The following is a 72,089-nucleotide window of genomic DNA, read 5'->3' on the forward strand; positions in this document are numbered from 1 at the left end:
AAAAGAATAAAATAAGATTAACAGGAATTAACATGAGACCAAGAGGTCCACGGAATATTTTAGTTTTAAATTCTAAACACTCGCTTGCTCGCTCACTCACTCACTCACTCACACACACACACACACACACACACACACACACACACACACACACACACACACACCAGTGGTGGAAGATTTACTGTCTTTGTGTTATTCAATAACTAGGTATTAAAACATTTTATGTCACACATCGTGGCTATAAAATTTATTGATTGATCGTATAAAGATAAAAACATCACACCTTTTATTTAATGCCAAAGATCTTAGGACAGATATTATGCGCGTGTGTGCGTGTGTGTGTATGAGTGCGAACATGCAGTGCTGTGCTACTTTACCTAGGGTATGTAAAACACACTTGACATTTGAAGCAGAGGTGATGTTTTCTGTTCAGTGGAAACTGAGAGTTGTCGCAGTGGCATAACCATGTGACTACAAAAGCATCTATAGTCTATAGCAATATAACATCTTTCAGGATCTTAGATTTTCGTCTTTTTGGCATTTTAACCAAACACTTTTTAAATGAAAGTAATATTGTACAACAGGGTTGCCAGGGTCATGTTTTTTTTTTAAATGACAAATTGGGGGTATGGCAAACAAAGGCACAGTGTATCCATGATATACTGAAACATTTCTAGAAAGATAATTTGCAAAGATTGTGAGTGAAAAGGGAGAATTATGGAGTGGATAATTCCCATACCATTTATATTTCAAATCAAAGTCCTTCCCATGCCATGTGGTGCATAGGGCGACGCCGATCACCATTTCCGTAGCCCTCGGCCTCTCACCTATTATATAGCTAGGGTTACAGTGGGGGGCTAGTCCTCTGGTAACCGCAAGAGTTTGACTCCCCACTCGCACCTGTATTGCAGCGTGCCTTACCAGACGGCAGTAGGTACCATTTTTATGATGGCCTTTGGTATGACCCGACCGTGAGTAGAACTCACGATCTCCCGATTGAGAGGTGGACACGCTAACCACTAGGCCAACTCACGGAGCCATTTATATTTACATTCACATTTATGGCATTGACAGTTGCCCTTATTCAGAGTGACATACAGAAGTGCTTTGAAGTGTCTATCAATAAATGCTTCCTGATACTGATACCATACCAGGCGATGATGGAAATGCAGATACCACAAATAATTTTTTCTCCACTAAAGTCTGAGAATAAGAAGGAAAATGTCCAGTGTCCAAATTGTTTGGGCTGCTTTCAGGTCTTTTTGTGTGGTTTTTGAGGTAACGGTTACACTGCCTTGTGTGAAGTTTTACATGTCCTCCCAGTGTTCATGTGGGTTTCTTTCATGTTCTCGAGTTTCCTCACACCAATTTGTCTCTGTTAAATTTCCTGCTGGTGTGAATGTGTGTGTGTGCATAGTGCCCTGAATTCTCCTGCTGTATCCACTGCAACCCATACCAGGAAAATGATTTTTAAAACATGTAAGGCAAAAAGAACATCAGAAAATACAATGACTTTGCTCTTTTTTAAACTCATTTGGCACAAAATGTTTTTTGTAAAAATTTAAAAAAATTTTTAAATTTCTAATAGTATATAAAATAGTGTTAATCTATAGCTCAGTCAGTGTTCTGATACTGGGGTAAAAGTTAGGTGAAATAAAAAGAGTAGCTATTAGAACTCAAGTTTATTTGTGAACCAACTAGCTGTATATGGTCAATCTAAAACTGTACAACCCCAATTCCAAAAAAGTTGGGACAAAGTACAAGTTGTAAATAAAAATGGAATGCAATAATTTACAAATCTCAAAATCTGATATTGTATTCACAATAGAACATAGACAACATATCAAATGTCGAAAGTGAGACATTTTGAAATTTCATGCCAAATATTGGCTCATTTGAAATTTCATGACAGCAACACATCTCAAAAAAGTTGGGACAGGAGCAATAAGAGGCTGGAAAAGTTAAAGGTACAAAAAAGGAACAGCTGGAGGACCAAATTGCAACTCATTAGGTCAATTGGCAATAGGTCATTAACATGACTGGGTATAAAAAGAGCATCTTGGAGTGGCAGCGGCTCTCAGAAGTAAAGATGGGAAGAGGATCACCAATCCCCCTAATTCTGCGCCGACAAATAGTGGAGCAATATCAGAAAGGTTTTCGACAGTGTAAAATTGCAAAGAGTTTGAACAGATCATCATCTACATCGCATAATATCATCAAAAGATTCAGAGAATCTGGAAGAATCTCCATGCATAAGGGTCAAGGCCGGAAAACCATACTGGGTGCCCGTGATCTTCGGGCCCTTAGACGGCACTGCATCACATACAGGCATGCTTCTGTATTGGAAATCACAAAATGGGCTCAGGAATATTTCCAGAGAACATTATCTGTGAACACAATTCACCGTGCCATCCGCCATTGCCAGCTAAAACTCTATAGTTCAAAGAAGAAGCCGTATCTAAACATGATCCAGAAGCACAGACGTCTTCTCTGGGCCAAGGCTCATTTAAAATGGACTGTGGCAAAGTGGAAAACTGTTCTGTGGTCAGATGAATCAAAATTTGAAGTTCTTTATGGAAATCAGGGATGCCGTGTCATTCGGACTAAAGAGGAGAAGGATGACCCAAGTTGTTATCAGCGCTCAGTTCAGAAGCCTGCATCTCTGGTGGTATGGGGTTGCATTAGTGCATGTGGCATGGGCAGCTTACACATCTGGAAAGACACCATCAGTGCTGAACGGTATATCCAGGTTCTAGAGCAACATATGCTCCCATCCACATGACGTCTCTTTCAGGGAAGACCTTGCATTTTCCAACATGACAATGCCAAACCACATACTGCATCAATTACAGCATCATGGCTGTGTAGAAGAAGGGTCCGAGTATTGAACTGGCCAGCCTGCAGTCCAGATCTTTCACCCATAGAAAACATTTGGTGCATAACAAAACGGAAGATACAACAAAAAAGACCTAAGACAGTTGAGCAACTAGAATCCTACGTTAGACAAGAATGGGTTAACATTCCTATCCCTAAACTTGAGCAACTTGTCTCCTCAGTCCCCAGACGTTTACAGACTGTTGTAAAGAGAAAAGGGGATGCCTCACAGTGGTAAACATGGCCTTGTCCCAACTTTTTTGAGATGTGTTGTTGTCATGAAATTTAAAATCACCTAATTTTTCTCTTTAAATGATACATTTTCTCAGTTTAAACATTTGATATGTCATCTATGTTCTATTCTGAATAAAATATGGAATTTTGAAACTTCCACATCATTGCATTCCGTTTTTATTTACAATTTGTACTTTGTCCCAACTTTTTTGGAATGGGAGTTGTATCCATTTAATTGACAGCTTTCTATTTTTATTTCATCCAGAGTTATAGAGTTGTCACCACAACTTAAAATAAGAAGTTCAACGGATATTATTATTATTATTATTATTATTATTATTATTATATGTAACCACTTATCCTGTGCAGGGTCATGGGCAAGCTGGAGCCTATCCCAGTTGACTATGGGCGAGAGGCGGGGTACACCCTGGACAAGTTGCCAGATCACCGCAGGGCTGACACATAGAGACAAACAACCATTCACATTCACACCTGCAGTCAATTTAGAGTCACCAGTTAACCTAACCTGCATGTCTTTGGACTGTGGGGGAAACCGGAGCACCCGGAGGAAACCCACGCAGACACGGGGAGAACATGCAAACTCCACACAGAAAGGCCCTCGCCGGCCACTGGGCTCAAACCCAGAACCTTTTTTCTGTGAGGCGACAGTGCTAACCACTACACCACCGTGCGGCCTATTATTATTATTATTAGTAGTAGTAGTAGTAGTTTTAGGTAGGAAGACTCGCTAGAATATTTTAAGCTATAAGTTGGGGAGGTCTGGAATATTTCTCACTGCTTTAAAAAATGGAAGTATGCAACATGGCATCTCTCTCTCTCTCTCTCTCTCTCTCTCTCTGTGTGCTAAAAAAACAGCATTCAGGACCTGTAAAAGACAATACTGAAGGAATACACACACACAGTAATATATATATATATATATATATATATATATATATATATATATATATATATATATATATCAATGTCCCTTCCCATGCCATGTGGCACATAGGACGGCACTGATCTCCATTTCCATAGCCCTCGGCCTCTCGCCTATTACATAGCTAGGGTTACAGTGGGGGGCTAGTCCTCTGGTAACCGTGAGAGTTTGACTCCCCATTCGCATCTGTATTGCAGCATGCCTTGCCAGACGGCAGTAGGTTCAACTTTTATGATGGTCTTTTGTATGACCCGACCGTGAGTAGAACTCATGATTGAGAGGCGGACACGCTAACCACTAGGCCAACTTGCGGTCATTTATTATTTTTTTTTTACTGTGCAAACGTCTTAGACACATGGAAAGAAATACTGGAGATCAAAAATGGCTTAAAAATAATGAAATGTTTCAACATTAAAAAAAAATACTATCAACAGCACTAAGCCATAATAAATGAAACAACGTCAATATTTGGTATAAGACGACCCTTTGCTTTAAAAAAAAAATAGTAGTCTCAGGTACAATGAGTGCAGTTTTATAAGGAAATGAGCTGTAGGTTTTACTGAACATCTTGCAGAACCAGCCACAGTTCTTCTGGATACTTTGACTGTCACACTTGCTTCTTCATTTTGCATCAAAACCCAGCAGCCTTCATTACATTTTCTTTTTTAATCTGAAAAGTGGTTTCTTATGTAATATACTGCTCAGATACAAACTTTTTTTTCTGTAGCATTTAATTTTGTGCTGGAAAATGAATGTTTGGACTCTAAAATGTTTTAGTACTGACTCAGTAATGTAGAAGTCATAAAATAGAAATCTATAACAGAGTTTGTATTAAAAAAAAATAGGGTGCCTAAGACTTTTGCACAGTGTTGCATACATAAAGCCTCATTGGTCACATGGCTCAATGGTTTGTGGCAATGATGTGTGTGTGTGTGTGTATTCCTTCAGTGTTGTCTCTTTCAGTTCTTGAATGCTTTTTCTTTTTCAGCTCTGGCACAAAAGAGCTTCTTTTCACTAAGTGGTGTATCTTTTCTTTAATGTGGAAAAACGATACCTCCAGTGTAATCAAATGAGCTGTTTACAAGGATTAAGTCGTCACAGGCATGAATAACAATGCGGCCTTTATGGACACACAACCACAATGCCCTTCTCCTCCTCCTCAGATTCATTTTTTAGTACCATAAACATTTGCTTAGGTTCTGTGTTTGTGTCTGTCTTTTCATTCTATGGTGAGTTAAAGAAAGTTGAGGCAAGCATTTTTCTATGATTACAGACACCTGCTACACACACACAGGCAGAGAGTAGAAATCAAAACTGTGTGCAAAAGGCCGTGGAAATCAACTTTTGTCTCAGCTAATGAATCTGTGTGTACAATGGGAAAAGCTGGGTGTGTTTTAAAGAGGAAATGTCTGAGTTCTGCATGAGAAAGACAGGAGGAGAGGAACATGAGCCCTGACGAATGTGAGCCCTGAAGCACTGAGCGCACTGAAGGAAGTGTTAATGAACATATAGTGAGTTCTCCCTGAGAGAGGGATGAATGGAGCAAATGACAATACAAGAGTTTAAGGGCTGAAAGCACAGGAAGAGGAAAGAACAGACCAGGGGACAGGGGTTAAAGAAGACTATGCAACCTTTATGACCTTTTGACCTTTTATATTTGTTTGGCCTCAGAGTTTGTTTGATGCACAGAAAATAGATTAAGAGATAGATAAATTATTATTGTTACTGTTTTATTTCTGTTGCCATTGTTGTTTGCTGCTAATATTCTTTGTTGAAAATATTATTATTTTGTATTTTTGAAGCCCTACTATTTGTTCTCAGGTTATATAATAATAATAATAATAATAATAATAATAATAATAATAATAATAATTATTATTATTATTATTATTATTATTATTAATATTAGTGTTCTCACTGACATTTCTGCTGCTAGCATTTACTAATATTTTAATAGCAATATTGTTAATATTTATATTATTTCTTATTGATATTTCTGTAATTCATATATTTTAATGTATTATTATAAATATGGGGCAGCACGGTGGTGTAGTGGTTAGCGCTGTCGCCTCACAGCAAGAAGGTCCGGGTTCGAGCCCCGTGGCCGGTGAGGGCCTTTCTGTGCAGAGTTTGCATGTTCCTCCCCGTGTCTGCGTGGGTTTCCTCTGGGTGCTCCGGTTTCCCCCACAGTCCAAAGACATGCAGGTTAGGTTAACTGGTGACTCTAAATTGACCGTAGGATGCACACTTAGAAAGAATGTGGAGAAACATTGTATAAATTATGTGTAGCACTCTAGTTTACACAATTGGAAGAATTCAGCTTTTTAATTAATTAATTAATTAATTAATTTTTTTTTTTACACATGGTTATGCGATGTTTTAAAATTAAAACAGCCTGCGAATTTGTTCACAATATTCAACACAATATGTGTAGACTGATCTGCTCTACACATACTCAATATCATTTTTTTTTAATGGACAAGTTGTTTGATTTAGCTGAACAGCCGCCGGCACGTAGTCTGATAATGACATTGACTTGCCATTTAATTTTAATGTATACTGTTGTCCATAAAATATCCTATTTTAATCACTTTACTGTGTGAACCACTAAAAAACTCCTGCAGCTCAGTGGTCACTGAACACCTCTGAACATCCTCTCCATTTTTCAGAGACAGTGTAAACAAAACTGCTAATGCCAGCCATTTAGAGACTAATCAGTACTTACTACTTGCAGTATAATACACCATCTCTTTGCAAAATAAGTTTGAAGACTCTGCTTACAACCCCCGAGAAATCGGTTGAATGATAGTAACTCAGGTCAAGGATTTCAGTGGAATTTTTATTTAAAAATTCAGTGGGAATTTTAACTCATGGGGTTTCTCAACTAGTGTTACATTAATGCTAGCTCTCTCTATCTACAATTTGAATAACATTAGCTTGCTACTTGCTTTTAACAGCTATATTGAAGTGGGTGATAGCTGGTTTATGTTGTTGTTGCAATAGTCATTAATTGGTTTTGGTTGGCTAGTGTGTGTTTTATGCATGGTGTCACTGGGTAATGCTAACTTCCAGTGATTTTGGCCGGAGTGTGTGATAAGCATCATGGGAGTTGTATAACATCAAAACTGACATTTTGACAGGGAGAAGATTTTTGCCTGTGATAGCTAGAACAAAATTATTGAGGCAAGTTGAACTTGAAATAGTTTCTTAATATATATTTACATGCAAAAATTACATCTTCTGCTGCTGTTGTTTTTAATACTGGTTTAGTTTGGTTTCTAACAGAACTGTTAGACTGTGTATTTTACTCTATGCTAACTGTAGATATTTAGACAAAATTGCTACCTTTAATGTCAAAATGGCACAGGCAGCTAATTTACATGGCAAACACAGCAGAGAGATTGTTTTTTTTTAATATTGTTGCTCAGCTTGCAAGATGAAAATTTAACATGTGAGATATTTTATGTAGTTATGTACAATTTTTATTAGCATTTAGTTTGTGCTTGGTATTATTAAAGAGCCTGGTTAGAACTATAAGTTCTATGAATTATTCATTATCATGAGGCGGGAATATATTTTTCTTCTTGCTAACTAACTTTGCTGTATAGCTATCTAAAATGTACCTCCTATAGCCATGCCTAGCTTAATCCAACTGTTTCCCATGATGACAATCCTTTTAATACAAATACATTTAAGAAACTATAGTTCATATCTGTAAGAATGTTGGTGTATGAATGTGTAGCTGCAGCCTCATGTTCTTTAACATTAAGTGCATAGATTTTATGTTGGGGAAGGAAATGAGCTGTGATATCAGCTAATGCTTTGTGTAAAAATATTATTTAAAAAAAAGTGGCTGCTGCATTATCTGTCTAAATGTTAACATTTTATTAATTTATTATGCAGCAAATGGACCACACTCCGATGATCCTTGGCCAGTGATTCCTGGGTCCTTGGATGATCAGCTCTACATCAATCCAAGATACAAAGTTTTGAAATAAGTGAAATGTAGAAGGTGTGGTTATGTGTCATGTTGCCTCACGAAATTGGAAAAAGAACTGTTTTGTCCTCCATTAGACATTTCCTTTATTACTGCTGAAATATTGTGGGTTATTCTGTGAATGTTACTGTTAATACTTCATGATCATAAAAGTATTGATAATAAATGTGTTGAAGTCATAAATAGTGTATTTATTATCATCAACTAACTTTGTGTCAAATAACACCTTTTTGTGTTGGGTTTTAGGCATGCTTTTAACATAATGTGTGTAGCCAAAGACAGCATATAATGTGTTAATATTACATGTTTACACATCTTAGAGTTAACCTTCCTGACACATTCACTGTATTAAAATCACTTACACAGTGAATGTGTCAAAATTAACACAACAAGCATTGTCCCAAACCTCATCCACTGACATGTAAGAATTGAGCAGTTTTTGTGTCAGTTTTAACACATCCTTTCTAAGAAGATAGATAGATAGATAGATAGATAGATAGATAGATAGATAGATAGATAGATAGATAGATAGATAGATAGATAGATAGATAGTGTGTGGGGAGAGAGAGAGAGAGAGAGAGAGAGAGAGAGAGATGTAATCTAACCTGGATAAAGGGAAACATTATAGTTCAGCTTCAGGCAGGCATCTAATCATTTGTCTTAATCTGACTACCATCTACATTAATATACAGTATACACAGATCAGCCATAACATTAAAACAACTGACAGATGAAGTGAATCACACTGATTATCTCATTACAATGGCACCTGTCAAGGGGTGGGATATATTAGGCAGCAAGTAAACAGTCAGTTTTTGAAGTTGATGTTTTGGAAACAGGAAAAACGGGCAAGCATAAGGATCTGAGAGACTTTGAAAAGAGCCAAATTGTGATGGCTAGATGACTGGGTCTGATCATCTCCAAAACTGCAGGTCTTGTGGGGTGTTCCTGGTATGCAGTGGGAACCAAAAGTGGTCCAAGGAAGGATAAATGGTGAACCAGCAGCAGGGTCATGGACACCCAAGACACCCTGACACACATGCGGAGTGAAGGCTAGCCTGTCTGGTCTGCTTCCACAGAAGAGCTACTGTAGTACAAATTGCTGGAAAAGTTAATGCTGGCTATGATAGAAAGATATCAGAACACACAGTGCATCACAGCTTGCTATGTATGGGGCCGCGTATCCACAGACTGGTCAGAGTGCCCATGCTGACCCCTGTCCTGCACAGAGATACCTCAAAGTGTAAACTCCTCTGTCCTGAAGATGCTGGAAACTATTACAGTTTTACCTATAGCTGTTACAAAGTATAGGCAACACTGGAGACTCCTTCCATATACATTTTTAAGTAACCATCTCTTTACAGAACTTTCACCATTTCAACAATTACACGTCTTTAAATACATTTATTATTCGTGAAGCTGTTATTACAGAAACAATAATGTATTACACAAGCACATTAATGTAAACCCATTTTGTTTTGCAGCACTGCTGTTAAATCTAATGTTAGAGAATATTAATCAACACCTTCTGACCAATCAGAATTCAGAAGTCACCAGTGCTATGCTGAAACTTATTTTGTGCTTGGCGTTTGTGTTGTGTGAGAAGCCATTTGTGCTGAAACCTGTGTGTTTCTGCAACGCCCTGCTTTGTTGAAACTCGTCTGGATTTAATGCCCTGCTTTGTTGAAATTACACACACACACACACACACACACACACACACACACACACACACACACACACACACACACTTGTCTGGATGGCTGGTGAGATTCCAACATGGTTCAGGGTCACAGCAGGGGAGTGTAGAGAGGTTACAGCTGCCATGTTTGCTTTGATTTTTGTTTTATTAATAGGATTAGCTTTCCTGGCACTGGGAAGCCTGCTAAAGCACCTGAGCTGCTAAACACACACACACACACACCATGTCTTTACCTGAGACATAATAGTAGTGTGATGTCTGCCAAGAGTCGTGTTGTTTTAGCATCAGCTGAAAATTAACACTTGTTTGTTGAAATAACTAAAATCCTAAAAAACATATATATAATTTGGGCATTTACTAATAATCTTTACTTTGATCTAGTTTTGCTGATCGGCTTACAGAGGAGATAAAGATCTCTATTTTTAATGATCAAGAAGACGTTATGATGGTATAAATTATAAATTCAACCTGGCAACCTGGTAAAGAGCAGCTTAACTGTAAAATGGGGTGGGGGTTTAATGAATACATTATCAGGAGGTGGTGAAAAAAAAGGAAGGAAGAAAGAAAGAAACTAACTAACTAACTAACTAACTAACTAACTAACTAACTAACTAACTAACTAACTAACTAACATATGAAGATATAAATGTTACAAAAGATACAAATGAAGGGTTGAGCCAACCAACCAACCAACCAACCAACCAACAAACAAACAAACAAACAAACAAACAAACAAACAAACAAACAAACAAACAAACAAACACCTTTCTGCATGTTCTCCCCATACCTGTGTTGGTTTCTTCTAGGTGCTCCAGTTTCCTCCCACAGTCCAAAGAAATGGGGATTAGGTCAACTGGCTAATCTAAATTGTAAATGTAAAGGTAATTATGATTGGTTGTTTCTCTCTGTGTTAGCCCTGTGATAGACTGGCAACCTGCCCAGGTGTACCCTGCTTCTCACATGAAGTCAACTGAGATTGGCTCTAGCTTCCCCCGCAATCCTGATAGATAAGTGGTATAGATAGATAGATAGATAGATAGATAGATAGATAGATAGATAGATAGATAGATAGATAGATAGATAGATAGATAGATAGATAGATAGAAATGGGAAAGATTTTTTTTTAATTTTCAAGTGAATTACAGAAATACAACATCTACCAACAAATCAGCAGCAGAAACACAAATCATTTCATGTTTTTCAGGGTGGAGTTTTATTTTAAAGGGGAAAACACATACTCTATTTACATCTGTAAGATTACCAACTATAGTGAATATCCTGGTGACAAAATTACACTTTGTGACCACACAGGACACATTTATAGAAGCAAATTATTTACAACCCCGATTCCAAAAAAGTTGGGACAAAGTACAAATTGTAAATAAAAACGGAATGCAATAATTTACAAATCTCAAAAGCTGATATTGTATTCACAATAGAACATAGACAACATATCAAATGTCGAAAGTGAGACATTTTGAAATTTCATGCCAAATATTGGCTCATTTGAAATTTCATGACAGCAACACATCTCAAAAAAGTTGGGACAGGGGCAATAAGAGGCTGGAAAAGTTAAAGGTACAAAAAAGGAACAGCTGGAGGACCAAATTGCAACTCATTAGGTCAATTGGCAATAGGTCATTAACATGACTGGGTATAAAAAGAGCATCTTGGAGTGGCAGCGGCTCTCAGAAGTAAAGATGGGAAGAGGATCATCAATCCCCCCAATTCTGCACCGACAAATAGTGGAGCAATATCAGAAAGGTTTTCGACAGTGTAAAATTGCAAAGAGTTTGAACAGATCATCATCTACATTGCATAATATCATCAAAAGATTCAGAGAATCTGGAAGAATCTCTGTGCGTAAGGGCCAAGGCCGGAAAACCATACTGGGTGCCCGTGATCTTCGGGCCCTTAGACGGCACTGCATCACATACAGGCATGCTTCTGTATTGGAAATAACAAAATGGGCTCAGGAATATTTCCAGAGAACATTATCTGTGAACACAATTCACCGTGCCATCCGCTGTTGCCAGCTAAAACTCTATAGTTCAAAGAAGAAGCCGTATCTAAACATGATCCAGAAGCGCAGACGTCTTCTCTGGACCAAGGCTCATTTAAAATGGACTGTGGCAAAGTGGAAAACTGTTCTGTGGTCAGATGAATCAAAATTTGAAGTCCTTTACGGAAATCAGGGACACCATGTCATTCGGACTAAAGAGGAGAAGGACGACCCAAGTTGTTATCAGCGCTCAGTTCAGAAGCCTGCATCTCTGATGGTATAGGGTTGCATTAGTGCGTGTGGCATGGGAAGCTTACACATCTGGAAAGACACCATCAGTGCTGAAAGGTATATCCAGGTTCTAGAGCAACATATGCTCCCATCCAGACGACGTCTCTTTCAGGGAAGACCTTGCATTTTCCAACATGACAATGCCAAACCACATACTGCATCAATTACAGCATCATGGCTGTGTAGAAGAAGGGTCCGGGTACTGAACTGGCCAGCCTGCAGTCCAGATCTTTCACCCATAGAAAACATTTGGCGCATCATAAAACGGAAGATACGACAAAAAAGACCTAAGACAGTTGAGCAACTAGAATCCTACATTAGACAAGAACGGGTTAACATTCCTATCCCTAAACTTGAGCAACTTGTCTCCTCAGTCCCCAGACGTTTACAGACTGTTGTAAAGAGAAAAGGGGATGTCTCACAGTGGTAAACATGGCCTTGTCCCAACTTTTTTGAGATGTGTTGTTGTCATGAAATTTAAAATCACCTAATTTTTCTCTTTAAATGATACATTTTCTCAGTTTAAGCATTTTAATATGTCATCTATGTTCTATTCTGAATAAAATATGGAATTTTGAAACTTCCACATCATTGCATTCCGTTTTTATTTACAATTTGTACTTTGTCCCAACTTTTTTGTAATCGGGGTTCTATAATCATGCTATCTATTATCACCCAAATGAGGATGGGTTCCCTTTTGAGTCCGTTTCCTCTCAAGGATTCTTCCATATGACATCTCAGGGAGTTTTTTCTTTGCCACCGTCCATGGATGTCACTAGGATTGAGAGGTGGGGGGGCTTAGCCCCAGGAGTGTGTTCAGTAATGCGCACGCACGCCGAAATTTTTTTATTGCTCCTACATAGGCTTCGTCAATTATTAATTATTTGAAGAACATTTATCAGAATCTGTTATCTGGATCACTTTCTTTTTCTACCCTGCTATTTCTCTCCTAAGTCTTCAGGATATCTAATTTATATTAACAAAATAAGTCTAAATCAGTTCATTAGAGGCTGGGGGTATGTTTATGAAGAAAGATGTTTGCAAATATCTCCATCAATGCATTTGGTAAAAATTAATTAGGTTACATTCCAAATAAAGCTATTTATTTCAGTCTGATGCACTGAACAGGAGACAACATAATGGTGTGGTGCTTTATTTAATTAGTTTAGTTACAACTAGCTTAGTTCAAAATCCTAGTGAAATCTGACAATACAGACAAATATGAATGTTTCTCAAACATTTATTCTGCCAAATGAGAATCCAGTATACCTTAACCCTTTGGGGGACACTTAGTTTTCAGAGCAGATATCAAACAAATAAATAAGCTTAAACTGATAGTGAAGTTTAGAAAGAAAATTTGCTCACCATTTCTGTCCTATCTCAAAAACAGCTTTCATTATTTAAGTGCTAGCTAGAGCAACTTTACGAGATGGGCTAAAACACAAAGAAAAAAACTAAGGTCTTACTTGGTCTTACTTAGTTTAGCCCAAAATATAAGTTGTCATAAGTTGTCAAGTTGTACAACATCATCACAGGAAAGATGAACATCCTTGAGGCTATTTCACAGTACGCAGCTACAGTCTTATAAACTCAATGTCTAGTAGATCAAACCGTAGCTAAACCGTCTCAAAACGGTGCATTGGTTGAACTCGACCCTGTTTTCTCTGTTGACATTTACTGACCTCGATCACACAGACCTCTTCAGCATCAGCTCCCTTGTCGCTCTCCTGTTCCTCATTCACTAAAAAATCGTCGTATATCCACCTAGCCAATGAATTGAAAGGACACATTAAATCTTCTCTCGCCATAACTATTGCTACTAATGGCATTTAGTTTTCACTCGCAATAGTTGAAGAACATACCAATACACAGATGGGACAGAGTATAGAAAGCTGTCAAGTTTAACTGTTCACGCTAATATTGGCTAACATTTTCCATAAAGTTCAATTTAGCTGCCATAATGTTAAAAGGGACAAGTAGCCTACAACATCACATTTTCTTCCCCTTAGATAAACGGAGGTAATGTTAAGCAATTAACAATGACTGACATCAACTTACAATCTCTTGTTCACTGTATCATTCACTGCGAATTAAGTCCTCTTCTTCTCTTAACAACTCTGCCGGCCTCAGGAACGTAACGTTACAGCAAGTAGGCCTAATAACATACAGCTCCCGCCTGAACCGCGCATGCCCGTGTACCTGGCTATGCTGGGAAAAAAAACAATAATTTTATTCGTGTTGTAGCTAGAACTTGTAGACATATTATTGTTTGACTCGTTTTCTTGCTAGTTTGTGTTATGTCCAAGTCTGCACTATTATATATAAATAAAACACTGAAAATTATAGGGGGGCTTGGGAACATTTTAGGGGGGCTTAAGCCCCCCTAAAATGGACCTAAAGACGTCCATGCCACCGTCCCCTCAGGCTAGCTTATTAGGGATAAATTCATATCTTTAAAATGTATATTTTTCTGTAAAGCTGCTTTGCAAAGATGTCTACTGTTAAAAGCAACTTGACTTGATTTACAAAATTAAAGCCATTTACATGCACGACACCAAAGTCAGTGTGATCATAAACACACTAACACGATTTCATTCCTTTACATGTTCATTAGGAAGAAGAGAGTGTGCACGTCCATTATCAGGATGATTATCTCTCTCACACCACTTTCTCCACTCCAACACAAAAGACAGGAATGTTTCACACAAATACAGTTCATGCTGTTTGCTTATGATGAGCTCATTATTTTTAGCTCTAATTACAAGCCTGGGTTAGCACTAACGCTCCAGTCTGAGTTACAGAGTAATGGAATCAGGATTAACATGCCGAGCAACAATGTTAATGACAGACAAATGATGAGTTTCACATCATCAACATCAACAACATACTCAAACCTTCATTTATTATCATACGCTGCTTCAATTGTTATTTAATTTGTAGTTTAAATTTAACACATTTTAACAGAAATTGTTGAGATGTAAATCAGCTCTGAAGACAATATAGAACTTCAGGCACTCAGCTCAGTTCAGCTGAAGAACATGAAGTATAAACATAAATTATATTTCCACATGCACTACATGTGTGAAATGTGTAAAACCCAACAGGCAAAGTGTCAAAAAAACCACCATGTGTAAACTTTATATTAATCATGCTATTGTTAACATTAGAACATCTGGCAAATTATATTAATGTGTATAGAGCCAGTCTAGGTGAATGGGACATGACCTGTGTCAGTACGGCACACTTTGGAGAAGGGTAGAGTGCACTCAGAATAATGTAATTCTGCATATTTTTGAGGTGAAAGATGGATAACACATCGAATGTCTGACTTCACAAACCTCCCATCGAGCGTGTGAAATCTGCAGCCTCTGCGTCTTGAGTCTGATTCGTCACTGGCTCTGCACAAATGTCCTGTAGTAATGTTCTTCAATTATTTTTCCCTCTTTAAAGTGCTGAGAGTAAATCGATATTTAGTCAACTGGTGTAATTGCGCTTCATGGAATACACATGTAGTGTTATGGGGTAAAAAAAAAAAAAATCAAAGGGGAGATGAATCGACCTCAGGCCGGATAGTTGGTTGGTTGGTTTGAGATTTGCATATTTTCCTGTTCTCTTAAGGCTACATCTATGATTTGACACACAAGACATCCGATTCCTGAATCTGAGCTTTAGCGCTTTGCTTGCAAAAATAGAAGATGGAGATTGTGTGAGTGAAAGTCGCTGCTGCTCAAGAGTGTCTTTTGAAAACAAATTGCTGACATTTCTTCAGAGCTGTGTTTGGTAAAAAGGTAAACGAGGGCGAGTTTCCCTGTTTAAGCTGCCACTGTAGTGAATAGTGAATCACTGGAGGTTAAAAATAGCAGCTCGTTGATGGAGTCGAGGCTAAATTGAGCCTACGAGAGGATTTGAATATAAGGATTAAAGGCATTGTGAACAAATTGCCTCAGTGTATTCATGAGACGGTCAACAGCTGCCTTTGCACACACACACACACACACACACACAGAGTGTATTCAAGTTCCTGCTTTCAGCCAATTAGCATAGAGTGTTTTAAATCAGTTAATGTATTACACTTTCATAACAAGAGAGAGAATTAACCTAGACATTTAAATCCAGCTATAATAATAAACATTACCTAATAACTACACCAACTACTGTACAGTAACCAAAAACCAAACACTAATATACTACACCAACAAATAAACTACACTGATAAACTACACTAACAAATAACCAACACAAACTAATAAACTACACTATCTGAAAAACTATACTAACGAATAAGCAACACCAACTAATAAACTATACTAACTGAAAAACTACAGCTATAAATAAAGTACTCTAATTAGGAGATGACAAAGGCAGAGAGGTTGAAGATGCCAGTGATGTGGGTGGGTCAGTAGAACAGAGGGTTTAAAGATGGTGGTCCAGTTGACAGGTCAGCAATGGTGAGTCAGTACAACAGAGCAATAATGGGGGCAGATCAGTAGAGGGGAGGGGTTAAGGACAGAGGTGCAGTGGGCTGGTCAGTAGTGGGGGTGGATCAGTAGAGTAGAGGGGTTAAAGATGGAGGTACAGTGGGAAGGTCAGTGGTTGGTGGGTCAGAAGAGTAGAGGAGTTAAAGATGGAGGTGCAGTGGGAAGGTCAGTAATGGGGGTGGGTTAGTAGAGTAGAGGAGTTAAAGATGGAGGTTCAGTGGGCAGGTCAGTAGCAGGGGTGGATCAGTAGAGTAGAGGGGTTAAAGATGGAGGTGCAGTGGGAAGGTCAGTGGTTGGTGGGTCAGAAGAATAGAGGAGTTAAAGATGGAGGTGCAGTGGGAAGGTCAGTAATGAGGGTGGGTCAGTCGAGTAGAGGAGTTAAAGCTGGAGGTACACTAGAAAGGTCAGCAGTGGTTGGTGGGTCAGTAGAGTAAAGGGGTTAAAGATGGGGGTGCAGTGGGAAGGTCAGTAATGGGGGTGGGTCAGTTGAGTAGAGGAGTTAAAACTGGAGGTACAGTGGGCCGATCAGTAGTGGGGGTGGGTACAGCAGTAGCAGGTCTGGGGTTAATAGCAGTGTGCTGACAGGCTCTCTACACTCTGTTACACAAGTATTCGTCATTTAAGTGCCGTCATCATCATCACTGCCATTATCACAGCTGATTACGCTCAAGAGATTAATGAAGCATGTTGGCATGAGACTGGCGTGGTGAATGGCCAAGTTGTTCTCGCTCTCTCAGATTCACTCACACACACACACACACACACACACACACACACACACACACACACACACACACACACACACACACACAGGCTCTCAAGAAGCTGTTTAAGTATACGCAGGAAAAGCTAGAGGAAATAAGGGAGAGGCTGAATGCTATGGAATATCAATCTCATCTCCTGACACTCTCCAAAGAGATTGATGGTTTGGTGACACGAGTTCGTGCATCCACACTAGTGAGTCCTTCTGAAACCAGAGGTTCAGAGGTGGGAATTTCCCCATCTCCAAGCTTTACACCTTAATGACCTAAAGAAGAGCTTCATCAAGATGCTAGAGATAACCTTAATAATATGAAATTCAAAGAAACTGGTCGGATTGGAAAAAGTTCTGGTCTGTTTCCATATACTTAGGGCGCTTGCTTTTAACTATAAAAGCTCCAGTAAACCCATATCATGTTAGGAATTTGATAGCTCTCTGACTGTAAGCTAGGATTGCTTAAGAGATACAAGCCTCACTGCAGACAGTTAATCTGTCGAACATTTACTTGCTCTTACATATATCTTGCTCAGTATTTCACAGTACACAGAATGGGTTTACTTTGATATTTTGCTCAGGTAGCTACAGTTTTTCTTTTTATTTCAAATTTATTTGTCCTCAACAACAGACGCTACCATCTTTATACATTTATTAAACCAAAATCCGTGAAATGATGAGTCAGTAAAAAATAAACTTGGCAGTCTGAGTTCATTTAATTTGAGCTTTCACTAAATAAGACTCCACAGACGTCTCTTCAAGGAAACTGCACTCAGGTAAGAACATTTCATGTCCTAGTGTAGTGTTTAAGGGACTGTCTCTTGTACTTATGAGTGAGTGTAACTGAGCTTTACTAAGCATCTACCTGATACTACTAAGCTTAGATCAAGTTAGGATTACAACTGTTTTTGGCACACACACACACACACACACACACACACACACACACACACACACACACACACACACACACGCACACACTTCATAAAATAGAAGTCTTTTCTAAGACCAATTTTTTGAGGAAGCCAAGCCAAGAAGCCTTTGTTGGTCACACGTTCACTCAAGCACAGACTTAAGCACACAGTAAAATTTAACCTCTACATTTAACCCATCTGAAGCAGTGAACACACACATGCACACACAAGTGAGCAATGAGCACACACACATTCCCAGACCAGTGGGCAGCTACTATGCTACAGTGCCTGGGAAACAGTTGGGGTTTAGGTGCCTTGCTTAAGGGCACTTCAGCCCAACCTCAGGACATGGCTGCCCCATGTTAACCTAACCGCATGTCTTTGGACTGTGGGGGAAACTGGAGCACCCGGAGGAAACCCACGCAGACACGGGGAGAACATGCAAACTCCACAGAGTAAGGCCCCCATTGGCCACTGGGCTCAAACCCAGAACCTTCTTGCTATGAGGCGACAGTGCTAATCACTGCACCACTGTGCCACCCTTCATTATTATTATTATTATTATTATTATTATTATTATTAACAGCAACAACAACAATAATAATAATAATAGTAATAATAATAATAATAATAAATTTGCTTTTTTTGTTACTTTTTCACTTTTCCTCTCACATCACTAGCAACAACAATTTAATAAAATGTGATTTTGCTCCTGTTTTGTCATGACTTAACCCCCTGCCCAGCACACACACACACACACACACACACACACACACACACACACACACACACACACACACACACACACACACTCCTGTTTCCTGGGATAACAACACATTTACTCAACGGGAGGCTTTTATCCATTTTTTTCCTCCACTCTTTTCTCTCTGTATTCCATCACAGCACTTCCATTTATTTCCGATGGCGAGACCTCCAGCTGAGACAGACACATGGCTGGCATGGCCTCCAGACTCTGGGGGGAGAATTAATAAACATATCTGGCAACTGAAGCCGTGTTTGCAAATGGTGTGTGTGTGTGTGTGTGTGTGTGTGTGTGTGTGTATATCTCCTAAGGAGGCAGAAATTATTTAATGATTCAATTAGCGCAGCATGGAGTGAAGAGCAAGTCCTGATGGAGCGATAATTGATAAACATTTTAATCCAGAGTTGAAACAAGGCCAGCGAGCCACAGTGATCTGCTTCACACCCCGACACTGATCACACAACATCAGGTGCTGTGTGTGTGTGTGTGTGTGTGTGTGTGTGTGTGTGTGTGAGATTTTTTTTCTTTACCTTCATCTCATTAATGATCAATATAAACAATCCTGATGAAAACTCAGATTGATTTCCTTATTTTAATTCGTTGGGAAAAAAATTCTGTTAATTTTGTTTTATGGCTTGCGATATTATCTTTTTATTGGATATGCTTACATATTATTATTCATTTTTTTCATATAAACTGTAAAGGCATGTTTAACTTTTTCACCTCAGGTCGTATTCAACATTGGTGACTGAAGTTTTTCTTCAGTGAAAAATGCTCTTAAGTTCAAGGTCAGAGTTGTGAACTGAGATATGTCTCTGTTTGAGACAAACTCCGCCCTCACATGTATAACTCTCATGTAATTTCTGAAGATCTGAAGCCTCAGTGTTGAGGCAATTTTGCTACTAAATCATCACTGATTGCTGAACTCAGCTGTGAATCCAGCTGAAAGCGACCCTGGCTAATGGACTCTATAATGTGTCCGACAGGTTAAATGTGTCTTAGTTTTGAAGGCTGTAGAAACACTTGAACGTTTCGGCGTAACAGAGCCATCAAAGGTCCTGCAAGCAAGTGAAAGGTTTTAAAAACAAGTAAAAGTGTTTAATAATAAGTCAACAGCTTTTAGAAAGAGGCCCAGCTCTCAGTTCTTGTCTGCTGTATTAACACAGGGATTAGCGCTGGGCTGCAGGTCACCTTCAGGTCAGACATGGAGAAAAACACAGGCTTCAGGGGGTCGAGGTAATGAGACAGGGGTTTTACAACACAGATACCTATGTTACACAACACACACACATACACACACACACACACACACACACACACTAATCTGGCTCAGCTTCCACTCTTTTTCTACAATCCCATGTCATACTAATTACACCACAACTCTGTTCTCAATACTAGATTCAAATTGATCAGAAAATGTTGATTGGCTTTCTTTATTACAGGGCTTTGCTGAATACTCAATTCTGATTGGTCAAATATGGTATTTCTGTATAACAGACTGTTGCTATGGACCGTGTCATTAGCAGAAGCAAGAAAATCATTTTTAAATCAATATTTAGTGTGAAATGATTGATTTCTTTAGTAAATAGCCATGTAATAAGCAAGATAATGTACAGCGAGCTGGTGATTATTGTGAAATAAACATCTTCAAAATCTGCATCACCCTGTCAGGATTTATTTCAAAGTAATGACCGGCTCACTGTACATTATCCTGCTTATTCTGCAGCTATTTACTAAAGAAATCAATCATTTCACACTAAATATTGATTCAAAAATGATTTTAAATCTGGGCATTATCCCTTACATAACAGCAACTCTGACAGTAGTGCCACTACATTTTAATGTGTTATCATTTCTACTGTAACTACTCATTTACAAGGACTCATACAGTGGGTGTTGATCTTTTCTGAAAGGAGACATTTCTTTAACATTTATGGAAGGAATCCTTAGTGTCAACATTTAATAAAATTCAAAGATTTTTTATTGTCAATTCACTATATATCCAGGACATATAGGAGAATCGAAATGCCGTTTCTCTCTCACCTTACTTGTAAAAACATATATATATATATATATATATATATATATATATATATATCAATCATCTCATCTCATTATCTCTAGCCACTTTATCCTGTTCTACAGGGTCGCAGGCAAGCTGGAGCCTATCCCAGCTGACTACAGGTGAAAGGCGGGGTACACCCTGGACAAGTCGCCAGGTCATCACAGGGCCGACACATAGACACAGACAACCATTCACACTCACATCTACAGTCAATTTAGAGTCAGCAGTTAACCTAACCTGCATGTGGGGGAAACCGGAGCACCCGGAGGAAACCCACACGGACACGGGGAGAACATTCAAACTCCGCACAGAAAGGCCCTCGCTGGCCACGGGGATCGAACCCGGACCTTATTGCTGTGAGGCGACAGCGCTAACCACTACACCACCGTGCTGCCTATGTTTAATATATTTATATATATTGTTTTTCTTTATATATATATATATATATATATATATATATATATATATATATATATATATATATATATAAAGAAAAACAATATATATAAATATATATACATATAGATAATATAGATAAAAATACACTCTAAAATCAAACAATGCACAAAATAGCAGTAGTGCAAATATAGTACAATATCTAATGGAGAAGGTGCTTAGAAGAGCAGCTTATGAGGTGTATATGAACAGTAGTGCAAATGAGCAATAGCAGCAGATACAGCAGTAATGCAAATGTTTGTAGTGTGATGTACAAATGGATGAGAGAGAGTTTCTTGTATGAATGAATGTGTTACAGACCAGGGGTAGGGGGTAGGTAGTAATAACAATCAGCTGTTAAGTTTTCTGAACTCTTCAGACACAGAGGAGTTTAAAGGAGGAGTTTAGAGAGAGAACAGAGGATGGTGAGGGAATGATGGTTTATAGATGCTATAAGTTAGAACAAGAACTAACTTGTTTCAACAATATTCCACAACATTAAAGCTAGACGGCCTTTTGATTTCATAAAATCGGTGAAATTTAGTTCCCTCTGAAATTTGATCATTGTCATATATGCTTATTTTTGTAATATCTCACAAAATATCAGGCCATTCTGTGGCTGGGAAGTGATTTAATTTGAGGGCATTCCCAAACAAATAACGTGCACAAAATCGGTCACTTCGCGCAGTCAAGCAGACAGAGGAAATCCGGTGTGTGCATGCACAGGTTTACCTGCTTCTTCTTCTTTTCCTTCTTCTTTTGGGTTTTACGGCAGCTGGCATCCACAGTGTTGCATTACTGACATCTACAGGTTTACCTTGACCGTGCACTGACAGTTACATCATTCTGTTGCTAAATGAACAGCTGATCACACCAAGGTGTTCGCTGACCGCCGATATTTATTAGTTTGGTCCTGCATTTCCTTTCCTTCACAACATAACATCTTTTCTTCTTGCTTTCTGTTACTGTAGTCGGTCTTTCACATTTCATTTGCACACTCATGTCCTTTATTTTCCTCTCCTGTTTGAAATTTGTATCCCACAATGCCTTGCGCGAACGGGGAAAGCCCACCACGTGATGCATGACGTAGTATCTTGATTTGAGTCATGATGAAGCAAGAAAAAATAGCGGAGAATTTAGGGCCACGTGGCTCTAAATTCATTAATTGTTCTATTGTAAAAACAAACAAACAAACAAACAAAAAAACTAATAAAGCTGGAAGTCTGTGATTCGAATTCAGTAGCTTTCAGTCCAATAAACAAAAATAATTGGGTGTCAGGGAAAATTCTTTTTATGATCTAAACTTGAAAAATCTGAAAGGCAGTCTCCCTTTAACTGATGAGAAAATATGACATGATAACCTTTAATAAAGTAAAAAAAGAAAAAAGTAATTGTTGGCAAATTTCTGTGGTATAAGAGGACTGACTCTGCTTCATCACACCATTCCATCACTGATTATTATATTATAACAGCACAACATGGAATATTTTATTCCTTAATTATTTTCAGGGAGTAAATATAGACCAAATTCCATGTGTTGTTTTTTTTTGCTGATCTTTGAAGTGAAGCCACTAGGAAAACACGGCCTAAAGTAAGTGGACTTCCTCAAAAACATCCATCCATAAAACCTGAAAGAAAGCTTGGTCTATATGTCCATTTTCACGCTCCAACATCCAACACGATGGGTGGCTGTAGATAAAAAAGAGCTTTCTGTTAACGCAGGAAGCTTTGAAAGACTTTCGGTCTGCCAGGCCGTGGCCCTTGAGCTGCCCCAACTTAGCCTTTTGATCCGAATTTTGTACTGATATGCCATCCACTTAATCCTCTCAGCTCGCCGAGTCCCCAGAGACGAAAGAAAAATACTCTCATACAGGCGCAAAAAAAAAAAAGAGAGACACCATTCACAATCCCACCTCCTCCGGCCTCTCACCAAAATCGCTAAAGAGGTCTAATATGGTTCTTTTTCTCTGTCATAATAACAAGAAGGAGCAGAAAGTAAATGGCAAAATGGGCCTGGAAATACATTATTCAATCGAAAAGCACTCATGATTCAGCTCAGGCAAATTGCACGCCTCTGTCTTTTCTCCTCCTCTTCTTTTTCCTGTCGTCTTTTTAGTGCAGAGTTGTGACAGCAGGTGGATATGAAAACAAAATTACAGACCGCAAAGGGGAAACAAAAATACTATGGTTTCTCTGGCAGCCACTCAAGAGATGTGTTTCAGCTGGCAAGGAAATGTGTTTTTTATTATTGTTTACTCCTGAAATGAAACGCCGTTCTTGGAAGAAAAAAATGTTCTGGATGAAATCAAACCCAGGAGAATATAGGTCACTATAGTGAAGTGTGTAACTGAAGTGTGAAAATACAGACAGACAGACAGACAGACAGACAGACAGATAGATAGATAGATAGATAGATAGATAGATAGATAGATAGATAGATAGAAGAAGAATCTTTTATTTGTCACTTGCACACTCAAGCAGAGTGAAATTCATTCTCTGCATTTAACCCATTTGAAGTAGTGAACACACACACACGCAAATGAGCAATGAGCACACACACATACCAAGAGCAGTGGGCAGCTACTATGCTACAGTGCCTGGGGAGCAGTTGGGGGTTAGGTGCCTTGCTCAAGGGCACTTCAGCCCAAGACTGCCCCATGTTAACCTAACCACATGTCTTTGGACTGTGGGGGAAACCAGAACACCCAGAGGAAACCCACATAGACACGGGGAGAACATGCAAACTCCACACAGAAAGGCCCCCGTAAGCAACTGGGCTCGAACCCAGAACCTTCTTGCTGTGAGGCAACAGTGCTAACCACTACACCACCGTGCTGCCCAGATAGGTAGGTAGGTAGGTAGGTAGATAGATAGAATTAAACTCTTATAGGTAGACAGACAAATGGACAGACAAACAGACAGACTGACAGAGACATAGATAGAGACAGATACAGACAGTCTAAAAAGAAATCAACCCATTAAAAATACAAACACAAATAATAACAAAAAGGATTGCATATAAGATCAATTTAATATGTGTTTTGCCTTTTAATGTGAAGTTAGACATTCATTTTTACTCTTTTCTGTTAAGGAACTTGTGATGAAAACGAGACTTTGCAGAAATGACATTTTGGAGTTTTAATCTGAACTTCCTCTGAGTCAGACTCATAAAGAGCTAGTTCACTAACATCTTAACAAGCTTAGTAAGCTAACATGAGCAGTACAAAGCTAAACTGCCCCCCCCCAAACTTCTGACTCCAAGCAGCTCACAGCACTCACGATGTTTGTGAAAACCTTCATGAGCTTTCATGCTATTTTCAAAGCATGTACATGTTAAATGACATGCTGCTTTATTAGCATGTCGAGTTTCATAAAAGCTAAGTTCTGACTTAGCAGATGGAGTCCGATCACTTCATTTCAGCATTTAGCTTCACTGCAGATTATCTGTGTTTTAATGAAGGGTTTATGTTTACACTCATCTGTTTTCCTGACAGAGTTCCCTGTTTAGCATTTAGCGAGCTCCCGTCAGCACTAACGCTGATGGACAAACAGATCATAGCCGGCTAATTCCTCTTCACTTTAGTCCTAATAGGCTAACATCATCGCAAGCCTATTAAGGGCTGGCGGTGTGAAGCTAGTCACCTAGCTGCTGACAGGAGAACGGGGATGGTGTGAGCATTAGCATCTGCACTAATCAGGTTAGTGCAGGCTGGAGATATAAATAATCTAATTACGCTGCTAAAATCGTCTCTCTGCCAGATTCTCCACAGAGAATACCGTCATTAGCACATCTTGCTAAACTCATGTGAATGTTTTCTTCCCAGAGCGGCTGCTACAGGAACAGGTTAAAGATGCTCTTAGTCCCTCGTCAAGTTACATGCTGCAAGACTAGCACATTGCTGTCTTGGTGCATAATTATGGTCTTTGATGATAAAAAGGATGGATGAATATTTAGAGATGAAGACTAATGGTGTGAAGCCCTTCTGCTGCTATTTAGAAATATTATTATGAAAAAAAAATTATGGACAGAGAATTTGAGACATGAAATTGATGACAGTTAGTGGTTTGATTTTCTAACTCACTCGGATTAAAAACAGTTTTTTTCATTCTATATCACACAAATTCAAATAAATAATTACAAACAAGAAGTTGCTCATAGGTTGATACTTCTGAGTGTAGGCTGTTTTTTTGTAGTTCTTGTGATAAATGGGAGCAACAGTATATACAGTGTTCTCCACTATTATTGGCACCCCTTGTAAAGATTAGTAAAAAGGGTTAGAAAAAATCCACCTTTTGGTGAAGTCGCTTCATCTCACACAGGAAAAATGAAAAATAAAAAAGCCAACCTTTAATTTAAATAAATGTATTCAAAGAAAAACAAATCCCTCATCAGTAAATAATTATTTTCAACAAAATACACATGTGCCACTATTATTAGCACCCCTGTATTTAATACTTTGTACAATCTCCCTTGGGGCGGCACGGTGGTGTAGTGGTTAGCGCTGTCGCCTCACAGCAAGAAGGTCCTGGGTTCGAGCCCCGGGGCCGGTGAGGGCCTTTCTGTGTGGCGTTTGCATGTTGTCCGCGTGGGTTTCCTCCGGGTGCTCCGGTTTCCCCCACAGTCCAAAGACATGCAGGTTAGGTTAACTGGTGACTCTAAATTGACCGTAGGTGTGAATGTGAGTGTGAATGGTTGTCTGTGTCTATGTGTCAGCCCTGTGATGACCTGGCGACTTGTCCAGGGTGTACCCCGCCTTTCGCCCGTAGTCAGCTGGGATAGGCTCCAGCTTGCCTGTGACCCTGTAGAAGGATAAAGTGGCTAGAGATAATGAGATGAGATGAGACAATCTCCCTTTGCCAGTGAAACAGCACTGAGTTTCTCCTATAACATTTTAACATAAGGGTGGAGATAAAGAGCAGGGGATCTGAGACCGTTCCTCTTTACACAATCTCTCCAGATCATCCAGGGTCCTTGGCCCTCTCTTGTGCTCTCTCCTCTTCAGCTCAGCCCACAGGTCTTCAATGGAGTTCAGGGACTGAGATGGCCATGGCAGAAACTTGATTTTGATAACCATTTTTGTGTTGATTTGGACATGCGCTTCAGATAATTGTCCTGCTGAAAGATCCAGTGACGACCCAGTTGTAGTTTCCTGGCAAAGCAGTCAGATTTTCATTTAAAATGTCCTGATATTTAATGGAGTCCATGATGATGTACTCTGACAAGGTTTTGAGGGCCTTTGGAGGAAAAACAGCCCCAAAACATCACAGAACTTCCACCATATATTTTACAATTGGGATCAGGTTCTTTGCTTTGTAGCATCTTTCTTCTTACACCAAACCCACCTTGAGACTTTTTGCCAAAAGGCTCCATTTTTGTTACATCAGACCACAGAACACAGTTCCAGTCAAAGTTGTAGTCACATCTTGCAAACTTCAAGCACTTGCATTTGTGGATAACTGACAGAAAAGCTTTTTTCTGGCATATCTTCCAAATAATATGTTGGTATGGAGGTGGCATCTGGTGGAGGCTTTGGAGACTTGGAAACCCCAAGATTTTACTTTTTCTTGTAATTCACCAACAGTGATCATTGGGGATTTTTTTTTGGCTCTCTTACCATCCTCCTCACCTTTTTTTGCTTTTTTGTATTTTTGGGGGGTTTTGTTTTCAAGTAGGGATTTTATTTCATCCTTGGTTGGTTCAGCAACACACTCCGCCATTTTGTTTTTCTCTACTCATGGTATATGAGCTATCCTCTTAGTAGAGTAGCGTAGCCCATATATTTACATATTCACAGGATATGAGCAATCTCTCTCTCTCTCTCTCTCTCTCTCTCTCTGTGTGTGTATATATATATATATATATATATATATATATATATATATATATATATATATATAGGGCGGCACAGTGGTGTAGTGGTTAGCGCTGTCACCTCACAGCAAGAAGGTCCGGGTTCGAGCCCCGTGGCCGACGAGGGCCTTTCTGTGCGGAGTTTGCATGTCCTCCCCGTGTCCACGTGGGTTTCCTCCGGGTGCTCCAGTTTCCCCCACAGTCCAAAGACATGCAGGTTAGGTTAACTGGTGACTTTAAATTGACCGTAGGTGTGAATGTGAGTGTGAATGGCTGTGTCTATGTGTCAGCCCTGTGATGACCTGGCAACTTGTCCAGGGTGTACCCCGCCTTTCGCCCGTAGTCAGCTGGGATAGGCTCTAGCTTGCCTGCGACCCTGTAGAACAGGATAAAGCGGCTAGAGATAATGAGATGAGATGAGATATACTGTATATATAGTGGTTATCACTGTTGCCTCACAGCAAGAAGGTTCTGGGTTTGAGCCTGGTGGTTGATGAGGGCCTTTCTGTGTGTGGCTAGCAGCTGGTCAAATCTTGTGCTCATACACACTCATGCGAAGCCTCATGGGATGGGAGCGTGCCCTGCCCTCCCATTCAGCATGTTTCAATATGCTTGACATGGGAGGATGATGTGAAGAAACTTTTGAGATTTGACTGATGAGGTATCAAGAACAGAGGCTCAAAGGTTTTAGCTCTACAGAAGTGACCAGAAGATTTTGAGTTTGAATCCCAGAAATGCTGGAGAGCTGCTGACACAGAACCATGAACCACTCAGCTCTTTGCTTGGACTGGATTCTGAATGATCCAATCAATACATAACCATATAAGACTGTATCATGGTTTTCAACAACAATTTGTACAGCAGTGTAAGGGTTCAGATCTCTGTTTCAAGAAACTGCTTGAATACTATTTTTTAAAAAATTGTTAAAAATCTGCAATTCAAATAGAATATCTTTATAGGCAATTTAATGAACATTTTCATTCTGAGATTATAATTAGATAATACTGAAAATTACTGAACATTTTTCAAGTGTCATGTTTGAAAAAGTCTTATTGCATTAGTAGATATTACTTATTTACTTATTTCTAAATTATATGTGGGTGGCATGGTGGTGTAGTGGTTAGCACTGTTGCCTCACAGCAAGAAGGTTCTGGGTTCAAGCCCAGTGGCCAACCGGGGCCCTTCTGTGTGGAGTTTGCATGTTCTCCCTGTGTCTGTGTGGGTTTGCTCTGGTTTCCCCAGAGGTTAGGTTAATTGGTGGCTCTAAGGCCCTGTCCACACGGCAACGGATTCAGGTGACTCCGATACAATTGTTTATCGTTTAGGCCTGGCGTCCACACGGCACCGGCGTTTTGGGTGCCCAAAATGCAATCTTTTTGAGAACGGGTTCCAGAGTGGAAAGATCTGGCAACGTTGCCGTTGTGAAGTCGTCTGGATGAGTAGAACGGATTTGTTTACAATGATGTCACAACCACATGACTGTGAGTGCTTCACGCCGGGTAGAAGTGTAACGAACTCGATGCGAGTTGTCAACAAATCCTATAACTTGGTTCATGAAACGCGCTTACAAAATATTTTCACTGTGAATATTTATTGTGTAATGGTGCAAAGTGAGAGAGAGAGAGAGAGAGAGAGAGAGACTCTGCCCTTAGGGCAGAGTCAATCCCGCCAGCAAAAATAGGGAAAAAAAGGAGCGATCTCACCTCTTCAGATGTTGATTTAAGTCCTACAATACATTCCTCAAAAAGGGCGTAGAAGAGCAAATTAATCCATCAACGTGTAGCATTCAATTTATTCCAGACCATTAAAGACACCACCTTCCGCATAGAATCATACGTCATCCTCGCCGCCATATTGGATAGGTCAAAGCGGAGAATAAAGATTCATGTGCTGCGTTTAACTGTACCAACAGGTTTACCGTCCAAATGAGATCACATGGGATTACCTTTCACAGGTGAGAAACAACAAATTAATCCATCAACGTGTAGCTGTGGCAGCGGGGGCGTGGTCAAGCATCGGTCTGTGACAGGAGGGTGGAGCCGGGGAAGGTGAGTGGCAGATTCGCTACACCTGACTGTAATTAACCTGTGTTTTGTGTGTGTTTTCCCAGTAAACCGCTCCCTATTTTAGGAGGCTGAGAGAGAGCAGAGGGAGCGCGACCCGGGAGTGGAGGCTGAGAGTGTGCCTGTGTGCTGCGAGTTCGTTTAAGCTGAAAAGTTTATTAATAAAACACGCTGTTACTCCCTCCAAACGTTGTCCTGCCGTCCTCTGTGCTCCACCCACGCATTGTCCGCGCTACAGTGGTGCCGAAACCCGGGAAAAGGTGGAGCACCAGTGCTACAGCTCCATGGAATCCTCCCCGTTCGCGGACTTGGTCCACGCCCTCGCCACGGCTCAGCAGAGCCAGCACCAGGCACTCGTCACGCTCCGAACGGAGCAGGAGCGCCGCTTCGAAGCCCTGGTGCTGGCTCAACAGGAAGATCGAGAGGCGTTCCGGCGGCTCCTCGCGTCGGCGGGATCCACCAGCGCCCCGGCCGCGGGCCCGTCTCCCCTCACTGTGACCAAGATGGGCCCGCAGGACGACCCCGAGGCTTTCATCACCTTGTTCGAGCAGGTCGCCGAAGCCTCGGGGTGGCCGATGGAGCAGCGCGCGGCGCGCCTCCTCCCCCTCCTGACTGGAGAGGCGCAGCTGGCCGCATTACAGCTCCCCGCCGACCGCCGGCTGGCCTACGCTGACCTTCGCCGGGCCGTCCTCCAGCGCGTGGGGCGCACGCCGGAGCAGCAGCGCCAGCGCTTCCGCGCGCTGCGGATGGAGGAAGCCGGCAGCCCGTTCGCGTTTGGCCAGCAGCTCCGGGACGCCTGCTGGCGGTGGCTGAGGGCCGAAGATCGCGACGCCGAGGGAATCATCGACCAGGTGGCGCTGGAACAGTTCGTTGCCCGCTTACCAGCCGGAACCGCGGAGTGGGTCCAGTGCCACCGCCCGGCGTCGCTGGATCAGGCCGTAGGACTGGCGGAGGATCATCTGGCGGCTGTACCGGCGGCAGGACAACGGATGACATCGTCTTCTGTCTCCTCTTCTCTCTCTCTGTCTTCCCCCCCTCTCTCTCTGTCTTCCCCCCCTCCTCCCGTGTCCCGTCCTCGCCCCATTCCCCCACCACGGAGGCGGGGGCCGGCCCCACCCCAGCCGGCCCGCCGCACCCGTGGTGCCCTCCCGTTTCCCCCTTCTGTGTCTGTCTCTCCCCCCCCTCAGGTGAGTGAGCCCCAGAACACAGTTGCAGAGGGGAGGCCCGGGCCGGTTTGCTGGCGCTGCGGGGAACCGGGCCACCTGCAGCAACAATGTGCAGCGATGGAGGTGGGGGCGGTGGTGCGGATCCCCGACGCGCCAGAGGCTGCCCTCGATCGGGCCGGAGCGTATCGCATACCGGTAAGTGTACAAGGGGCTACATATCAGGCGTTGGTGGATTCAGGCTGCAATCAGACCTCAATCCGCCAAAGCCTGGTGCAAGACGAGGCATTGGGGGGAGCACAAGGGGTGAAGGTGTTGTGTGTGCACGGGGATATTCACAGCTACCCGTTGGTGTCAGTCCACATATATTTTAGAGGGGAAAAATCTATAGTGAAGGCGGCGGTTAATCCTCGCCTTACCCACTCTTTGATCTTGGGGACCGATTGGCCGGGATTTCGGGGTTTAATGGCACGCCTAGTAAAGAGTGGGTCCTGCCGGTTGACGGGGGAGGGTCCCGGTGTCGCTTTGGCTGGAGCGGCGGTCGCAGAGCCGTCTACGTCACCTCCGCGACAGGGGGAGGAGCCGCCGGCCCCTCCTCTTTCTATTGGGGAATCCCTCGCGGATTTCCCACTGGAACAATCGCGAGACGAGACTCTGCGACACGCGTTTGACCAAGTGAGAGTAATCGATGGTCAAACGCTCCAGCCGAACGCCACCCCGTCCTTCCCCTATTTTTCCATTTTGAAGGATAGATTATATCGAGTGACGCAGGACACTCAGACGAAAGAGCGAGTCACCCAGTTATTAATTCCAAAGAGCCGCCGGGAATTGGTATTCCAGGCGGCCCACTTTAATCCCATGGCTGGACACCTCGGGCAGGATAAGACACTCGCCCGGATAATGGCCCGATTCTATTGGCCGGGGATTCGCGGCGACGTCCGTAAGTGGTGTACGGCGTGCCGCGAATGCCAGTTAGTGAATCCAGCGGCCATTCCAAAAGCGCCCTTGCGCCCCCTACCATTAATCGAGACCCCGTTCGAAAGAATTGGGATGGATCTCGTTGGGCCATTAGATCGGTCAACACGAGGGTACCGCTTTATATTAGTCCTGGTGGACTATGCAACGCGATACCCGGAAGCGGTGCCTCTTCGCAATATCTCAGCACGCAGTATTGCAGAGGCCCTCTTCCACGTCATCTCCCGGGTTGGAATCCCGAAAGAGATTCTGACTGACCAAGGCACCTCGTTTATGTCACGAACACTGAGCGAACTGTATGGGCTACTAGGTATTAAGCCGATCCGCACCAGCGTTTATCACCCACAGACGGACGGTTTAGTTGAACGGTTCAATCGCACCCTCAAGAATATTATTAAAAAATTCGTAAGTGAGGACGCACGTAACTGGGATAAGTGGCTCGAACCCTTGTTGTTTGCAGTGCGAGAGGTTCCCCAAGCCTCCACGGGGTTTTCCCCGTTTGAATTATTATACGGGCGTAAGCCGCGCGGCATCTTAGATGTACTGCGGGAAAATTGGGAGGAGGGACCTTCACAGAGCAAAAACGAAATTCAGTACGTTATGGATCTGCGCGCAAAACTCCACACGCTCACCCACCTAACTCAGGAGAATTTGCGGCAGGCCCAGGAACGGCAAGTCCGCCTGTACAACAAGGGCACGCGCCTTAGAGAGTTCACTCCGGGAGAGAAGGTACTCGTCCTGTTGCCCACATCGAGCTCCAAATTAATCGCCAAGTGGCAAGGACCCTTTGAGGTCACACGGCGAGTCGGGGACGTCGACTACGAGGTTAGGCGAACGGACAGGGAGGGGGCGCTACAGATTTACCACCTCAATCTGCTGAAACTCTGGAATGAGGAGGTCCCCGTGGCGTTGGTGTCGGTAGTTCCGGAGAAGGCGGAGCTGGGGCCGGAGGTCCCCAAAGGGTCATTGGCATCACGTACCTCTCCGGTCCCCTGTGGAGACCACCTCTCCCCGACCCAACTCGCGGAGGTCGCCCAGTTGCAGGCCGAGTTTTCGGATGTGTTCTCGCCCCTGCCCGGTCGCACGAACCTCATAGAACACCACATAGAGACGCCCCCGGGGGTGGTAGTGCGTAGCCGCCCTTATAGACTACCCGAACACAAAAAAAAGGTGGTTCGGGAAGAACTTCAGGCCATGCTCGAAATGGGCATCGTCGAGGAGTCCCACAGTGACTGGAGCAGCCCAGTGGTCTTGGTTCCCAAGGCCGACGGGTCGGTCCGGTTCTGTGTGGACTATAGAAAAGTCAACGCGGTGTCTAAATTCGACGCATACCCAATGCCTCGTATTGATGAGCTGCTCGATCGACTAGGCACGGCTCGCTTTTACTCGACACTGGATTTGACGAAGGGATATTGGCAGATCCCCTTGACTCCATTATCCCGAGAGAAAACGGCCTTTTCCACACCGTTCGGCTTACACCAGTTCGTCACACTTCCGTTTGGGCTGTTTGGGGCGCCCGCTACGTTTCAGCGGCTGATGGACCGAGTCCTCCGGCCGCACGCCACCTATGCGGCCGCGTACCTAGATGACATCATCATTTATAGCAATGACTGGCGGCGGCACCTGCAACACCTGAGGGCCGTCCTTAGGTCGCTGAGGCGGGCGGGACTCACTGCCAACCCGAAGAAGTGTGCGATTGGGCGGGTGGAAGTACGGTATCTGGGCTTCCACTTGGGCAACGGGCAGGTGCGTCCCCAAATTAATAAGACTGCAGCGATTGCGGCCTGCCCGAGGCCCAAGACCAAAAAGGGGGTGAGACAGTTCCTGGGGCTGGCTGGCTACTATCGTAGGTTTATACCTAATTATTCGGACGTCACCAGCCCGCTGACTGACCTCACTAAAAAGGGGGCACCAGATCCGGTCCAGTGGACGGAGCAGTGCCAGCGGGCTTTCTCTGAGGTAAAGGCTGCACTGTGTGGGGGGCCACTCTTACACTCCCCTGACTTCTCTCTCCCTTTTTTGTTGCAGACGGATGCGTCGGACAGAGGGCTGGGGGCCGTTTTGTCCCAGCAGGTGGAGGGGGAGGACCGCCCAGTCCTATACATCAGCCGCAAGCTGTCAGTGCGTGAGGGGCGCTACAGCACCATTGAGAAGGAGTGCCTGGCGATCAAGTGGGCGGTCCTCGCCCTCCGTTACTACCTGCTGGGGCGCTCTTTCACCCTCTGTTCGGACCACGCGCCCCTCCAGTGGCTCCACCGCATGAAGGATGCCAACGCGCGGATCACCCGTTGGTATCTGGCACTCCAACCCTTCAGCTTCAAGGTGGTCCACAGGCCGGGGGCGCAGATGGTCGTGGCGGACTTCCTCTCCCGTCAAGGGGGGGGGGAGTCGGCTGCGGGCCGGACGGGCGCCCGGCCTGAGTCGGGCGGTGGGGGTATGTGGCAGCGGGGGCGTGGTCAAGCATCGGTCTGTGACAGGAGGGTGGAGCCGGGGAAGGTGAGTGGCAGATTCGCTACACCTGACTGTAATTAACCTGTGTTTTGTGTGTGTTTTCCCAGTAAACCGCTCCCTATTTTAGGAGGCTGAGAGAGAGCAGAGGGAGCGCGACCCGGGAGTGGAGGCTGAGAGTGTGTCTGTGTGCTGCGAGTTCGTTTAAGCTGAAAAGTTTATTAATAAAACACGCTGTTACTCCCTCCAAACGTTGTCCTGCCGTCCTCTGTGCTCCACCCACGCATTGTCCGCGCTACAGTAGCATTCAATTTATTCCGGACCATTAAAGACGCCGCCTTCCGCGTAGAATCATAAGTCATCCTCGCCGCCATATTGGATAGGTCAAAGCGGAGAATAAAGATTAGCTGCATTTAACTGTACCAACAGGTCTGCCGTCCAAACGAGATCACATGGGATTACCTTTCACAGGTGAGACTGGAAAAATACTTTTCATTGTATTTGGTCATTATAATGTAATTTTACGAACAGATTTTCCTGACTTTGTGGCTAATATGAAGTCTCGCGCATAATAGTTTATGAGCATGTGTCCTTACTTCTTCTATTGTTCTGGTGTCTCCGAAGGGACCATCTTACAGCGCCCCTAGAGGTGTGGCATGTGTATTGCATCGTTTTCAGCAAGTGTTGCGTTGCCATATGGACCTGATATTTTACTGATCGTTGCCCATTTGGACGCGATATTTTTTTAAATAACATCTCGTTGCCATTGTCGTGTGGATGTAGCCTAAATTGACTGTAGGTGTGAATGGATATTTGTCTCCATGTGTCAGCCCTGTGATTACCTGGTGACTTGTCCAGGGTGTACCCTGCCTCTCGCCCATAGTCAGCTGGGATAGGCACCAGCTTGCCTGTGACCCTGCACAGGATAAGTGGCTACAGATATTGGATGTGTATATATATATATATACTCCATGTCATACACATTCATAGACAATTAATACTTGTCTGTTGGATTGTGACTATGGAGCACATAAACTAGCCAAGGTGATATAATTAACTGGCCAGAGCTTTATTATGACTGAACTGAATAAGTGTGGAACGAAACTGAATGTTTTAGAGATTTAGGAGTGAAAGACACTACTGGAGTTAAAATTCAAATTCAGCTGAGATTTAATTGAAATGTGAAAATGTTGTGAGTTAGACAAAACACACACACACACAGACACACACAGGCACATCTCTCATGGGTTAAGTGAAAGCAGGGCAGTCAGTCGTATCCTGGATAATTACCTGTGCTTAAGTTGGACCACACCTTAGATAAACCCCTAATGCTCCAGTCTGCCACAAACACTCTGCCTCCAGCAAGCTGTAGCATGTTCCACCCCATGTGTGTGTGTGTGTGTGTGTGTGCATTTGTGTGCGTGTTTTCTTCTGTGTTTTGTTTTCATCCATTTTGCGCTTAGTTTCCTCAATCATGACCTGTTGATCTTTTCGGTACTCACGTTTGTCCCTTATGGAAAAATCACACACATTTCATCATTGAAAATGTGAACAACATGTGCATTTCACTATGTTTTGTTTTGACACATAAGTACATGCGACACCATGTGAATAATATATGATTGCATAAAAACTGAATTGATCATGTTTGATCATGTTTGATCTGAATTGATCACAGGCTTGCTCATTGGGGATAGATTAGGGATAAAATTAGCTCATGTTTTAAGTCGTTCAAATTCTGTAAAGCTGCTTTGCGACAATGTTTATTGTTAAAAGCGCTGTACAAATAAACTTGATTTGATTTGATTTGATTTGATCATGTGAAAGATAACATGACACCCTGCATATGAAAATAAAGTTATTATTCAATCACATTTTTTAAAGTCATCTGATGATGCTCAGTATCAGAAAGGGAAAACTGGCATCATGCCAGTGATTCATCTCATTATCTCTAGCCGCTTTATCCTTCTACAGGGTCGCAGGCAAGCTGGAGCCTATCCCAGCTGACTACGGGCGAAAGGCGGGGTACACCCTGGACAAGTCGCCAGGTCATCACAGGGCTGACACATAGACACAGACAACCATTCACACTCACATCTACGGTCAATTTAGAGTCACCAGTTAACCTAACCTGCATGTCTTTGGACTGTGGGGGAAACCGGAGCACCTGGAGGAAACCCACGCAGACACGGGGAGAACATGCAAACTCCGCACAGAAAGGCCCTCGCTGGCCATGGGGATCGAACCCGGACCTTCTTGCTGTGAGGCGACAGCGCTAACCACTACACCACCGTGCCGCCCGCCAGTGATTCATACTAATTCAAATTCATACTAAAGGCACAAAAGATGTTCCCTTTATGGTATTATCACTCGTAAAGGAGCTTTTTTTTTTCATATTTAATGATTTATACAACATGTGAAGGAATGCAGAATTTTCAACACAGGTGTGCCCACTCCTGCCATATTTTCAAACAAACTTTCCCAAATTATTAACAAATTGGCATTTAAACCTCATGCATTCTTAGAAATACAGGTAATAATTGGTTCTTTTGCTTTGCTGGACTGGTACCATCAAGGGTACACATTCTGTACCTACACATGGCACCTGCATATGGAACTCTTAGTGCAATGGTCCCTCAGGACTAATTATGAACCATAAATATTTTTTAAAGTTTTGCAGAGAAGATACACGCTAAAGGTTCCCCACCAGTGCCAAGGGAAAAGTATGCTTTGATACCTTTATTTCTCTTAATGAGAGCATATCTGAGTGTTGCATTTCGAGCTGCTCAGATTCCTCTGGTTTATAATGTAGAAGGTACAAAAGGATATTTTTTTATTGATGGAATGAAATGATAAAGCACGGTGAAAGTGCTTTGTCTCTCTAACTGAGTAAAATATTCATTATACTGTTTTGAAAAAAAAAACACACAAACAAGCCTGTAACCCCAGTTTAATCCTAATGGGTAGAAAGGAGTATAAGTCCAATCTTTCATCTTTAGCTATACTTTCTTTACTATTTAAAACATAATCACCTCTTAATTTCACATTATTATTATTATTATTATTATTATTATTATTATTATTATTGGATCCAAGCAACATAGAATCTCTTTTTCACTCAATGCTGCTGTGGACTTTATTTTAACCTTATATAACTTTTTTTAAAAACATACTTGTCTTTACTTTTTGTTTCCCAAACTATATTTTTGTTCTTCTTCTTCAATAGAATAAAATAAATAAAATAATATAAGCAAATAAATAATTAACCATTTTAAAGTACTACTACTACTACTACTACTACTACTACGAACAGATAGTAACTAAATGGCAAATTCATTTCAAATCTGTGTATCAAGCTTGATTCCTACAAACTTCACCTCCAGGCGACACACAACCCTCTACAAACAAACAAACAAACAAACAAACAAACACACACACACACACACACACACACACACACACACACACACCCTGCACAGGTGAACAGTAATTGCTACAGCGAAGGAACACCCACAGTTACTTAAGCCTCAGTCCAGTCTGGCATGTGTGTGTGTGTGTGTGTGTGTGTGTTTGTTTGTTTGTTTGTTTGTTTGTTTGGGGGGGTACATGCATGTGTGATGTTTTGACTGAGTGATAAATTCCAGACAGCAGCATCTCAAAAGCCTCGACACACATATAAACCTCTAATGTACTGTTTATGAACCAAACAGTGTGCAGCACCGAGAAAAAGCAAGTATCTTTTGCGAGAATATTTACGATATTCACAACTGATCTGTGTATGTGTTTTTCTTTTTGTATGAGGAATGCGGGGAAGGGGAGAACAATCCAGTGCTTATCCTCTTTTTTAATGGGCTCTGTCAGGGTCCTTTGAGGGATTCTTTGGCTAGTTGTTGTTGTTTTTGTTGTTGTTGTTCTTCTTCTTCTTGGAAACCCCTGCTGATGTTGTTGTAGGTTTGTACATAAGGACAACTGAAGGACCTTAAGGGTTCTAGATTTGACTTTTTTCATGTACAACAGGCTCTAAGTTGGCCAAAAAACCTGACAATATGACTTGAAATAAAAAAGGGTTCTTTGTTGATGGTTTTCATATACGTTCTATTAAACCTAAAGACCTCCAAGGGGTCTAGATTTGACCCTTTGTTCTATGAGTGTACAAGAGGCTCTGATAATGACATAAAAATGTAAAAAGTGGGTTCCTCTAGGGTTCTTTAGATTGTGAATGCTTGTATCTTTCCAAAGAGGCTGTACTTGGAGCCTTGCAGGGTTCTACATAGAAACATGAAGGGTTCACAGAGAGGGACAAACTAAACTGAAAGACATCTAAGGGTTCAAGATTTGACCTTTTTTTCTGGGATGAAGAATAGTTTCTGATAGTGATTGTTCACCATTGTGAACAATATGACACAAAACCATAAAAAAGGGTTCCTTAATGGTTCTTTGGTTTAGTGATGGTTGTAGCTTTTCAAAGATGTTCTACTTGGAACCTTGTATAAGAAACAGTATGGGTTCCCAGAGAGGGAGGAAATGAAACTGAACCATTAAGGGTTTTAGATTTGGCCTTTTTTTTCTAGGAGTGTAGAATAAGGCTCTGATTGTCAGCCAAGAAGAAAATGACGATATGACAACATAAACAATGTACACTATATATATATATATATATATATATATATATATATATATATATATATATATATATATATATCAGTGGTGGCTGCTGGTTTTTAAAACAGGGGAAGCCCATTTTACGCATTCATCGTAAAACCTGTAGGCCGGATATCAAAGCATAGAAAGGTGTGCCCCATTAGCATAGTGAACTAGACAACCCTACCTAGTGGCAGAAAGTATTTTTGCTTGTACATTTCATGTTATAGTCTGGCTTGCCAGGCTAGTGCCTCATATCCTTAATCAAAAATATCAAACATCCAAAAATCACTGGCTATTCAACGAAGAGCCTTGAACATCATACCCTGATATGCAACACAGAGTCTTTAACACAACACCCAGGTGTGCAACACATCCTTGAACATCTTCTGCAACACAGTCTGGAAATTCATAACCAGGTAGGCTATGCAACACACAGAACCTTGAATATTATACCCAGGTATAACCTATAACACAGAGCCCACCATTCTCTTAACATTACTGAACAATATACACACTTCAGATTCATGAACATGAACACTATTTATACACAAATTCTGCCCTCCGCTCCTTTTCCAGAAAATGGTCTGTGACCCTGTCATACCAGCTGGTTGTGCTTTCCAGAGACTTCACCAATTTCTGTTAGCAGCTAGCACTGCAGATCCCAATAAGGCTCAAGCTAGCCTACAACGAGATTGAACTACAAATGAAATAAACGAGTGAATTCACGAATGATCAAACTGATAGAATGGATGAAAGTTAACGGAGCACAACAAGTAATATTTACATTTATTTACAGAGTAATGTACAGAGACATCAATGAGAAGAAACGTTTATATGAAAAGAAATTCGGACAGCACTTTGGCACACGACTGCAGTTTCTCGACATCCACTAGGGACTGACTGATCATACTTCCGTGTTCCTCGCCGAAGTACCGCCCTCCTCATGTCTTTCAAACACTACCTCCAATAATCCTTTATCAGCCCAGCTTCTTGTCCCTCCCACTGTCTCGTTTAGTCCCAGAGAAGCCTGGCTTCCCTGGAAGTGACGATTTTGTTGATTTTAACCAATAACAACTAGCCGAAATTGGCTGTTCAGAGCCGTCTCGTAGACTGCAATGGATACCCGGCTGCCAGTCAGTGTTGCCAGATACTGCTGACGTTTTCCATCCCAAAATATGTTCAAAACCCGCCAAAATGCACTTAAAACCGCCCAATCTGGCAACACTGCTGCCAGTCCATAGAGCCCATTGAAATAAGAAAGGTTACAGCCTGGCAGCAAAGGTGATACTCATAGCAAACTGCAAGTTCGTCAGACATCACTCAAATAAGTTATAGGATAGTTATGAACATAAATACAATCTTGGGCATATATTATGTTATGCAAGTTATTGTTTTAATGAGAATTCAATGTCGTAGACGCCGCAGTTTGGGGAGAGAATTTTAGGGGAAGCTCGGCTTCCCTTGTTGTCTCTGAGAAATCGCCCCTGATATATATATATATGACTATATATCACGGGCGATTGCTCTAAGACAACGAGGGAGGCTCAGCCTCCTCTAAAAATGACGAACATCGTGCAGGATAAATTGCGCTAGGCTTATGTTATAGCCGACCTTATAACATTGCTATTTCAGATCCAGAATCATAGAAATATATGTGCTCAACCCACTACAGTGCGAAATCATTCCCTTATAACTTTAATGTGTGCGTGAGTTTTTCCCCCTCGTGACAGCGCGATGCAGCGCAGCCTCAGTGGACTTCAATGGCATTTGGGAGCTCTGCGCTTTTCAATCTCAAAATGCAAGACGATTATTGGACAAATACTGCGAAAACGCCCGCCCACGGAGTCTCACGGACTCCCAGCCTCAATGGACTTCAATGGCATTTGGGAGCTATGCGCTTTTCAATCTCAAAATGCAAGATGGTTATTGGACAAATACTGCGAAAATGCCCGCCTACGGACTCCCAGCCTCACATGGGAGGGACATGGCAGTTTCTGCAAGGAGACTGGTGATTGGTGAAAGCGGCCAGATATTTTCTTTGATTGACAGCTCGTTTCAAATATAGACAGGCAGCGGTGAATCTCAGTTCAGTCCCATGCGGATTCGCAAGTGCTGTGGTGTATTGTAAGAGATCAGCTTACATTTCGATTTCATTCATTACATATGGTTTCTACCAGCTTTTTTAGTTTGTATATATTTTCACTGTAAATAAAGTGTAAATATAGTGTTGTCAAGTTTGCTATCTTAGTTCCAGAAATTTCGTTTATTTGAGTGACTGAACTTGAACTTGAGGGGGCTAGTCAGCTAGCAAGAAAGCTGCGCACGGATGCCAAGCATTGCTGATTTCATTTTGGCGAAGCCATTTGCCAGTCTTCCTTTCCTGGAAAAAATTAAAATTAAAGAGCAGGGTAGACCAACGCCTCAAATTGACTTGGTGAAAAAGGTAGGGAATAATACTTGTTCCTTTCAGCTCTCCTGGTACGAGAAAGTGAATTGGCTAACAGCAAGTGACCCACATCAACAACAGTAAATAGGCTACTTTAGTAATATGTCATGGATGGACCAAAAATATAGAATCTATTTAAAATGTTTATGCTGAGTATATTATATTGGAATATAGATTTTTCTGGATATGAATTAAACACAGCTACAATTTGGAAAACATTTTTAAACAAAAACACAGCCGAGAACATTTCACACTACAGACCTGGATTAAAAGTGAAGGGTTATCAAAATTGTCAATAAAACATTTCTCAGTCAAAATAAGTAAAATATAGGGAAAGTGTCATTGAATGAAATGTGTGGCACCCAGCTCTACTGCTGAGGTTCCTGACAAAGAGCTGCTTTCAATAATGATCAATTTTTAAACAACATGCTACAATTTTAAAATATAAAATGTTAAAATATACCCCTCCCCCCCAACACCACCATCATGTATATTGGACAGTAGGCTAATGGGCCAAAAGAACCTGTTATTTCACAGTTTGTGACGCTGCCAACAATCAGCCAGATCAGAGGCAAGAGTATGGGCAAAATTGATGTTTTTTCTTTTAAAATCTGGAAATATCGTAACCGACCAGCCTCCCCTGTTTGAAAGACTACCAGCCGCCACTGCTATATACACAATTTATATATAATATATTATGGAATTTGTATTTGTTATTGTTTATCTTGTACTTTTTCACGAGCACCTCAGTGAGAATGAGCAAAGACTTGAACAAGGAGGCTTATGTATTTGATAAAGATAATGTTATACAGGGTCTTGAATTTTGAAATGAAGGTTACTGTTCACATGATGGGAAAGAATCTTTGCAAAAAAAATGTATAAAATGGTTAAAGACCTTCATGAAGAACCTTCATGAGAAGGTTCTTCAGGAAACAAAACCAGTTCTTTTAGTGTGAGAGTGTGAGCCTGCTGTTTTGTTGTTTATGCAGAAGACACAATATTGACTTTGAACTTGAAAATCTGACATTTCCTCTCTTTACGGGTGTACACTTTTGTTTAGTCTGTCACAGGATGCTCAACATCCTCTCGCTACTACTTCACCCTTTGTCTCATCTAATCCCCTTTTATTAAACCGCGTTCACCCAGAGTTCAGTAATGAAAACCGACTTGTCCTGGTATGACGGTGAGTCATCATCCGATGGCATCTTTATGCACAGTACCTGTTTGCTTTTATGGGAGCAGGTTGTGCTCGGGTCCTTCCTGTGCCCGTGGCTTTGACAATTGGCACTCGATTCAGATTTAGAGTTGTTTTGTCTCATTAATCGCTGCCTTTAATCCAAACAGAGGATTGATTCAAGGCCCACCCAGGTGAGAAAGGCCCTGAGTAGCGATGCAGATGTTTGCTCGTGGTTCATCACAGAGATAACACAATAGGCATATGTGTGTGTGTGTACTATGGGAATCCTTGCTGCTCAAAATCCAGAAACCAGAAAGTTCCTTTGGCAAATAGTTTGCTTGTTTGTGATTGTTTTTGAATGCAAGCCAAAAAACGGGAAGAGACACGCTATTATCTCCTGTATTTCTATGTAATCACTCACTTCCTTTAGCTTTCTGACCTCTCCTGTGCACCTTAACTTCAAATAAAACTGTTTGTTCTTCATAAACACATGTACAAATGAGACCCGAGGCAGCGGGAGTGTGCGGTTTAGTTCGGAAGTGCGATAATAACACGTCAAACATCTCAGCTTTGAAGTGTCAGAATGAGTTTCAGGTCATATACAAGTTTGACACACTTGCAAGGTGCAAATAATGTTATATTATTATGCGTAAATACGTTAAACAGTTGACATTTTGGGAAAATTACAGGGAGGCAGAAACATGTTGTGGATATGAAGTGAAGCTTCCTGCTGCTGCACAGCAAGTAAAAGTGGTGAAAAATCTCCATCATGACCTTTTCCCATGATCCTTTGTTGACACACCACACAGCGGAGTGTAATGTCTTCTCATTAAAGAGCAAGTAAGTGCCGCAGAGATTTAGTGGCAAAGCTGTTTCAGTCACTATCGTACAATGCAATATCATGCTAATACATCAGCACTGACCAGCTTATTAGCTAGACAGCTGTTTTGGTGCTAATGCTACATCTGTCAAGGAAAATATACAGTGAAGCTGAAATAAAGCGGGATGCTGCTGTATTCAGCTGCTATCTGCTACGGAACGTTAATTAACATGGACATGGTTTGAAAATACACTCTATGGCCAAAAGTATGCAGACACCTGACCAGGACACCTACAGTATGTGTGTGTTGAGCAATAGTGAAGTCAGACACTGAAGTCAGGTAAGAAGGCTGGATGTGTAATGGATGTGTGCAATGGGGTTAATGTCAGGGCTCTGTGCAGGCCACATGAGTGCTTCTGTAAGGGAGAAAAAGAACTAACTTGTTTCACAGATGCTCCACAACATTAAATACAACCACATATTGATTAAAAGAAGTACTAGTATGATGTGTCATTCTTTGAAAAATTACAATTGTAATTATTGGAATAAAACACTTAGGGATGTGCTGTTATCGGAAGATATGCACAGCACCACACAGTGTTTTATTTCTTAGATTTTTTGGAGATCCGAAACTTGTTTGTATGAGGTGAACATGACAATTCTCCAAGAACTATTTACTTTTTGGTAACTAATGGGAATATCCATCCATCCATTATCTGTAACTGCTAATCTTGTGCAGGGCTGCGGGCAAGCTGGAGCCTATCCCAGCTGACTATGGGCGAGAGGCGGGGTACACCCTGGACAAGTCACCAGGTCATCACAGGGCCGACACAGAGACAAATAACCATTCACACTCACACCTACGGTCAATTTAGAGTCACCAGTTAACCTAACCTGCATGTCTTTGGACTGTGGGGGAAACTGGAGCACCCAGAGGAAACCCACGCGGACACGGGGAGAACATGCAAACTCCACACAGAAAGGCCCCCGTCGGCTGCTGGGCTTGAACCCAGAACCTTCTTGCTGTGAGGTGACAGTGCTAACCACTACACCACCGTGCCACCAACTAATGGGACTAATTATCTATAAATTTATAAATGTGTTCACTTTAGTTGAAGAATGGAGATGAGCACAGGTTAAAAAAATCACATCAATCGTACTGTGTTAGCACATAATTTAACACACACACACACACACACACACACATACATACACACACACACACAACAGAGCGGAGAAGTTCAGCTGTAAATCAGCAACCAGGTAAATTATGGAACACTCCAAACATCATCATGACTTCCTTTTTTTTATTTATCTGAGTGAGTGACTGCAGCCTTGATTACAACATGATTTGAGAACCGGTCTTCGTGTGTGTGTGTGTGTGTGTGTGTGTGTGTGTGTGTGAGTTCTTGATAAGCATCTGCTTTCTTGATGGCTCAGTAGCACTCAGTTTTCTGAGTGAGTGCACTGTGGGGTGGAGGGATGGAAGGATGATGTTTGTTTGGAGCGAGGATACAGTCAGGCCACCATGGCTGAGATGTAGAGATGGACAGATGAAAGCAAGCGGCGCTGAAAGAGACACGGCCGGTGCAGAGCACCTGAAGAAACAGAAACATGGCAACACAAAGTGATAAAATCACTCATTCAGCCAGAGACGGAGGGGGGGGGGGAGGATAAGGTATGGAAAGCAAGAAAGGGAGTGAAAAAGAAAAAGGAGAAGAAAAACAGGCAGGGAGAAAGAGGAGAGAGAGAGAGACAGTGAGTGAGAGAGAGAGAGAGAGAGAGAGAGAGAGAGAGAGAGAATATAAAGAAGAGCAAATGGAAGAAAAAAGACACAGTGAAAAAGAAAGGGAAAGAGAAACAGATGACTGAAGAAGACAAAAAAGGGGAAGGTAACAAAAGAAAGTGAGAGGTGAAGACAGAAGGAAAGAGAGAATACAGTAAGTGTAATGAAGACAAGATAAAAGAGAAGCATAAAAGAGATACAGATGAAGAAGACAGGTATAGGATAATAGAGAGATAAAGGAAGAGAAAGAGACAAAGAAAGTGAGACATCAAAAAAGATGGAGAAAGAGAATAAGTAATGAGAGAGAGAGAGTTAGTTGCTGATGGATTGTCCTAAATGGTTGGGACACACACACACACACACACACACACACACACACACACACACACACACACACACGATACATACTGTATGTACTGTAGCCAAATAATGCTACATCTACATTAATCCTTATTCTTCAGAATAGCTAGATAGAAGATAAATAACCATTTAAAACCAAGTTAAGGTGTCCAGAAAAATTTTGTACAGAAAAACATTTTTGCTTTCTTTTATTTAAATAACAACATGTACTTTAAGAACAGGATAAGCAGCTACAGATAATGGATGGATGGATACTTAAAAAAAAATAAATCAGATGTTCTCAGAACCCCTTGACGAGATCACACCAGTAACAATTGTCTATGCTAGCATTTACTTTTGCACCACTAGAGCGGCAATGCTATGGAGTGCCCACTCTGTGGCTAATACATACATATAGGACTCTAATATGTATATCTATGCTGTGGACACACACACACACACACACACACACACACACACACATATATGCCATCCACTAATGGAATTAGAGAAATCTCAGAGTTGGCCAAAAGGCACAAAAACTGCTTGCAAATTCCTGGTATTAAATTGAGGAGACTGACATTTTCCCCTGAGATTAATTTCAGGCTGACTCGGCTTGAGGTTGTAACATCAAGTTCCTCATGATTTGGTTGTAGGATTAAAAAAAAGTCCATAAACAGCTCAAGGATTTTAAGGTCATGTTCAATTTACTGTTCCTGTTTTCACACTGTATCTCGCTCTCCTGCAGCGGATGGGTTTCTAAAATATGTCTCTTCACATTTTAGAGCAAATACAACTGTAACATTTATTCAAATCCCAAATCTTCTCATCTCAGAAGATGGTCAATATAAAACAACTTGGACAGAACTGTAGCTGTAAAAGCCAGTGGAGATTAGATTGGCCATAATGTCTTCAAATCTTCTGGTTTCAACAACTCTAGTTGTAGGCCATTTCTTCTAGTCCCAAAAGCTTCTCCTCCTGCCATTCAGAGGTCTACAACCACCTACTCCTGCTATGATGAAGCCTACAAGCTCCTCCTTTAGCCATCCTGAAGCCAGCAAGCTTCTTCTCCTACATTACTGAGACTACAAGCTCCTCTTCAGGCCCTCTTGAAACATACAAGCTCTTCTTTAGCTATTTTGAGTCTGCAAGCTCCTACCATCCTAAGGCCTACAGCTTCAAATTCCAGCCACCATGAGGCCCACAAGCTCCTGCTTCTACTATCCTGAAGCCTACAGGTCCATATTCCAGACACCTTGAGTCCTACAAATACTTACTCCTCCCATCCTGAGGCCTACAGGCACATACAATTCCATCTTTTGTTATTGTTGTTGTTGTTGTTATTATTATTATTATTATTATTATTATTATTATTATGGGGAAAAACATGGGCTAATGATTAGAGAAGCAGCTTTGAGAACAAATGATTGTTGGTTCAAGTCCCTGAACCAGCAGGAATGGCTGAAGTGCCCTTGAGCAAAGCACCTAACCACCAACTGCTCCCCAGGCTGCTCTGGGTATGTTGTATGCTGCTCTGGATAAGAGCATCTGCTAAATACCATTAATGTAATGTAATTATTAGTGTTGTCCAAATTTCAGTAGCATGTTTGTGGCTCATTTTGACCTAAGCAGAAAAGTCAACTTCTCTGTGCCCTGTTAGCAAACACCCGTGAGGCTGTTGGAAGTCTTTCATTCCTTGTGTGTGTTTTTATCTCATGTTTAACCTCAGATCAGCAGAAGGATTGGCAGAGGAAGTAAGATCACCGGCTCTCTGTGTGGTCCTGACTGAGTGGGAGTGCAGATTTTTGCCCAGAGCTGCTCACTTCATGCTCCATTGCCTTTCCTGCCCCTCCTGCACCCTTCACCTCTTTACCTGCACCCTTCCTCCCTTACCTGTACCCTTCACCTTTTTACCTCCGGCCTGTTTTTTTTTTTTAAATACTGATCTCAGAACAGTAGTTCCTCCTGTGGTTTGACTTGCATTCCCATGCGATTTTTACATGCCTTTGTTGATTGCAGTGACTTTATCAACTCAAGAAAAGTTTGTTTGATAACTGTTTGGTGAGGAATTGCATTGACATACTCAGAAAGCATTGCAATGAGACAATTTCCTTTTCAAACATAAAAAAGGTGTGCTAACCCTTTGATGCACAAGCTAAGCAAACCCAGCTTAAATAAAAACTCAGCCAGGTCACTTTTGACCCAGGTTATGCATCAAAGGGTTTAATTTGTTGCTTAATAGATGGAGATACAATATAATCTGTGTGAATTCTGGCTGTGACAGTGACTCAACCTCAGGTACATCAATCAAGTTCATAATTTGCCAAAACAAAGGATGAATGAATGAACTTTATAAATAAATGGTGAGCTTTCATACCTGTATTTGTATCTATTTCTAACTTATTATCTATTCATTCCAATTAATGCATTTGGGAAATGGTTAGATCCCTTGACTAGATGAAATAACAATGATCTTTTGCCACCTATCATGAATCCTGACAATTTGCCTCAATGTGAATTTCAGTTTATTGCCTGTTTTGTAAGTTGCTTTGTATAAGAACGTCTTGTACATGACTAAATGTAAATATAATGTAAATATAATGAGTTGGATCAAAAAGTAGCTCAGCTTCATATCTGACATAAACAAGTATCCTGTCCTGACACATCCTGCTTCTGCATGGTATTAAATCATTACTTTGGTATTTATTTTCTGCCCACACTTTTTTTTTGTTGTTGACAGTAATGGGCTAATAGCTTCTTCTTCAGAACTGATATAAACATCCATCTCTCACATAATCCCAGTCTCAAGTGGACAGCCAAGAAGGAGAGTTGTCCTCATCTGGTATCTTCATGTGTTTCAAATGTACCTCCACTGTCCATTTGTGATCATATTTTGTAAGTTGCTAAATCTGACAATCCAATCAAATCCAAATATACAAAGCAATATCAAATGAAAACAAACAAAGTATTTATACATATCATTTTGGTGTTATTTTCTGCCATTTTGCATCAAATCATTCCAGAAAAGCTTTACTCATACTATCTGGAATTTTGCCCAGGATTTTCAGGATGTCTAACCTTGTGGTTATGGCCTGTAAAGCCTTTTTTCTATTGGGAAATGATAGTATATATTCCATGAAAGCGAGTCGTACATGAGCTGATAGCAGACGATGCGTGTAGCACCAAGTTGGCTATAAGCCATGTATGACGAGGTTGAGTAGAATAACTGTTTTATTCTATCCACAGTCACTGGATTTTAAAACAGAGCATTTTTATTTTTATTTTTTGCAAATTCAATAAATAAAAACTTTATACAAAAGGTCCAATAAAATCTTTTCCACTTAAAATGTAAACATACCAGTGAAATGACAGTAGCAACTTGTGAAAAATGTTATAATAATAATTCTTGAAAAATAAAAAAATATATACGTTTTTTATGGCACGGTGGTGTAGTGGTTAGCACAGTCACCTCAAAGCAAGAAGGTTCTAGGTTCGAACCCAGCGGCCAGCGAGGGCCTTTCTGTGTGGAGTTTGCATGTTCTCGCTGTGTCTGCGTGGGTTTCCTCTGGGCGCTCTGGTTTCCCCCACAATCCAAAGACATGCAGTTAGGTTGATGTGGGGTGGCCTTGGGCTGAGGTGCCCTTGAGCAAAGTACCTAACCCCTGACTGCTCCCCGGGTGCTCTAGTATGGCTGCCCACTGCTCTGTGTGTGTGTGTGTGTGTGTGTGTGTGTGTGTGTGTGTGTGTGTTCACTGCTTCAGATGGGTTAAATGCAGAGGATGAATTTCACTGTGCTTGAAGTGTGCATGTGACAAATAAAGGTCTCTTCTTCTTCTTCAAATAGTTTTATTCCATATTTTGTTGCTCTTTTGTTTTCGAGTAGAGTTTTTATTTAGTCCTCAGTTGGTTCAGCAACACGCTCTGCCATTTTGTTTTTCTCTACTCATGGTATATAAGTTGATAGCCTAGTAGTGGAGTAGCCAATCAGAGTGCATGATTGCTCATATACAGTGAATGTGGATATACATATACATACCTGTGTGTATATATATATATATATATATATATATATATATATATATATATATGGGCGGCACGGTGGTGTAGTGGGAAGGTCCGGGCCTTTCTGTGCGGAGTTTGCATGTTCTCCCCATGTCCGCGTGGGTTTCCTCCGGGTGCTCCGGTTTCCCCCACAGTCCAAAGACATGCAGGTTAGGTTAACTGGTGACTCTAAATTGACCGTAGGTGTGAATGTGAGTGTGAATGGTTGTCTGTGTCTATGTGTCAGCCCTGTGATGACCTGGCGACTTGTCCAGGGTGTACCCCGCCTTTCGCCCGTAGTCAGCTGGGATAGGCTCCAGCTTGCCTGTGACCCTGTAGACCAGGATAAAGCGGCTAGAGATAATGAGATGAGATATGCACATACACACTAGTGCATCTCAAAAAATTAGAATACCATGAAAAAGTTCCTTTTTTTCATAATTTAATTCAAAAAGGTAAACTTTCATATATTCTATATTCATTACATGTAAAGTGAAATATTTAAAGCCTTTTTTGTCTTAATTTTGATGATTATGGCTTATAGCTCATGAAAATCAGAAATCCAGTATCTCAAATTATTAGAATATTCCCTAAGATCAATCAAAAAAAGGATTTACAATCCAGAAATGTCCAACTTCTGAAAAGTATATTCATTTATCCACTCAATACTTGGTTGGGGCTCCTTTACCATGAATTACTGTATCAATGCGGTGTGGCATGGAGGTGATCAGTCTGTGGCACTGCTGAGGTGTTATTGAAGCCCAGGTTGCTTTGATAGTGGCCTTCAGCGTATCTGTATTTTTGGGTCGGGTGTTTCTCATCTTCCTCTTGACAATACCCCATAGATTCTCTATGGGGTTCAGGTCAGGCAAGTTGGCTGGCCAATCAAACACAGTAATATCATGATCAGCAAACCATTTGGTAGTAGTTTTGGCACTGTGGGTAGGTGCTAAGTCCTGCTGGAAAAGGAAATCAGCATCTCCAAAAAGCTTGTCAGCAGATGGAAGTATGAAGTGCTCTAAAATCTCCTGGTAGATGGCTGTGTTGACTTTGGACTTGATAAAATACAGTGGACCAACACCAGCAGATGACATGGCACCCCAAATCATCACAGACTGTGGAAACTTCACACTGGGCTTCAAACACCTTGGATTCTGTGCCTCTCCACTCTTCCTCCAGACTCTAGAACCGTGATTTCTAAATTAAATACAAAATGTACTTTCATCTGAAAAGAGGACTTTGGACCACTGAGCAACAGTCCATTTCTTTCTCTCCTTAGCCCAGATAAGACACTTCTAACATTGTCTCTGGCTCAGGAGTACCTTGATATTAGGAATGCGAAAGTTGTATCCCCTTTCTTGAAGATGTCTGTTCGTGATGGGTCTTGATACACTGACACCAGCCTCAGTCCACTCCTTGTGAAGCTCTCCCAAGTTCTTGAATCAACTTTTCTTGACAATCCTTTCAAGACTGCGGCCATCCCTGTTGCTTGTGCACCTTTTCCAGCCACCCTTTTCAGCAATGACCTTTTGTGGCTTACCCTCCTTGTGGAGGGCATCAGTGATCATCTTCTGGACAACAGTCAAGTCAGCAGTCTTCCCCATGATTGTGGTTGTGTGTACTGAACTAGACCGAGAGATACACTGTGTTCATACTGTTTTACTCAAACTTGAAATGAAATATTCTAATATTTTTGAGATGGGTTTTTTTATGTTTTTGTAATGTATGCCATACTGATTAAAATTAAAATAGAAAAATGCTTGAAACATTTTAGTTTATGTGTAATGAGTCTATAATATATAACATTTTCACTTTCTTAAATCACTGATGGAAAATATTGAACTTTTTCACAATATTCTAATTTTATGAGATGCAATATATATATATATATATATATCATCTCATCTCATTATCTCTAGCTGCTTTATCCTGTTCTACAGGGTCGCAGGCAAGCTGGAGCCTATCCCAGCTGACTACAGGCGAAAGGCGGGGTACACCCTGGACAAGTCGCCAGGTCATCACAGGGCTGACACATAGACACAGACAACCATTCACACCTACGGTCAATTTAGAGTCACCAGTTAACCTAACCTGCATGTCTTTGGACTGTGGGGGAAACTGGAGCACCCGGAGGAAACCCACGCGGAGAACATGCAAACTCCGCACAGAAAGGCCCTCACCGGCCACGGGGCTCGAACCCGGACCTTCTTGCTGTGAGGCGACAGCGCTAACCACTACACCACCGTGCCGTCATATATATATATATATATATATATATATATATATATATATATAGAGAGAGAGAGAGAGAGAGAGAGAGAGAGAGAGAGAGAGTGCTTGCAAATTGGACTAAATTAGATTAGTAGATTAGTAAAGCAAGCTAACTGTACTTGCTACATTCACCAGAGGCACCAACAATCTCTTGGGATACTTCATCCCAAGCTTTATTTTTGTTTGTAATGTCTCTGTACACTTTTAATAAGATATCTTTTATGACAGGATATTTTTCTTACTTTTATTGTGTGTCAAACAGGAAATGTGAACTAATTTCAGGTTGAAACAAAGTTGTGAGTACAGAACCAAAATTACCTCAGACCACACTCATCATAGGATTGGTCAATAAATCAATCACGCCAATCATTTGAATATTTTGCTTGATAGTGTCATACCTAATTTGCTTAAAATTGAGAAACGTTCAAATCAAATGTCAGTGGCGGCTCCATGTGGCACACATACTTAGAAAATGAACAGTAAATGTAGGGGAGTGATCTGATCACATGATGCAGTTGACCCAGTTCACACTTGTTCTTAGCACTATCTGTTTGATTCGATCAAAAGAAACAGATTTTAAGAGAACGTGTGAATGCAACCATATATTCCCTCATGTAGGCTGTCATGACAGACAGAGAGAGAGAGAGAGAGAGGAAGGGAGGGGGAGAGACACGAATTGTGCATCCATTTAAAAGTGCTAAGCAAAATGACTCACCTCTTGTCTCTGATCAGCGTAATGAGTTTCGAAGAGCAATCCTCAGCTACTCAGATAGCAGAACCACTTTAAATGTCTAATCTCTGGCAACTCACTGAACTTTAGGCCTCAAACATTCTCATTTACATACAAGCCAGCATGAATTTCCTGAGCACAGCAGAATCATTATCTGACCTTTGGATAGGCTGGACAAAATGACATCACCCCCCCCCCCCCCCCCCAATAATACAGGGATTAATCACACATTAAATTACCTGGAGTGTACACATGCATTTCGATGTCAGCACGTTGAGTGCTTTATATATATATATATATATATATATATATATATATATATATATATATATATTTTTTTTTTTTTTTTTTTTTTTTTTTTTTTCCCGCCACAAAGTTGGTAGCAACTACTTTGCAAAAGAAATAAAATCCTTGTAACCAATTGGTTTTGGGACTGATATAGTGACATTTTGCCTGGTTTACTCTTTTCTTTACAGAAAGGAAAGATTAAGACAATCCGTTACAAGCCACCTCGACTTAAAGCACCAACAGCAAAGAGGATTTCTTGGCTTGTGTCGCTGAGGATGCTGAGGAATCCAGCTGCATTCATTTTCATTTTGCCAACCTTGAAGTGAACTTAAGGACCCTGATATAAAAATACATCGCCCTAATATGACTCTTCATGTTCACACACCTGCACACCTGAGCTTAAAGCCAAGTTTGTCCTGCGTCTCATCACACCTACATTTCCCAGTACTGCCATATCAAAAAGTGTGAAACATGGATCAAAGCCTGAAAATCAAAGTGATTTTCTTATCATCATTCTTATCAGCTTATGAAGGATGCTGCCTTTCTTATTTCATGTTTAAGCTGTTTTTCTGCAAAACGAATTACCCTGAGTCATCATGCAGTCAGCAGGTAAATATGGGATTTGGGACTTCAATAAGGTAGGGGTTAAATAACAACATGTGATCAGAAGAACCATCACCTCTCCTTTACTTGCTGCTCCATAAAGGCAAAAATAGTAAAACTAATTTAATACATTCTTTCTAATGCCTTTATAGTATTTAATAAAAATAGGTACCATATGGGGTGGCATGGTGGTGTAATGGTTAGCGCTGTAATCTCACAGCAAGAAGGTCCGGGCTCAAGCCCCGTGGCCAGCGAGGGCCTTTCTGTGCGGAGTTTGCATGTTCTCCCTGTGTCCGCGTGGGTTTCCTCTGGGTGCTCCGGTTTCCCCCACAGTCCAAAGACATGCGGGTTAGGTTAACTGGTGACTCTAAATTGACCATAGGTGTGAATGGTTGTCTGTATCTATGTGTCAGCCCTGTGATGACCTGGCGACTTGTCCAGGGTGTACCCCACCTTTTGCCCGTAGTCAGCTGGGATAGGCTCCAGCTTGCCTGCGACCCTGTAGAACAGGATAAAGCGGCTAGAGATAATGAGATGAGATGAGGTACCATATGGGTACATGTGGCTGCTGCTTATAAATAAAATTGTTTTCTGATACCGTGTCCGTACAGTAAATATAGCATTTATACATGTTCTCAATTATACTCACCTCATTTTTTGCAAGCATCACCAAGCTGTGAGCAGCATCAGGGCTCGGAGTATTTTGGTTACCAATTTTGTTTACTGTGTTTTGTTCAAAATACAGTGCTGTGAGCTATATCTCTTTTCAAAATAGTAAGAAAGCACTTGTTCATGAATTGTCTAAGAAGCATTATTTGGTACTAATGAGCACATTTTGTTTCACAAGTGTAGTGTAAAGACTCAAATAAAAAAATGTAATTAAAAAATTAAAGCAAAAAGCAAAAGTTTGATATCGGCTTTTCAATATATCTGCCAAAAACTAAAAAAAAAAAAAAACTTACAAAACCTTTCACGAGATCAACTGTTCATATCACAAGATCACGATTCGCCCTTTTGGTGATTGTAATGCTTATGCGTACACGCAGTGCACTATTGTTACACTCATTCTTACAACATGATGACATAGTGGCTACTGCCTCGCTTCGCTTCTATGAGGCAGTAGCCACAAAAATGAAATCATTGTACGTGGAGCGTCCACCATGCAAGTCCCTGTGAATGAACTCATCTCTCATCTCATTATCTCTAGCCGCTTTATCCTTCTACAGGGTCGCAGGCAAGCTGGAGCCTATCCCAGCTGACTACGGGCGAAAGGCGGGGTACACCCTGGACAAGTCGCCAGGTCATCACAGGGCTGACACATAGACACAGACAACCATTCACACTCACATTCACATCTACGGTCAATTTAGAGTCACCAGTTAACCTAACCTGCATGTCTTTGGACTGTGGGGGAAACCGGAGCACCCGGAGGAAACCACGCGGACACGGGGAGAACATGCAAACTCCACACAGAAAGGCCCTCGCCGGCCACAGGGCTTGAACCCGGACCTTCTTATTGTGAGGCAACAGCGCTAACCACTACACCACCGTGCCGCCCCCTGTGAATGAACTCATCTCATCTCATTATCTCTAGCCGGTTTATCCTTCTACAGGGTCGCAGGCAAGCTGGAGCCTATCCCAGCTGACTATGGGCGAAAGGCGGGGTACACCCTGGACAAGTCGCCAGGTCATCACAGGGCTGACACATAGACACAGACAACCATTCACACTCACATTCACATCTACAGTCAATTTAGAGTCACCAGTTAACCTAACCTGCATGTCTTTGGACTGTGGGGGAAACCGGAGCACCCGGAGGAAACCACGTGGACACGGGGAGAACATGCAAACTCCACACAGAAAGGCCCTCGCCGGCCACAGGGCTTGAACCCGGACCTTCTTATTGTGAGGCAACAGCACTAACCACTACACCACCGTGCCGCCCCCTGTGAATGAACTGTTACTATAAAAACAATAATGCACTAGCACAAGTACATTAATATAAACCTGTGATTTGCAGCTGCACTAATGTCAGAGCTGCTGTTATAGAAAATTAATCTACACCTACTGACCAATCAGAATTGAGGAAATGTAGCTGCAAGTGGCAATGATGAGCCGTCGCACCTCTAGCTATCACTAGATTAACACAACATGACAATTAAAAGAGTCTGTTTTTTTTGACATCAGTGAATTAACAACACCGCTAAGGTGTTCTAACCACATAAACCACCATGATGACCCTTGTCTAGAATGAGGTTCAACTCCCTGTGATGCCCTTGTTTAGAAAAGTGGCTAAATTATCATTATGTACAGTTTGTTTTAATATTTCCCAGCTACATCACACAATATGCCCAAATCACTTGTCGAGTTATTGGCAAATAAAAATACATATTACTCTTAAATTCATGATCATGTGCATCTTTAGACAAAATAAACATCAGTGTCATGATTCTAAATAAAACTACAAGGAAAAGGAGCACCTATGGTGCTGGGGCCCTCATAAACAGCACTGTTGGGGAAAGTTAAACAGCTGCTCTTAGACATTTATTATAAGTGAATTTGGGAGTAAACATGTTTTCCCCCAAAGTTGATCTGGAATCCTTGGTCTTGTGTGTCAAGGTGGATATGGCCATGTCCGTGGTTGTAAAGTGGGATGTGATTGGTCGTCTCAGCCGGGTGACATCAGCAGCCGTTAGTTTTGTTCACTGTGAGTGATTTATGATCTGAGGGTTATTGCTCAGGAGTTGAGGCCTGCTGTTCTTTTAAACATGGTGACAGCTGGGAGACTCGGCACAGCTTTTACATTCACACACACACACACACACACACACACACACACACACACACACACACACACACACACACTTCATCTATTTAAGGTTTCAAAAAAGATAATACAACTCCTTGGAAACAAAGAAACAAAGTATAGTCATTTCCTCCTTTTACAAATCAATGTAATTTCGCTGTCTTTATCAAGAATCAAGTTATAATTCATTGCATAGATGCAATTTTGTAAAATTTTGCAATTTTATCTATCATGTCCTCATTTTGTTTACACATCCTTGTACAACAGCACTGCTCTATTCTGGATTCTGATTGGTTAGAAGGATTAGTTTTCATAACAGCAGCTCTATCAGTAGTCCAGCTGTAAATCTCAGTTTTATATTAATGTACTTGTTCTCATGCATTATACATTTAATAACAGCTCGTTCAAAGGGACTTGTGCGGCTTGCAGTACACATAGATTTTTAAAAAATCTTGATATAGTGAAGTTTTCAGTGCTTTCATTTAGCATTTATAGAAGGAGCCTACAGTGTCAGCATTTTAACTGCCAGCTGTAACTGATATCTTTAAGTTACAGGACATCTTCAGGACAGAGAAGTTTATAGTTTCTTTGTAAAATGATAAAGCTGATTTTTTTGTTGTTCTCTCTCTAAGAGAGAAAAAAGAGAGGCTGATGAGGGAACTACTGTTCATATTGCTTCACTAATGTTCCACGACATTACATGTAACTATTAATTTATTTTAAAAAAGTATGACGTTTCATTTTATAATGAATGAAAAATTTACTAAATAATTATGGTATAAGAGGAATAAAACTCTGCACTATTATACAAAAATAATAACCCTGCTTCATCTCAACAGCCCACTGTTGATTATTTTACTATAACATGCATTCCACTGAGTGTTCACATTGCTTTTTACCATTCAGAAATGACCAATTATTTTACTAGCTTTTCACAAGCTAAATATAAAACATATTCCAGTTCTAAACATACACATTTTACAAAGCTGTAATCCCAACACTGTGTTGATTACCTCCTCTTTTTTATTCACTTTTATTTCTTGTTTGTAAGATTTCACTGCAGCACTGCTACCCTCCTGCTACTCTTACACTGTGGTGGGATTATGCTGTGGTGATCTGATGAAAAGATGGGCACAATGAGATTTACGATTTACGGCACGCACTGATGAAGAATAAGACATTTAAAAAAAAAAAAACAGAAAGCGATCCAGTGCCAGTCACCACCCACATCTCGTTTATCATGCTCATTTACGTAGCAGATGGCAGTGCCAAGCTTGCCAGAAAAGCGTGCCAGACTCACACCAAAAAGCGTCCAGGCTCCTAAAAGAGTCAGCTGCATGCACATGGCATTAGTGTATAGCTGACCTGTCTGGAAAGTTCCACGCCCGCTGGCGAGGTGCTTGTGTGCCCAGGTGGCCCGATGGAAATAAATTTTCTTTAGAAGGAGTCAAAGACACTAAAACGGCTTTTGTTTCCAAGACGCCAAGTGTCCAGAAGCCAGAGACTCGCCCCGTACAATTTGTTTTTCCAAAGACGGGATACTGTCACCCTCTCAAAGGCCAACATATGCCACGCTGGAGCTGTACAGGGCCATAAAATCACATTAACGCAGCACTGACCTGAGGAGAACACTCTGCAAAGGACACAGGAGTCATGAACCCCGAGCGCATGTTCATAAAGAACATTCTGTAAATATTTCTGATAGACAGATGTTAAAAAGTTAAAGGGTGAGACATTCTTATGTAGTACACAAATGCTCTTTCTTTTGGACAGATATCAAAAGAGGCACTCTTAGAATTAAAAAAAAAGGTTCCTCAAGGGTTCTTTGGATAGTTTAGCCTTCTGAAGGGTTTTCTAGTTGGGCCACTATTTTTCAAATGCGCTGTCATACACTTTTAAAGAAAAAAGATTAATCTCGGAATCCTTTACTTTGATTTCTCTGTGTATCCCCAAACATTGTTTACCTATTAAAAAAAGGCATAACTTTTAGCAAACTAAGAATCTTAAAAAAAAAAAAAATCATCTATTGTGCACTTTTAGAATACATGTTAAATTAGGAACCTTTAAGGGTTTTTCAGTTGTGTTTCTTGGGGAATCCTTGAAGGTTTTTATATATAGCTCAGTGTTTCCCTATTGGGAATGCTTCTAGATAAAATATTTAGCAAACGAATATCCCTTAACTATATCAAGAACCCCAAGTATTGGGTTCTTCCTTAAGTGGTTCTACTTGGAAGCTCTATTTAGATCATAAGACTGTAGGGAGTTTAGTTTCCTGAAGGGGTTCTATTTGGAAACCTCTTTTGCAAACCCACTATAGTACACTTTTAGGAAAAATGTTAATTCGAGAACCCTTCTTCAGTTACCACTCTAGTGCAACCCTTTTAGTGTTCTGTATACCCTATAGAACTCTTGCAACCATCTCTTGTAATCTTTTTGCCATATAGTCTTAAGCAATGGGTCAATCTGGACCTCTTAATGGTTCTGTGGTTGTCACTCTAAGCAAACCCTTAAAGGTTATATACAAAAGCCTTTAACTAAGAGTTTATCTATCAGAAGGGTTCCAGGTATAACTTTTAGCAAACTAAGAACCATGTTCATCTATATCTCTTTTGTCATTTTCAGGGATTTTAAAGACTTTTGGAACATAGCTGTCAGTAAATGTTTGTTGGGCTTTTCCTTGTAATCTTGGCTACATGAAGTTATGTCCTTGTCCCTGTCCTCATCCCTGTCTCTGTCTCAGCACTGTCTGACCTTTCAGCCCTGGACCCTGTTGGGCTCAGCGTAGAATCCAAGCGATTATGCTCAGACGATTTTGCAGCACAATCAGCTGTTTTTGCGTGTGTAAATGAGAGCAGTGTATTCTTCCCGAACACGGTAAACAAAGCGCCTGGTGTTGCTCATGCTGCTGTAATTATCTGCCGGCTGACTGAAATAAAGAGAGTGCATTGTCTTAGAGCTGTGATGGAGGATTACTGAGAGCAGAAACTAATGCCTGGCAGACCAATCACACTGTGTGTCACATTTACACATTTACAACAGGAAGTGAAGGTTTATTACGTCCATTACTGCACATCCGATCCTTTCTCTACAAATATGCCATATCTAACTGATGCACTCAAATTCAACACACTTTCATTTTTCTTTTACTAAAAGTGTAATTTTCCATCATGATGATGTTTCTCTAACAGACATCGTATTCATGTACAGTGATCAGACACAGAGATCATCTATCTATCTATCTATCTATCTATCTATCTATCTATCTATCTATCTATCTATCTATCTATCTATCTATCTATCTATCTATCTATCTATCAACCATTCCATCTGCCATTTTATTCTATCTAACTGTCAATCTATATGTCTGACTGTTTTTTGCTGTCTATCTATTGATATCTTTCTAGCTTCCTTTCCATCTTTCTGTGGTCTGACACTCAGGGAAATTGTATTAAATGTGAAAATCTCAGATATAGTTGTATCAGGTTAGAACTCATCCTGGTCTGTCGGTTATATAGCAGATCCTGCGTTCCCTCCATCTGAAGAGGTAATTACACTCATCCATCCTCAGGCCTTTGTGTCAGTTGTGGGTTTTTGTGCTTCGCCTTCCACCTGCCAGCTGTTCCCCCGATATAACCCAGATCCCACCACACAATGGCTTCGTTTACTTTACATGAAACTCTCCTTCACCTTCCCAGCATGCACTGTGAAAAAGCCGCAGTGTCGCTAACCCGTTCCTCTCGGCTAACTCTCAGATGAACTCTTTTCTTTTCTTTAAACACACGGGAAGGCCTGCAAGGGAATGGCTCCAGGCTTTCCTGCCTGTTTGAAGTTATGATGCCTTTTCAGATTCTGCTGAAACTCCTGTCTTGTTTTGAAGGGATTATTTCCGCACAATTGTTTATTTTTCTTTCAAGCATGTCTCGGTTTATTTTGATCATTTTATGAGCATTACTTCTAAAGTTATTACAACACACACACACACACACACACACACACACACACACACACACACACACACACGATTTAAAGCTGTTTAGCAAACACATCAATAAAGACAGCACATAAATTTGCACACAAATCAGTCATTGAGATTTTATATAATAAGTGTTTGTGTAATTGTTTATCTCAGGCTTTTTAGTATCAGAATAAAAAAAAACTCATAGTAAACTGATTTAATAAAAACAATATTACTGCCAGAGCAATAAATGAAATCAGTCTTGATTTATCTGTCTGTCTACCTATTAATATTTATCTATCTGTCTGTCTCTGTCAGTCTCTCTCTCTCTCTCTCTCTCTCTCTCTCTCTCTGACTATCAGTCTGTCTGTCTTTTTAACTATCAGTATTTAGATGTCCTAACTTTTTATCTGCATATCTCTGTCAGTCTATCCTTATCTCTTTGTCTGCCATTCTGTATATCTCTCCATCTGTCTGCCTGTCTATCACTCTTGCTGTCTAACCTGTCGACCCACCTGCCTGTCTCTCTATTTCTGTTTATTTGTTTGTCTGTATATCTGCCTATTTCCCTGTCCATTTTTCAATATAATATGTTTTTCTGTCTTTCTGTGTCTCTAACAGTGTTCTGTCTTTCAGTTTGTCTGTCTTGTTTTATTTGTGTCTATTGTTGTGTCTGTCTTTCAGTCCATATGTCTTTCTGTATCTTTTTATTTATTTTTCTACCTGTCTCTCTGTTTTTTCTTTCAATTTATCTCTTTCTATTACTTTGTCTATCAGTCTGTTTCTCAGTCTGCCTTTTAGTCTGTATGTCTTTCTGACTGTCTCTTTTCATTTGTCTCTCTCTCTCTCTGTTTCTGGATTTTTCTACCCATTCCTCCCCATGAATCTGTCTATCTGTCTGTCTCTCTGCTTGCCAGTCTGTCTCTTTCAGTCTGTCTATTTCATTTTCCATTGTCTGCTTCTCTCTCTCTCTCTCTCTCTCTCTCTCTCTCTCCATCTATCTGTCTGTCTTTCTGTCAATATGTCTGTCTCTTTCTTTTTCTCTATCTGTTACTCTGCTTGTCTGTTTTTCTATTTGTCCATCTCTCTCGGGCTGTCTGTCAATCTGTCTATCTGTTTCTCTCTTTCCATTTGTTTTTTGTCTGTCTGTCTGTCTGTCTGTCTGTCAATCTGTATGTTTGTATATCTCTTTTTATTCTATCCACATTCACTGCATATGAGCAATTGCACGCTCTGATTGGCTATTCTACTACTAGGATATCAGCTCATATACCGTGATTAGAGAAAAACAAAATGGCAGCTTTATCAAGTATTTAAAAGAAACAGAAATAGCTAAAAGAATATAGTGTTTTCCCCAAATATCTCCTATTCCACACTCCAGCCCAGTCAGTGGCAGTACTACACCTTTAAGATGGTTTGCCAACCACCAAAGAAACCTTAAAGAAGAAGAAGAAGAAGAAGAACAAAAATGGCAGAACGTGTTGCTGAACCAACCGAGGATGAAATAAAAACTCTACTCAAAAACAAAACCCCAAAAATGAAAAAAGCAACAAAATATGGAATAAAAGTATTTGATGGTAAGAAAATATCTTTTTAAATTTTTCAAGAATTATTATGATAGCATTTTTCATAAATTTCTACTGTCATTTCACCGGTTTGTTGACATTCTAAGTGGAAATTGTTTTGTCAAACGTTTTGTATAAAGTTTTATTTATTGAATTTGCAAAAAATAAAAATTAAAATGCTCTACTTCTCAAAATCCAGTGAATGTGGATAAATAAAACAAATATTCCACTCAATCTCATCATACATGGCTTATAGCCAACTCAGTGCCACACACCTCATTGGCTATCAGCTCATTTACAACTTGATTTCATAGAATAACTTAGATATATGTATATTTGTGTGTGTTGTGTGTGTGTGTATATATATATATATATATATATATATATATATATATATATATATATATATACACACACACACACACACAACCCCGCTTCCAAAAAAGTTGGAACAAAGTACAAATTGTAAATAAAAACGGAATGCAATGATGTGGAAGTTTCCAAATTCCATATTTTACTCAGAATAGAACATAGATGACATATCAAATGTTTAAACTGAGAAAATGTATCATTTAAAGAGAAAAATGAGGTGATTTTAAATTTCATGACAACAACACATCTCAAAAAAGTTGGGACAAGGCCATGTTTACCACTGTGAGACATCCCCTTTTCTCTTTACAACAGTCTGTAAACGTCTGGGGACTGAGGAGACAAGTTGCTCAAGTTTAGGGATAGGAATGTTAACCCATTCTTGTCTAATGTAGGATTCTAGTGGCTCAACTGTCTTAGGTCTTTTTTGTCGTATCTTCCATTTTATGATGCGCCAAATGTTTTCTATGGGTGAAAGATCTGGACTGCAGGCTGGCCAGTTCAGTACCCGGACCCTTCTTCTATGCAGCCATGATGCTGTAATTGATGCAGTATGTGGTTTGGCATTGTCATGTTGGAAAATGCAAGGTCTTCCCTGAAAGAGATGTCGTCTGGATGGGAGCATATGTTGCTCTAGAACCTGGATATACCTTTCAGCATTGATGGTGTCTTTCCAGATGTGTAAGCTTCCCATGCCACACACACTAATGCAACCCCATACCATCAGAGATGCAGACTTCTGAATTGAGCGCTGATAACAACTTGGGTCGTCCTTCTCCTCTTTAGTCCAAATGACACGACGTCCCTGATTTCCATAAAGAACTTCAAATTTTGATTCATCTGACCACAGAACAGTTTTCACTTTGCCACAGTCCATTTTAAATGAGCCTTGGCCCAGAGAAGACGTCTGTGCTTCTGGATCATGTTTAGATATGGCTTCTTCTTTGAACTATAGAGTTTTAGCTGGCAACAGCGGATAGCACGGTGAATTGTGTCCACAGATAATGTTCTCTGGAAATATTCCTGAGCCCATTTTGTGATTTCCAATACAGAAGCATGCTTGTATGTGATGCAGTGCCGTCTAAGGGCCTGAAGATCACGGGCACCCAGTATGGTTTTCCGGCCTTGACCCTTACGCACAGAGATTCTTCCAGATTCTCTGAATCTTTTGATGATATTATGCACTGTAGATGATGATATGTCCAAACTCCTTGCAATTTTACACTGTCGAACTCCTTTCTGATATTGCTCCACTATTTGTCGGTGCAGAATTAGGGGGATTGGTGATCCTCTTCCCATGTTTACTTCTGAGAGCTGCTGCCACTCCAAGATGCTCTTTTTATACCCAGCCATGTTAATGACCTATTGCCAATTGACCTAATGAGTTGCAATTTGGTCCCCCAGCTGTTCCTTTTTTGTACCTTTAACTTTTCCAGCCTCTTATTGCCCCTGTCCCAACTTTTTTGAGATGTGTTGCTGTCATGAAATTTCAAATGAGCCAATATTTGGCATGAAATTTCAAAATGTCTCACTTTCAACATTTGATATGTTGTCTATCTTCCAGTGGCGGTTGGTAGTCTTTCAAACAGGGGAGGCTGGTCGGTTACGATATTTCCAGATTTTAAAAGAAAAAAGAAAAAACACATCAATTTTGCCCATACTCTTGCCTCTGATCTGGCTGATTGTTGGCAGGGTCACAAACTGTGAAATAACAGGTTCTTTTGGCCCATTAGCCTACTGTCCAATATACATGATGGTGGTGTTGGGGGGGTATATTTTAACATTTTATATTTTAAAATTGTGGCATGTTGTTTAAAAATTGATCATTATTGAAAGCAGCTCTTTGTCAGGAACCTCAGCACTAACAGCAGAGTGTTCTGGAATAGGCACAAGCACTGACCTTGGGGAGCCAAACATAGAGCTGGGTGCCACACATTTCATTCAATGACACTTTCCCTATATTTTACTTATTTTGACTGAGAAATGTTTTATTGACAATTTTGATAACCCTTCACCTTTAATCCAGGTCTGTAGTGTGAAATGTTCTCGGCTGTGTTTTTGTATAAAAATGTTTTCCAAATTGTAGCTGTGTTTAATTCATATCCAGAAAAATCTATATTCCAATATAATATACTCAGCATAAGCATTTTAAATAGATTCTATATTTTTGGTCCATCCATGACATATTACTAAAGTAGCCTATTTACTGTTGTTGATGTGAGTCACTTGCTGTTAGCCAATTCACTTTCTCGTACCAGGAGAGCTGAAAGGAACGAGTATTATTCCCTACCTTTTTCACCAAGTCAATTTGAGGCGTTGGTCTACCCTGCTCTTTAATTTTAATTTTTTCCTCGAAAGGAAGACTGGCAAATGGCTTCGCCAAAATTAAATCAGCAATGCTTGGCATCCGTGCGCAGCTTTCTTGCTAGCTGACTAGCTCCCTCAAGTTCAAGTTCAGTCACTCAAATAAACGAAATTTCTGGGACTAAGATAGCAAACTTGACAACACTATATTTACACTTTATTTACAGTGAAAATATATACAAACTAAAAAAGCTGGTAGAAACCGTATGTAATGAATGAAATCGAAATGTAAGCTGTGCTCTTACAATACACCACAGCACTTGCGAATCCGCATGGGACTGAACTGAAATTCACCGCTGCCTGTCTATATTTGAAACGAGCTGTCAATCAAAGAAAATATCCGGCCGCTTTCACCAATCACCAGTCTCCTCGCGGAAACTGCCATGTCCCTCCCACTGTGAGGCTCAGAGTCCGTGGGCGGGCATTTTCACAGTATTTGTCCAATAACCGTCTTGCATTTTGAGATTGAAAAGCGCATAGCTCCCAAATGCCATTGAAGTCCACTGAGGCTGGGAGTCCGTGAGACTCCATGGGCGGGCGTTTTCGCAGTATTTGTCCAATAATCGTCTTGCATTTTGAGATTGAAAAGCGCATCACTCCCAAATGCCATTGAAGTCCACTGAGGCTGGGCTGCATCGCGCTGTCACGAGGGGGAGAAACTCACGCGCACATTAGGCGAACTGGGGAAAGTTATAACGGAATGGTTTCGTACTGTAGTTGGGTTGAGCACATATATTTCTATGATTCTGGATCTGAAATAGCAATGTTATAAGGTCGGCTATAACATAAGCCTAGCGCAATTCATCCTACACGATGTTCGTCATTTTTAGAGGAGGCTGAGCCTCCCTCGTTGTCTTAGAGCAATCGCCTGTGCTATGTTCTATTGTGAATAAAATATCAGTTTTTGAGATTTGTAAATTATTGCATTCCGTTTTTATTTCCAATTGGTACTTTGTCCCAACTTTTTTGGAATCGGGGTTGTATGTATATATATATATATATATATATATATATATATATATATATATATATATATATATATATATATATATATATATATGCGTGTGTGTGTTTTATACAAATATGCATATACATATATCTATGATTTCATGGAATAACTGTGAATTATTTGTCTCTCTACCAGTTTGTCAGTCTCTTTCTATTTATACCTTTGTCTGCCTTTCTGTCTCTCTCCCTTCTTTTATTTGTCTCAATCAGTCTAGCTATCTGTCTGTCTTTCCATATGTCTATATATCTCTCAATCAGTCTGCCTATCTGTCTGTCTGTCTCAGATGTAACATTATTGTATCAGTGTTTTCTCCATATTTGAGTTCATCACATTTCATGCCTTCTCTGCCTTGAATGTTATAATAAACTTTTCTCCTGGTTCCAATTGTACCATTTGAAATGCAGTGCACATAGACTCCTTCATATCCCCAAGTTGTGTGAGCCTGACAATCTGTGTGTTTTTCTAGTCATGTGCTGGAGCACATCACAGCATGACGATGAAGTCCTGCTGTTGTCACTGAATATGTCAGGTTTGTGGTTTGCTTGTAAGCAAACCAAAATTATGATCGGGATGCTGGTTATGAGATTGTGGTTTCACCTCGGCTCAACATCTCGCATACTTTTATAATGATATAATTTTTAACTGCCAATTAGTGGCACAGTGAAATAGTGGTGTGTAATACAATGGCGGGACATACACACAGCTCCAAATGTCCAAGTCCATAACACACAGCTGCTTTTACTGTCTCAGTTTTACAAAAAAAAAAAAAATCTGAAATCTAAAATATGTCCAACCTTCCTTTGTGCTTCTTTTTTCATTCGCCTAACAAAGATTTCTGATAGTATTTAGGTGATACAAACAAGCAAACAAACAAACAAACAAATAACTGGTAACATTAGTCATCTGGCTAATAAGCAGACCTAAAATTATTTATTCAGCACTAGTCAGCAAACTATCATGGGCTAACCTGAACAGATTTTTCAGTCATGTTCACAGATTAAAAAAACAAACAAAAAAAACCCAAATAAACAACAACAACAACAAAAAAACCCTAATAAGCATTTACTGTTGTTATTAGCTCGCTAATATGAGCTAGCTAATATGATAATGATAGCAAGCTACCGTGTACTAACCTGATAGGATTTCTGACAGGATTTTTCAGTTATTTTCTCAGATTTTGATAATCTTATTGAACATTTATTGCTACCATTAGCCATCCAGCTAGCTAATATATAATAAACTGACAGGATTTATTCACTGTTAATGCTAGTCATTCAGCAAGTCGGAGCTAAATTGACAGTTTTACTTTACAATTTGACTATTAAAGATGCTAATACTCAATGCTAGTGCTTAGTACTACTTGACCAGCTAGTTAACAGGAGGTTACTGCTAATGTTAGCCAGGTGGCTAACATAAACTAAATAGCAAACTAGCATAATTCTGACTGTAATTTTGGATCATAAGCACACTTTTTATTACTCTCACTAAAACTTTTAGAACTATCATAAATAATATTATTGATATTATTTATACAATAATAAAATAAAACAAAGCTCTAATTATATCATTATTGGCAAACTGCTGTGGTATAAAATAAATAAAGCACTTTGAGACCAATAAAATATGAAAATAATGTTTTGTATTAGATCAAATTACATCTAATTACACCCAGTTGTTTATGCCACATTGTGTATTAATCCTTTACATATAGTATATAATAATATCATATAACAACTAATTAGTAGTTCTTGTTTCTAGATGCTTAAAGCTGACTGTAGAAGGTACATCTCCAGACATTTGATGGCACATGGAGGAGTTTAATCTCTAACTGAGATCAGACCCCCACCCCACACATCACACACCCACCAACCCACACACACTGTCTGATATTTCTGGAATGTGTTATTTTGACTGACAGAGTCACCCGAGTTGGGAAACATGAATTCAAGTTTGTGTGAAAGGTCAGATGCCAATCTTGCACTCCATCCTGCAGGTGAAGTTGAACCAGATTCCTCAGGTCTCACAGGCATGCTGCGAAATGTTAATGTTTAACTGCCAATACAAACATACAGGAGTGAAGGGATTAAAAGATTATGACAGAAATGTAGCCTCACTTGGAAAAACTGAGGCTGATAATAATAATAATAATAATAATAATAATAGGCGGGCGGCACGGTGGTGTAGTGGTTAGCGCTGTCGCCTCACAGCAAGAAGGTCCTGGGTTCGAGCCCCGGGGCCGGCGAGGGCCTTTCTGTGTGGAGTTTGCATGTTCTCCCCGTGTCCGCGTGGGTTTCCTCCGGGTGCTCCGGTTTCCCCCACAGTCCAAAGACATGCAGGTTAGGTTAACTGGTGACTCTAAATTGACCGTAGGTGTGAATGTGAGTGTGAATGGTTGTCTGTGTCTATGTGTCAGCCCTGTGATGACCTGGCGACTTGTCCAGGGTGTACCCCGCCTTTCGCCCGTAGTCAGCTGGGATAGGCTCCAGCTTGCCTGCGACCCTGTAGAAGGATAAAGCAGCTAGAGATAATGAGATGAGATGAGATGAGATAATAATAGGCGGCACGGTGGTGTAGTGGTTAGCACTGTTGCCTCACAGCAAGAAGGTTCTGGGTTCAAGCTCAGCGGCCAATGGGGGTCTTTCTGTGTGGAGTTTGCATGTTCTCCCCATGTCTGCGTGGGTTTCCTCCATGTGCTCTGGTTTCCCCCACAGTCCAAAAACATGCAGATTAGGCTAATTGGTGGCTCTAAATTGACCGTAGGTGTGAATGTAAGTGCAAATGGTTGTTTGTCTCTATAAGTGTCAGCCCTGCAATGATCTGGTGACTTGTCCAGGGTGTACCCCGCCTCTTGCCCATAGTCAGCTGGGATAGGCTCCAGCTTGCCCACAACCCTGCACAGGATAAGTGGCTATGGATAATGGATGGATTAATAATAATAATAATAATAATAATAAATGGTTAATAATGGATGTAGATAGCAAAATAATTACTTCTGTAGCTACATTGCTAACCACATAATTAACAGACTAATAAAACTTAGCAAGAATGCTTTTTTGCTGCACGCATGGTAATGCTGCGTTCATGACCAAGTGGGAACTGGGAGATTTTTCACTTCACAGTAGGAAAGATCCAACTGAAAGGCACTCCAACTTGTAATTCCTACTCAGGAATGAGCAGGAATTTTTTTTTTTACTTTTTGACTGTTGTTTCATGTTATTTTTACTGTTTTTTATTAACAGTGAATTATCACTACCACTTTAAAAATAAATTAAACAATAATCGAATAACTCTTTAATTCCAGTTTTTGTAGATAGCTTATAGTGAGTACAAATTTAGCATTTGTAACCATAAATATGACCCTCCATTACAAAATTAGTTGGAAGTCTCAAGTCCCGATTTTGACATACATGGGGAAATGCACTGTGTGGGTAGAAATATTTTAACTTTAGATTTTGGCATGAAATCAGAGTATAATGTCTACACTTTCACATTTTGTATGAATTTTGCAGAAATCCATACATTATGACCTTTAAACCATGCTTTTATTGAGATGAAGTATTCAAATCCTGGTAGCAATTCATAAAAAAAAAAGATGGAAAATGACCTTCAGATTTTGTCTGATCGCATATTTCTGAGGATAATCCTTCATGCCTGGTATCAAAATACAGCGGAGATTTCCCACTCAATATTCAATATTCACTCAGTAGCCAATATTCATTTTGACGTAATTTCAATGAGTAGCCAATAAAATGGTGTGAAACAAACTCATCTTTATGTAAACAAAATTTGTATTATTGGATTTAATCTCCTTGTTGCTCTTCTTGATCTACAAAAAGGCTTCTGATTGGCTGCACTGCTCCTTTGCATGCACAGTTCACAACACACAGCCCATTTCCTATATGAACCATGGCAGAACAAATTGCAAAGTTCTTAAACATAAGTTGCAACAATAGTTAAAAATTGAGCAATATAATTGTGGATTTCTTCACACAGCCCTGGGAAGAGTTAGAATATGGGAATATTTGTATATGTAATAGTATATGGGAATATCCTCTTCCTGGGAAGAGGATATTACAACTGATATCAATAACAACAAAGATGAATTCGAGGATGACTCTGACCCAAAAAAAGACTGATTTCAGGTTTGTCATGGAAAGTGCTTCTTGTCGTGAATATGCTGCCAATGCCAGTGGGAGAAAGGTTCAAAATGTAGGTGAGGCATGTTTTTATATCTTGTGGGAACTTACTATGATCTATCTGTAGTGTGTTGTGGAAGTTGTTTTGTGAGGGACATCATAAACATGATGGGAATCACTATAAATTTCATGAGTATAAGAATACATTATGAAGTCTTACAGAAGCCTAACATTACATCAGTACATTTATGTGCACTTATATGGACAATGCATAGTACTGGAAACACATAAAAAGTAAGCAAACATCATCCGTGACTAGAAGTTTCAGTCACATTCAAGTTGAAGTCTGACAAATAACCAATGTGAAATTAACGTGAACAGACACAGATAAGCCTTTTTTTTCATGCTCTTTTTTACAAAAATTGACAAGCATGGGTTGTGCTGCTGAGTGCCTACAGTGGCTGCACATGACAAACTAGATTAAATTCGACAAAATAAACATAATATATTTTGCTGTATTGGTTTCATACAGCTCAATGAACTCATCTTTTGTCCAGCTATACATGCCAGATCAGGCCTGACTGAACACCATGCTATCACCTTTTTGTACCCAAATAAATGATCCAGGTGGTCATCCAGTCACACTTTCTTCACCTTGAAGTCCACTAGCAAAGCAACAGTATCTCTACAAAGACAGCCGAGCCTTTGTTCCTGAGCCCTGCAAGGACATACAGTGGTGCTTGAAAGTTTGTGAACCCTTTAGAATTTTCTATATTTCTGCATAAATATGACCTAAAACATCATCAGATTTTCACACAAGTCCTAAAAGTAGATAAAGAGAACCCAGTTAAACAAATGAGACATAAATATTATCTCATCTCATTATCTCTAGCTACTTTATCCTGTTCTACAGAGTCGCAGGCAAGCTGGAGCCTATCCCAGCTGACTATGGGCGAAAGGTGGGGTACACCCTGGACAAGTCGCCAGGTCATCACAGGGCTGACACATAGACACAGACAATTCTTGTGGCCGGCCTGAATGTTTTGCTCATGCTCAAAACATTTGAGGTGCATTCGAAGAGGAGAAATATTGAACAGCATTCCAAGTGTATTCTAACTGCATTCTGACTGCATTCTAAATATTCTTATGGCATTCCAACAGGGGTGGCACGGTGGTGTAGTGGTTAGCGCTGTCGCCTCACAGCAAGAAGGTCCGGGTTCGAGCCCCGTGGCCGGCGAGGGCCTTTCTGTGCAGAGTTTGCATGTTCTCCCTGTGTCCGCGTGGGTTTCCTCCGGGTGCTCCGGTTTCCCCCACAGTCCAAAGACATGCAGGTTAGGTTAACTGGTGACTCTAAATTGACCGTAGGTGTGAATGTGAGTGTGAATGGTTGTCTGTGTCTATGTGTCAGCCCTGTGATGACCTGGCGACTTGTCCAGGGTGTACCCCGCCTTTCGCCCGTAGTCAGCTGGGATAGGCTCCAGCTTGCCTGCGACCCTGTAGAACAGGATAAAGCGGCTAGAGATGATGAGATGAGATATGCATTCCAACAGCATTCGAAACATTCTGATCGCATTTGAGGGAAAAGCCTAAATGGCAAGCCACTTCAAATCCTGCCAGAATGTCCTGAATGAGTCAGAATGCCGTCAGAATGAAAATTCTTCATATATTCCTGGATATTCGAATTACATTCTAAGTATTTGGTGGCTATTCTGGGAGCGTTCTGACTGCATTTGAGGTGAATTAGTAGAGCATTCGAGGCACTTTCCGACCAGACTTCGGGTGGTATTCGGGCAGCAATCGAACCACACTCGTACGGCATTCGAAGTGCATTCTTAATATTCTTACTGCATTCTAACAGCATTCTAGGTGTTCCTACTGTGTTCCAACTACATTTGAACTGCATTCGAAAGCTAATACACCTGGAATGTGCAAGAATCATTCAAGGTGGGTTTGAAGCGCATTCTAAGTATTCGAACGGCATTCTTACAAAGCTGTAAGAATGTTGGTCAGTTTGAAATTCCCGCCCGAATGTGGGACGAATTTTGAAAAAAAAATTATTCCGGCTGGTTCTGCTTGATTCCTGCTAATTCTGAATAAGTGTGATGGGGCCTTAGAAGTTACCCTGAGGTCCTTTGTGACCTCATGGACTATTACACACCTTGCTCTTGGAGTGATCTTTGTTGGTTGACCACTCCTGGAGAGGGTAACAATGGTCTTGAATTTCCTCCATTTGTACACAATCTGTCAGACTGTGAATTGGTGGAGTCCAAACTCTTTAGAGATGGTTTTGTAACCTTTTCCAGCCTGATGAGCATCAGCAACACTTTTTCTGAGGTCCTCAGAAATCTCCTTTGTTCATGCCATGATACACTTCCACAAATGTGTAGTGAAGATCAGACTTTGATAGATCCCTGTTCTTTAAATAAAACAGGGTGCCCACTCACACCTGACTGTCATCTCATTGATTGAAAACACCTGACTGTAATTTCACCTTCAAATTAACTGCTAATCCTAGAGGTTCACATACTTTTGCCACTCACAGATTTGTAATATTGGATCATTTTCCTCAATAAATAAATGACCAAGTATAATATGTTTGTCTCATTTGTTTAACTGGGTTCTCTTTATCTACTTTTAGAACTTGTGTGAAAATCTGATGATGTTTTCGGCCATATTTATGCAGAAATATAGAAAATTTTAAAGGGTTCACAAACTTTCAAGCACCACTGTAATGTGCCCTAAACCAGATGTGCTGCCTCCAGTTGGGTCAGAGGATGAAGAGATACAG

Source organism: Neoarius graeffei, chromosome 15 (assembly GCF_027579695.1).
Source record: "Neoarius graeffei isolate fNeoGra1 chromosome 15, fNeoGra1.pri, whole genome shotgun sequence".
In the NCBI taxonomy this organism is placed as follows: domain Eukaryota; kingdom Metazoa; phylum Chordata; class Actinopteri; order Siluriformes; family Ariidae; genus Neoarius; species Neoarius graeffei.